This window comes from Nomascus leucogenys, chromosome 14 (assembly GCF_006542625.1).
Source record: "Nomascus leucogenys isolate Asia chromosome 14, Asia_NLE_v1, whole genome shotgun sequence".
In the NCBI taxonomy this organism is placed as follows: Eukaryota; Metazoa; Chordata; class Mammalia; order Primates; family Hylobatidae; genus Nomascus; species Nomascus leucogenys.
Window position 1 is genome coordinate 7,464,320 of NC_044394.1, and position 71,510 is coordinate 7,535,829.

The window sequence follows — 71,510 nt, forward strand, 5'->3', positions numbered from 1 at the left end:
GCCAACACCGCATCTGGGGGCACGTCATCTGCGGAAACCATAGAACTGAATTGTATCTATTTACATCAAATGAGTACAGCTACTGTGCAGAGTGCGGAAAGTGAAGCAGCATTCGAGGTCCAAAGCTCCAGCAGGAGAGAAGCAATGCTTTCTGTGAATGAGATACAGGCCGCCGCCCGCCCAATCAGAACCCCGGAGATATCAGCCAATCCCGGCCCGCCGATGCTCTAGTATCGGGCGGGGCCCACACGCCCAAGAGTTGTTTGTCTGCCTCGGGTCCCCTCCAGCCCTACCCTTGGAGGAAAGAGGCGGAGAGGAGGCCAGGAAGCTGGCAGGGTAGATCAGGCCAAATGGTGGGGGGCGCCAAATGCCAGGCCAATGTGGAGCCAGTTTGGGCTGGTTCCTCTCTCGGATCAGTGAGTCCCTGACGCCTTTGGGAGGGGAGGTGGAGCTCTGAGGGCTGACTCTGGACTGAGCGGGCTAGAAGGATCTGGGCTTCTCTCCCTCATCCCACCTGGCTAGGTGGTGGTGTTCCTTTTCTTCTTAGGAAGGAAAGAGGAGGTCTGGCCTATGCTGAGCTTGCAGCTAGAGAAGGACGAACGAACTCTTTGTCAGGATGGTGAGATTGCCCGGGGGAAGCTGTACAAGTGCCTTCTCTGGATATAGTGAATGTGGAGAATGAAGGAGATGGAATGACCTCTCTGAAGCAGGACGCACCATCTCCAGATAGGCACGTATTGGATCTCCCAGCCTGGTGACTCTTCCGTGGTCTAATCTGAACACCTCTGACCTGCCACACCTCTGGCCAGCCTCCAGTTAGCTGCTTTTCAGGAGATGTGCCATCCGTCTCTTTTTCTCATTCCTCGGATGAAGCTCGTTCCCCATGCTGGATGCCAACCCCCAAAATCTGAGGCGAGAAAGCAATGCAGGAAGGCAATTCAGCTCCTTTGCAGATCTGTCAGAGGATGCAATTGGTGCCTTTGAGCAAAGTGATGCTGCCATGACCTAAACTGGAAATAGGAGGACCAGATAGAGATGGGCTACATTGAATTCGAGGCTCCATCCTCTGTACCCAGCCCTGGGCTAAGCACTTTACATGCTTCAGATTAAAACTTTACTAGGACCGCGTGCGGTGGCTTATATCTGTAATCCCAGCACTTTGGGAGGCCGAGGTGGGTGGATCACCTGAGGTCAGGAGTTCAAGACCAGGATGACCAACATGGTGAAATCCTGTCTCAACCAAAAATACAAAAATTAGCTGGACGTGGTGGCACGTGCCTGTAATTCCAGCTACTCTGGAGGCTGAGGCAGGAGAATCATTTGAACCCAGGAGGCGGAGGTTGCAGTGAGCCAAGATTGCACCATTACACTCCAGCCTGGGCAACGAGAGTGAAACTCCATCTCAAAACAAAACAACGAAACTTTACTAGGTTGGATTTATTGTCATGCTTATTTTACAGCTTAGGAAACAGAGGGCAGAGAGGCTACATATCTTGCTGAAGGTTACATAGCTTCACGTGGCACAGCTTGGATTTGTACCCAGGCCTCTCAGATTCCAAGTCTCTGCTCTTGATCATAACCCTAAACTACAGCACCTCCCAGCTGTTCCTTATGCCAAATCGCCCTCTGCTCTGGATCCCCTGTGGGCCCTCCTCACTTACCTTGGTGCTTACTCCTGTTTCTGGCCTTGGTACTTGGTTCCTTGTTGTGTTTCAAATCTCCTGGACTTTGGGATTCATCAATACAGGGCAAAATCAGCAACAATCACAGGCTGCCATGAACCCACTAATTTGGAATCAGAGATTTAGGAATGTAACAAAACTTTTGGAAGCTATGGTCCAATTTGGAAACTAGCCTCCCTTCTGGGGGTGCTAAACTGCCTCCACCTTTATTTTGATATCTCCCACCTATTCCTGTTATACCAAGGAAGAATAAACTAACTGCCTGACATTAGTTCAGGCAGGGGAAGGTTTTCAGAGGAAGCAACATTTAAATTACACTTTCTGCATGTCTAGAGGTTCACAGTGGAGAAAGAATGTTGGAGGGCTGGTTATGGGGAGTGCATTCTAGGCCTAGAAAACAGCAAAAGCAGTGACTCTGTCTCCTTTCTCTCTCTCTTCCCAAAGACTCCCCCTTCCCCATTCTTCTCCCTCAGAGGTGCCTGATAGCCACAGAGTCTCTGGTGTTGACAAAGTGACAGAACTTCCCTTACATTGACAGGGCCACCCTGGAATCAGGACCTACTCTTTTGGGACAGAGCTCTGGGATTTCAGGAAAGAGTGGGACCCCACTTCTTCCAGCAAGAAGTGGTTCACAGGTCCCCAATCTTAATTACTTGAATCTTGCCTGTTTCTTCAGCTACTGATTTTTCTCCTTTTTTTTTTCTTTTTTCTTTTAAGACGGAGTCTTATTCTGTTGCCCAGGCTGGAGTACAATGGTACGATTTTGGCTCACCACAACCTCTGCCTCCCGGGTTCAAGGGATTCTCCTGCCTCAGCCTCCCGAGTAGCTGGGATTACAGGCATGTGCCACCATGCCCAGCTAATTTGTGTATTTTTAGTAGAGATGGGGTTTCACTATGTTGGCCAGGCTGGTCTCGAACTCCTGACCTCATGATCTGCCTGCATTGGGCTCCCAAAGTGCTGGGATTACAGGCATGAGCCACTGCACCCCGCCTTTTCTCCTTTATCTGGTGAAGAAAAGCACATCTTCTTTCCTGCCTATTGGCTGAAACAAATCATCACAGCTGGCTTACACTAGCAGCCTGTCTCCAAGTTCCCTGAGTAATTATGTCTAGCCCAGGGCAGGTGCATGGAGAGGGTGGTCAGGATGGGAGTGATGCCACAGGTGGCACAAGAACATTTCCTCCAAAATGTCTCTTTTCCCTTCTTTAACCTCTTCCTAACCTCCAAGACTCCCCTTTTTCTTCCTCCATATACATGCAAGACTGATTTCTCTCTAGCTCTTTTCCTGCCACTAACAAAGGTAAGAATTCCTTGGCTCATGGGCAAGGGCCTTGGGGATCCAAGCTCCTTCAAAACAGATCTGTCTGGCTGACTCTGTAGGGATAATAAGCCTCTGGCAGTCCCTAGTTGTCCCTAAGATTGGCAAAGAGCTGGCTTCCCATCCCAGTCTTTGAGGATAGCTCTCTTCTCCATGGGCAGCCTCTAGAATTGGTGCATCTGTCCCAGCCTAGCCTGAGCACTGACTGCCAGAGAGAGCTGTTAGACCAGTCATTGGAAGGGCACAGCGCTCCCTTTCATTCCCCTTGATCTCCTCATCCTCTCAGCTGTCATGCCAAAAGGATAGCCCACTGGCAGAACAGAATATTTTCCTCAAATGTCCTGCTTTAGTTTCTGACACAGCCAGATGCAGGTGGACCTCACTTTAAGGAAACTCCATTAATGAGAGTTCTTCCTACATGGTTAGCAGTTACATACATTACAAAGGAGTCGTGATTTTAAGTTCTTATTTTATGTAATCTTGAAAGAGATATTTAGGGGTTGGGAGGGAGATGGGATGTCAGTTTAAGATAGAGATGAAGAGGACTTCTGAAATTATGATGCATGTCAGTAGTGATAGAGAATCTTTTTTTTTTTTTGAGACAGAGTCTGGCTCTGTCGCCCAGGTGACAGGCAGAGGCTGAGACATAAGGATTGCTTGAACCTGGGAGGCAGAGGTTGCAGCGAGCTGAGATTGTGCCACCGCACTCCAGCCTAGGCGACAGAGCAAGACGCTGTCTTAAACAAATGGGCCGGGCGCAGTGGCTCACGCCTGTAATCCCCGCATTTTGGGAGGCCAAGACGGGTGGATAACAAGATCAGGAGATCAAGATCATCCTGGCTAACATGGTGAAACCCCGTCTCTACTAAAAATACAAAAAATTAGCTGGGCGTGGTGGCGGGTGCCTGTAGTCCCAGCTACTTGGGAGGCTGAGGCAGGAGAATGGCGTGAACCCGGGAGGCGGAGCTTGCAGTGAGCCGAGATTGCGCCACTGCACTCCAGCCTGGGCGACAGAGCCAGACTCCGTCTCAAAAAAAAAAAAAAAAAAAAAGAACAAAACACCACCCTGATAGTTTTTGTTGTTGTTGTTTGTTTTTGAGATGGTGTTTCACTCTTGTTGCCCAGGTTGTAGTGCAATGGCGCAATCTTGGCTCACTTCAAGCTCCGCCTCCCGGGTTCACGCCATTCTCCTGCCTCAGCCTCCCGAGTAGCTGGGACTACAGGCTCCTGTCACTACGCCAGGCTAATTTTTTGTATTTTTAGTAGAGACGGGGTTTCACTGTGTTAACCAGGAGGGTCTCGATCTCCTGACCTTGTGATCTGCTCACCTCGGCCTCCCAAAGTGCTGGGATTATAGGCATGAGCCACCGTGCCCGGTCTAGCCCCCTATTTTTACAAGGGGACATTTTCCAGTAATCTGCCAATGTCAGGCCAGCTGTGGGGGAGATTTACAGACCCAAACCAGGGACAAAAGGCATTCTTTCAGGATACAAGACTCTTTAAGGAGGAATAGGAAAAAGTGCAAGACTGATGGCCAGACCTATTAGGGCAGGGAGGAAAAATTGATTACTGTCCCATGAACAGATTGGACTTTTTGGTCCAATGATCCTTGAGGATACTGAAGTGAAAACTTCCACTATCCCCTCTACATCCTAAACCCAGGTCTATTCAGAGAGGACCAAACTACAGGCCCCCTTGAGAAGAGTGGAGACACCTAAACAGCCAGGACTGGAATGATTAGCAACTCAGTGAAGTAACACTACCCTTGTTCCCAGGACAAAAACAGCACGAAGAACACTTTCCTCCAGCTGTGTTCACTGAGTCACTAAAGGCCTAAGGCAATTATCACAGGAAGTTTGGAAAGCCTCAGTTCTATATAAAACAGATGTAGGTATCCAAAACTTTTTCATTGAATGGTCACATTCATCCTGATTTGCTGTTTGATGACACCATCACTCATCGTATCTCCCTTAACAGCCTCCTTGGAGGCAGCAACCATATCTTAATCAACCTTTCATGCCCCTTAGTGCCTAACAGTGCATGGCACATTGTTGGTCCTCAGTGGACATCTAATAAACCTAGTTGAACACAAATGGGCAAGGGACCCAGCTTAAAGCCCCTTTCAACTAAGGAAATTGGGTCCTAGAGCAGAAGAAATGTTTTTAAATCCATCTTCTCTTTTGGGTAGGACAGGGACCTAAACCTGTGGCCACTGCCTCCAGTACTAGCTTCCTGGGCCTTACCTGAGCTGCTTGGGAGGGTGCACCTACCAAGGGCAGTCAGTCCGGTGCCCTTCCACCCTCCAACCAGCCTGATACTGGTCCCTCCCTCTTTCTCCAACCCAATACTGAGATGTGCACACCTGAAAAGATAGTACTTGAAAAATTTATCTATTATCAGAGCAAACGAAGCTTCTGAGGTATTAAACAATCCATCATAACATTTGTGACCGGTTAACTTTAATTTTCAAAATAAATCTGCAGTATTTTGCATGTTAGTAATACAGTGCTGGTATTGACAGGTAAAATCATCATCTGCTTACATAGAAACCTTCATTTAGGAGCACACTGTAGGAGGGGAACGGATACACAATAAAAAGCAAACGCAGGCCAAGCAGCGAGCCCTAGAGCATTAACAGGCTGGATGTCAGATTTAAGGATTATCTAATACAACTGTTTAGCTGCCAATCTGATAAAGGGGAAGCTCTCAACCAGGTTACAACCAGAAGGGAAAAACATACTCTGCCTTTTCGTAGAGCAGTGGCTGTCGTGCCTTCAACACCTGGTTGAATCAGTCATCAACATCGAAACTCAATTCCAGTTCCAAGACACAGGAGAATTTCATCACACAACCTATTCGGTCCCCCTTTTCAGTGGCCCACCCACAACCCCCTCCTGCCATCGACTCTCTCCCTCCCAAAAGAAGACATGACGTGGCTTTATTATTGCAGACAAGCTTCTTAAGTGAATAAAGAATGCATACAAAATAGTATTTTAACTGAAGTCATACAATGAAGTCTCACTCCTGTTTATTATACAATGAATTGATAAAACAATTATTTCTAGTATATATTTTTTTTTTTTTTTTTTTAGAACTAATACTTTCAGGGTTCTGACAACCACATTCTAGCTTAGGGGTAGGGCCCACACCTGCCCCCTCTGAGGACTGCTCCTTGGACCACTGTGGAGGAAGCCTGGGCTGTCTGAATCGTGAATTATGACTGCCAGCCCACCAGAGATAACAGATCCCAGCAGGCAGAGCCAGAACCCAGTTTTGGGTCTGCATGCCAGGAAATGTGAACTTCCTCCAAATGTGGCCACTGTGCCTCCCAATCCAGGCCTCAGCAGGGTCATTCTTGGGCTTTCCCTACACGAGTCCTTCCAGTAGTCCACACATAATGCTCTACATATTAAAAACAAACCATTTTTGTACTGTGGATAAGAACAGTTGTAACAAAGTCATAGCTACATATTTTTCTCTACATTTTGTTTATTGAGACAAACTAATTAAAAGGCACAAACATAGGGCATGTTTACATGGACATTATAACAAACATATACATTAAAAGTGTAGGAATGTGTTGCCTTCCTGCTAAACAGAAAGTTCCTAAGCTTTTATATATACAAAAGTTGTACAATTTAATGTCCTAAAGTACAAAAGATCATTTATAAAATTATTTTACACTAAGTACTATTTATTTTTTTACTATGTAGTTCGACCCCCTAGAACTGTTTTGTATAATGACACACAGATACCTGTCCCTGATGTAGGAAGTCTGTCTCAGATGCAAAGTATTTTGATGCTTGAACTGACACAGTAGGGTATAAACGGAAATCATCCAGTTTGATAGTCAGTCCTGCAAACATTCTGCAAGATTAACACAACTAATTTCCATTTCTCTTAACTGCAATGATTAAAAAATGAAAAAAACCAAAAACATACTGCAACTTAAAAAAAAATCACAGCGTCTTGGTTAACTTTTTTTTTTAACGCAATGCTTTAAAAACAATGTGTGGCATGACGGTGTAAAGAGTATCTGTTTCCCTAGCTTTTGGTTTCTACTTTATGTACAGAGATAAAATATCCTGCTAAGAAATAAAAAGCACATGTCTCAACGTGCATAATCATTGCTGGGTTTCTACAGGGAATGCAGACAGCTGTCTCCCTGAAAACACCACAAAGCTGATACAAGTGTTTTCTCAAAGAAAAAAAAGTGATGTCCATATTTACAAGTTGAACAAATCTGCGCAATACTTAAGAAACGGAAGGAGAAATTTAAAAGAAGATACACTCTGCATGTTCTGAAGGGGCATATACTACCTAGTTAGTGGTTAGAATAAAAACTGTATACAATTTAATATAAGACATAAACTCTAGTGAGCAACTAACACATCTGTCCCTGTTGTAATATCAACAGGCTCTGATTGGGAGAGAGAGGGGCATATCACATCCCAGTGCCTCCAGCGTCTTCCAATTTAAAGCAATATATTTGAACTGTTCCAAAGTACTCCTTGGCTCCTAAACAGGAGTCCCACTGGACTCTGTTTCTTAGGAGCCTGCCTGTCCACACACTTGACTTCTCCTCTGTCAGTTGAGGCTTTTCTTAGCAAAACACAATTTGTAGATTTTTTTTTTAATTTTTTTTTTTTTTTTTAAAAAGTCAACTACAATGCTATATTCCATCGGGATTAATATGCTGAGCAATATTTACATCTCCAAATATCAGGTCACAATCCCTATTATATGTTGAAGTTAGAATGATAAATTATCATATGCTTTGCATATCAGAGCTGGTATCACCTTTCCCATAGGGAATGCTGCCTGAAATTAACATATTCCCAAAGGTAAAATGCATATTCTCTGAAATGCATTTTATTATGACAATGCATGTATTTACTCATAAAAACAATAAACACAGACAATTCTACACTAGCTCTCAATCTGTGGATTTAAAATTTCAGGTTAAATTCAGCCATCCACCTTGTATAGGGAGAAGAGTTCTGCTAGTGTTTACAATAAAGTGATTCCTTGGGATTAGAAATAGTAATGCTGTTTTTTTTTTTTTTTTTTTTTTTGAAGTGGGTTCTACTTATGATTGGTTTTAATTCTGGCATTTTATCTTGCCAACTACTATCCTGTTTAAGCAATGTTGTCAGCTAAAAGGAATTTCTGATTAAAGTGGTCCAGTGATAAGTTACATACACACCCTACTTTGAATAATCCCAGCCAAATTGGAGAAAAATGCTACCACACTCTTATTAACTAATGTAATAAAATCTCCCAATTTCATGGTTTACTTTTTGCTTTAATCAACTAAAAGTTAAGTTGCTGGTAAATATTTACTTTTACCCATATTTTGATTTTATAATACTGTTTACCAAGGCGGTGATGTAGGCAAAGCTTGGGGCAAGAAAGGCATGCTCTCTACAGGTCTCATTGCTATATTGAGAGGGGCGGCTAACGTCATAGGTGTGGGTAGATTCATTGGAGATGTGATGGTGACAGGGTGTGCTATATTCACTGGGGCAGTGACGGGGGTGGGGAGGTTGACCGGGGTAGTGAGTGTTAAAGGAGAAGTCATGGATAATGGACTGGTTATAGTTACAGGATGTCCTATGTTCATTGGGCTGGTTATGTTAACTGCACTTGAAACATTTACTGGACTTCTCATGCTCATTGCAGCTGCCACTGTGACTGGGTTTGACATAGTCCCAGACGACACAGAGGATGTTATATTGAATGGAGTAGTGAGAGTCACAGGTGTCGTAGCAGCCGTGGAGGTTTGGCACAGGTTAGCAGCTTCTAAAATAAGAATAAAAAGAGTCTTTAGATTCTCAAAACAGTGAGCAAAATTTACAAACAGTTTCTGAATCAATTTCTTTTCATTAAAAATGTCAAACATTTAATAAATCAAATTCCAGTTTTCTATCAAGTGGTCAACAGAAGAGAGGATCTTTCTGAGCACAAGCCTGGGGGCCAGGGATCCCAGTGTATGAATCACCTTCTGATGCTATACCTCCTGCAAGGACTTAAGCAACTTGTTTAGCCTTGCACTTTAGGTTTCAAGTTCAGATTTACTTACCTACCTTACAGTGATGCTGAGAGGATCAGTTAACTTCTGCAGTGCAGGGCTAAGTTTCTCACTACTACTTCATGCAGTTCCTCTGAGTTCTAAAAACTTTACTGGGAAGAGCCAACCTCCAGCAGGCCAGGCTAAAGAGCTTGTTTACACAGAGCTGGGCCAATGGTTACACAATAACAGATAATCAGAAAAATCTTCTCGTAAGGCACACTGTAACTAGCAGAGAGAGGTGTGCATACTCAGTAAGTATGTTAAAGCCTGAGACATGAAGCCACATTCTGTTAAGGTTTTAAAAATGCATAATTGGGGAATGATAAACAAGCTATTTTAGTATCATCTGTTTGTTTCAGTTTTAGAAATATGTTTCAGTTAAATAATCTTTTTCTTTCTGGTTATGTTTCTTAACTACATTAGGAAAGATAAAAAATACTCCTCAATAAGTTCATGTTCTCCTCACTCCCATTTCTTGTTTCTGATGTTGACACAATCACCTATTTTATGCCTAGTATCTTTAACTCTACATATTACACATACCACCAAGCATACCAAAGAGAACTAGCTAGGCAAGGAGACCCTGCAGTGAGTTAGACGACCCTGGTCCTTCTTATCCAACAAAACCTGGACACTTTTTTTTCTGAGACAGGGTCTCCTTCTGTTGCTCAGGCTGGAGTGCAGTAGCATGATCACGGCTTACTGCAGCCTCGAACCCTCAAGGCTCAAGCAATCCTCCCACTTTAGTCTACCGAGTAGCTGAGACTACAGGTGCATGCCATCACACCCAGCTAATTTTTGTGTTTTTTGTAGAGATCGGGTTTCGCCACGTTGCCCAGGCTGGTCTCCTCCTAGGCTCAAGCAATCTGTCCACCTCAGCCTCCCAAAGTGCTGGGATTAAGGTGTGCGCCAGGTCTAGACACTTCTTAAAAAATACTTCCCTTCAAGGTGACACCCCCAACCCACCCCTCAACAAAATTCAGCACCAGAAACAGCAGTAAAATGATGGGTAAGCTAGCTGTGACTTGGCTATCAAAATGGAGAAATATACTTGAACTAAAGATAGAGATCTGTATATGATCCACAAAGGTCTTATCACCGCAGGGGGACCCTTGAGTCAGACAGCCCTTACTTGATCAATACAATGTAACTTTAGCATATACCATTCTCCCTATCAGGGATTCCCAAACCTGGCTGATTATCAAAATCAACTATCTAGAGGACTTCAAAAAAAAAAAAAAGACTCCAGGAGAATCATTAGTGAAATTTAGATGGAACTTGGGAAATGTGTATTTTTAAAAAGCTTCCCAGACAATATGATTGTCGATCAGGTTTGAAAACTTATGTTACCTTATTTAGGCCTAATATGTAAAGGGACGTTGTAGATTCAAGTTTAGATTTTCAGGTCAGGAGTCTCCTCTACTCTAAAATGTGACATTTACTAATATGAATACAGAGGTTTCTAACATCAGTGGTCTTTTCGAGAGAGATTCACGCTATGAATGGGAATACAATAACATTTTGTTTCATGGAAGTCAGAAGATGAGCTAAACAATCAAGTCTTATTGTGCAAGCAAACTGAAATACAATACCAAATAGAGGAGTACACCGAGAGAGAATGAGAGAGAAAACCAATTCACTTTAAGGTGCTGGGAGTATTGCTGAGGATATTCTCCGCCTGCTTTCACCAAAGAATCTTTACTCTCTTATCTGCTGACCCCCTTACCTCCTCCTCCGTGTTTTCTTTTTAATCTAACAGTGTCCTTTTACTATGACTTAAACATTTTTACTCCTTCTCTAAGTAAAATACCCTTCATAATATACTTTCAACCCACTATACAATTATCATAGCACTACACTTTTTCCTCCCCATTGCCAGTGCCCTCTCCCCATTCTAACACAAAAGTTTATTTTTTTTTTTTTTGAGATGGGGGTCTCAATCTGTTTTCCAGGCTGAGTGCAGTGACGCAATTGTAGCTCACTGCAGCCTCAAACTCCTGGGTTCGAGTGACCCTCCCATCGTAGCTTCCTGAGTAGCAGGGACTACAGACACGCACTGTCACGTCTGGCTAATTTTTGTTTTGTTTTGTTTTTGAGTTTTTGTACAGATGGGGTCTTGCCATCTTGCCCAGGCTGGTCTCAAACTCCTGGCCTCAAGTGATCCTCCCAACTTGGCCTCCTGAAGTGCTGGAATTATAGGTGTGAGCCATCACACCTGGCCAAAACATTTTATTAAAATAATGACAAATCTTCAGATGGAAGCTAGGAACAAGCAGCACCTGAGGAATAATGGAAAGCCTATACGGACTGCTGCATTCTTTTCTTCCAATGCCAGTAAATGTATGAAAAAGAATGCTGACTGGGCCTGGTAGCTCACACCTGTAATCCCAGTACTTTGGGAGGGCGAGGCGGGCAGATCACCTGAGGTCGGCAATTCAAGACCAGCCTGACCAACATGGAGAAACCCTGTCTCTACTAAAAATACAAAATGAGCTGGGCGCGGTGGCACATGCCTGTAATCCCAGCTACTCAGGAGGCTGAGGCAGGAGAATCACTTGAACCCGGGAGGCGGAGGTTGTGGTGAGAAAAGATCATGCCATTGCACTCCAGCCTGGGCAACAAGAGCAAAATTCCATCTCAAAAAAAAAAAAAGAATGCTATTCCTTTTATTTTTATCCAAGTATAGGAGGTTTAGAGATCACTCTGGCCAGGTGTGGTGGCTCATGCCTGTAATCCCAGAACTTTGGGAGTCTGAGGGGGTGGATCACTAGAGATCAGGAGTTCAAGACCAGCCTGGCCAACATGGCAAAACCCTGTCTCTAGTAAAAACACAAAAATTAGTCGGGTGTGGTGGCACACACCTGTTGTCCTGGCTACTCGGGAGGCTGAGGCACAAGAATCACTTGAACCCATGAAGGCGGAGGCTGCAGTGAGCCGAGATCACGCCACTGCACTCAAGCCTGGGCAACAGAGCGAGAGACTCTGTCTAAAAAAGAAAAAAAAAAAAAAACAGAAGAGATCACTCTGAAGAAGGGAAGAGCCACACTACATGAAAGCAAAAGATGGAAGAAACTACACAGAAAAGGAATTACATACAAAGGAGCCCACGGATAGAGCATTCCTTAACATTTAACATAGTAAGACATTGCAGAGGTGGAGGAGGAAGAAGGAATTTACAAATCTGTCCTTTGGCTCATGACACATTGACAAAATGATTCATTTAGAAATGGCTGCACGATAGTCCAGAAGCCAAAGCTGTACTAGTAAGTTGAAAAGTATGTTGAAAAGTGATACTCCAACTGATTCGTTAGAAGATACACATGAGAGAAAAGCAAACCATTTAAAATTTTTTAAACAATTACAGTAAAGTCCTCAGCAGCAGAAGACTAGATATGTTAAGGCCAGCCAGTGACAGACTGAAGGAGATTAAGGGTGTGACCAACAGAAAAGACATCAACACTACAGAATCTGAAACATGTAATAAATAATACAATGAAAAAGAACACTAAAGAGCAAAAATAGCACAGTTGCAAGAAAATGAACTTATGTACACACAAGGATATCCACCTCTAAAAGTGGGAATATTTTAGAAAGGAAAAAAAAAAGCCCTTAATGCATGGAGGTTGACATCAAATTGAATATAAAAATGCAACTCTGAGCATAGCAAAGGACCAAATTTGGATCCAAGTTTGTAGCAAAAAGTAAATCAAAAGAAAGAACATGATAGGAAGTACTGAGAACTTTTAATTCCTAGTAATAACTTATCTGGACACTTTATTGCCAATAACTATACTTTACCAGATATTTCCCAGCATGCACTATTTCCATGTTTCCATTTAGCTAGATTTCCTAAAACTGTGGCTTCTCTACTTTGATCACTTGGCATACTAAATGAAAACACTTCTCTAGCCATATTTTCAACACTGGAAGTTGTGCCTTACCTTTCTTCCTTGCTTTAACAGCTTCTTCCCACAGTCTCAGTGTTTCTACCTGCTTCCCTGGCCAGCTTGTCACATGTTGTTGTTGTTGTTGTTGCTGCTGCTGCTGCTGCTGCTGCTGCTTTTGGTTACTGGTCTCTTCACTCATGCATGCTATTACAAAGACAAACCAAAAACACTGTATTTACCTGTAAAACTGTTGCCGTTTTTTTCAAAATTGACTTCTCATGCCTCTGTGATCTTAACCATTTAACCTGACAGCTCTTAGTAAATGCATCTTTTTTGCTGCTGTGTCTATATTGGTCAAAATAATCAAGCACTAAAAAGTCTAGAGAACTAGCGAAAATCAAAGAGAAAAGGACTCTTTGCTATAAAAAAAAAGCATCAAAAAAAAAGCAAGTGTCTTTAAAAATGGAAGTTTGATAACATTAATATAGGACTAATCAACATTCAACAAAATTTTTTATTTGACCACAATAATGTACACTAAAAGTGAATGTTTATGGGCCGGGTGCAGTGGCTCACGCCTGTAATCCTAGCACTTTGGGAGGCCGAGGCAGGTGGACTGTCTGGGCTCAGGAGTTCGAGACCAGCCTGGGCAACACGGTGAAACGCCATCTCTATGAAAATACAAAAAAAGTAGCCAGGCAGGCCGGGCGCGGTGGCTCACGCTTGTAATCCCAGCACTTTGGGAGGCCGAGGCAGGCGAATCACGAGGTCAGGAGATCGAGACCACGGTGAAACTCCGTCTCTACTAAAAATACAAAAAATTAGCCGGGCGTGGTGGCGGGCGCCTGTAGTCCCAGCTACTCGGAGAGGCTGAGGCAGGAGAATGGCGTGAACCCGGGAGGCGGAGTTTGCAGTGAGCCGAGATTGCGCCACTGCACTCCAGCCTGGGCGACAGAGCGAGACTCCGTCTCAAGAAAAAAAAAAAAAAAAAAAGGAGCCAGGCATGGCGGTGTGCACCTGTAATCTCAGTTACTTGGGAGACTGAGGCAGAAGAATCGCTTGAACCCAGGAGGCGGAGGTTGCAGTGAGCCGAGATCGTGCCATTGCACTCCAGCCTGGGCAACACTGTGAAGATTCCGTCTCAAAAAAAAAAAAGAAGTGAATGCTTATAAAGTACGACATACTAGATAACAAACCCAGTGTACTTACAAAGAAGCAAAAATGGATAGATTAACACACATTATGCTTTCTTCCCCATTCTCTTGTGGCCATCTATTTTTTTGAGAATTTGATGTTTCTACTGCATAAAGTACAAATATAATAGAATAAAGGATTAGGAAAATGCCTTCTTCTAGTGGTTAGGGCAATCTTAAAAAAAAAAGCCTGGGTAAATGCAAGTATTCTATCTTCAACTCTGAATTTAAGGCAAGCAAAGCATTTAAACCTGCAAGTGGATATGATATCTCATTTCTCTATAGATTTGGGTTTGAAAAGCAAGCTTATTAACACTGCTTTCACCTTAAAGGTTATTATTAGCTTATCAATGCTGTTTGCATAGATGAAAGTAAAGCATAGTTCTGACACTAATATACTCTGTCCATTGTTGCCTGTTTGCACATGTTGGCAATAGGAGGAAACATGTAAAGTGAATATTAATACCTTTGATACATTATGAAAACATGCATATTTCACCAATCTGAAATATAAAAGAAATAAAATCTGAAGCACCACCTACTTTTACTGATGCCTTGTTTACATGTATTACAGTTGATACTTTGGCTCTGCCCATGAGTCTTTAAGTGGCTGGTGATGTATGCTGCACTCAGGAGCTTCCCACAGATGTTACATGATACCTTGCCTTCGTGGCGCACCATGTGTGTCCGCAGTCTGTCTTTGGTGGCAAAGGCAGCAGTGCACGTCTGCATGAGGGAGGAAAACTTTTTTTAAATATAGACTATCCTGTTCTACTCATTTTGAAGTACGTTATATTCTATGCATTACCCTATCCACATCAGCAAGCTGACAACTACTTGAATTTTAATTGCATATGTTACCTAGAATCATAATCATAATAAAACACTTGATAAATTTTAGACTCTTCCATTTTGAAGGAAGAAAATACATCAACACAGAGTAGCACAAAAAATGTAAGCTTTAGGGTAAGTTAAACTTGGGTTTAAATTGAGCTCCACAGTTTACTAAACAGCATAATGTTGAACAAGTTGGTTAACCTAGCTGAATGTTTCTTCATCTGTAAAATGGGGATAATAACATCTCTCACAAAATTACTGGTGGATTAAGAAGAGCCTGGTATACACAGCAGGCACTCACTCAATGATACTAGCTTCCTTCCTCTAATTACATCTTTCTTAAAATTCAAATCATTTATTTAATAAAATCAGTCACTAACAAACTTAACTGAAAGGTGCATTAAAAGACTTCCAGCAACAAACTAGAATTACCAATGCCTAAAACAGTCATTTGATTTAGCAAAATTCTTAATGTTTTCGATATTATAATTGATGTCAAATAAAATCATTAACCAGAATAGATTTTTAAACAACTAGAAAGTGCTCCAATTTGGTAATAATAGACAAAAATCCAGTAAGTGATAACATTTGGGAGAAAAATTCATTATTTTCTCCTATTACAGTTAAAACAACTTCTATAATCAACCCAGAAATTAAAGCCCTTTATTCTTTTATTCATTTCAAATACACAACCACCTTTGCAAGACTGTAACTTTTTTTTTCCTAACAAAAAATACTATTGCCTAAAGAAAGGGAAATATAGCTTAACAAAAACAACACATTTAAATTTTTAAATGATCTTGCTTTACAGAAATAGAAGCTGTCAGTTATATTTTATAAAACTAGAAGTCAAATGGGCCACATTTACTCAGGTCAGTGATTTTATGACTATTCAAGAATGGTGAGATTCAACTGGCTCAGACCTTCTGGATAATGTGCATTAAGTGCTACACTAAGGATAAGTCATTTTAACTCTTACTTGGCATTTGAAGGGTCTTTCTGTTGAATGGACATGTTTTACATGACAGCTTAAGTGGTCAGGCCTGTGAAAAAGAGAGTTTCAACAGAAGATATAATCGAACACACAGAGAAATGCTACTTATGTGATGCTTACATGCTTGGCAGATTGGGAAGGGGTGCATTTTAGGGAAAGCTAGCAGAATTACCAACCTCCCTCCCCCAGTGCAAATCTCCTTCCCTCTCTTACCATAAACAAAGTCTTAGGCCTCTACCTGTTAATTTTCTCTCCTAGTCAACATCAAATCATATTAGGTCTTGATTCTTTACAATTACGAAATACCCGAAGTTTTCGTCTTAACACTTGCCAGAAACAGTTACCACTATATTAACTCTAAAAGCTTTTACAAATGAAAATTAGTGAAATGTTGGTGCTCTCAGAAAAATGAAAAAATAGTCTAAAAGTTTAATTAAGAGTATCCAAGGTCATCCCAACTTCCAAGAAATGTTACTTTAATTTGCACAGTGAGCCTCATGTCTAGTCCCCCAACTGAACTGAAAACTGTTGGTTTTGCAGTGATAAGTATCCATGTGCCAAATGAATGCCTGAGTCCACCGAGGCACTTGTTAAGTGAAAAAAACAGGTTAATCACTATGTCACCACTTGTCAATCACACCAAACTGGGGTTAGACCTGGAGGTGTTAATACTTCTTTATCTATCACCAACCTCCTCTAATAACACAGGTCTGCCCACATCTATTCTCACATAAACGTTCTAGATCACATGGAGACAAAACTGAAGTACACTGATACCATAACAAAGCAAAGCAAAGCAAAATGCAGTACCTTGAGAAGCCTTTCCCACAAACACTGCAAGTATAGGGTTTGGTGATGCCTCCTTCATGAGACCTCACATGGTAAGTCATCCGGTCCTTCCTCTTGAAGCGCTGATTACAAATAGGACACTCGAAGGGCTTCTCATCTGAATGGGAGAGCTTGTGCCGATTGAGATGGTACACATCTCGGAAGGCCTTCCCACACATCTCACAAGCATGGTTCTTCTTGACAGGCTTACTGGGTTTCTTGACAGACTGGGTCACTGGCAGAGCTGTGGTGCTGGCACTGCTACTGGGGTTGGTGCCCGAGGAAGATGTAGTGACTGTTGACAAGATGCCTGCAATGGTCGAGACCAACGAAGTTCGGCTGCTGTCCCCAGCGATGGTAGAGATGAGGGGAACCACCGTGGTGGGGGTTTTCTTTGGCCGGGACACCAACTTGATCCCTGTGTGGCAGGATTCGTGGCGCCTCAGGTGATAGCTGTCCCTGAAAGCTTTACTGCAGTAAGTGCACACAAATGAAGTTTTGGGTTTTTCTTTTTTAATCCCAATGGCATCCTTTAATGTTTCTGGTGCACCCTGAGGTTTCTGAGTTATTGGTATTGGAAGCAATGGTTTCTGATCAGGGGGCTCCACGGCAGAGCTCAGGAGGGGCAGCAAGCTGTTCTGTGCTGCCTGCTGTTGATGATGGGAAGCTTCATGGGCCTAAAACCAAACATTTACACTTCAGAAACTCAGCCTCTCACAATGGCCTTCGAAATTCAACATGCTCCAGACAATAGAGACCAGAAGAAACAGTCAAAGAACCTATAAGCTACTCTGCAGCAGTAATCCAGCAACCACCTAGTTACTCTAAGAGCTCACAATACAAAGCATTGAAAAATCACTGTGCAGACACAAAATTTTTGCAACTAAGTTGCTGACAGTGATCTTGCTTTTAAACAGCTGACTAAACTACACACTATCCTGGTTCATAAGGGATAGACCAGCTGATGAAATCAGTTTGCATTAGTCTGTCAGTGCTGAAACCAAGTTTAAATAACTTACTTAAAAAAACCACTCCAGATTTAAGTATTTAATAGTACCTTACTGCAGCAATACACACATACACACTCACATACACGCAATAACACAATCATCTATTTGTCTATTATCCAGAAGAAAAGCATCATGTCTTTCTATCAGAAAACTCAGACTGAGGAAGGGGCTGTTGCTAAGTGATGAAAGAAATCTAGTTCTCTAAATACATTTGCTAGTTGTTAAGTTTTCACTTGACTCTACTAAAAGGTTTGGTTGAAACAAAATCTGCTATTAAGCAACCTGGAAGGCATCTGTGAAGGTAGCCTATAGCAAAACACCTGTCAGTTGTTTCTCAGGTCATTTAATTGTATACTGAAGTCTGCATCTTTCAGCAACACTATCTATTCAAATCCCAAACTCTCAAAGACAGACTAATGAGAAAAACAAACTATAAACACTTAAACTCCTTTCATATTCATCTTCTTCCAGCAGTTGTAGGTTTCAATAAAGTATTAGACACTTGCTGTTATGATGTGCTTCTCCACTCCCAAAACTGGAGGCTGCACACTGGAAATTCTTTCAGCCGCAATGAAACCAAAATTTCACCATGGCTCAGGTTCTTGACATTTATGAGTAGTTACTCTCTTGGTTCTGATACTTTCAAAATTCTCCATACTGATAAACATTTAGGAAATGATGGAAAAAATTCCTGAAACAGTTCTTCCTAATATGTTGTTCTTTACCAACATTATTTTTGAAACTCTTGACAGTGAGCCCAAGCCCCTATGCTTGAGTTTTGTAATCCTAATAGGATGCATGCACTCAAGAGGAGTTTTAAATATTTTCAGTGTACAATGTCCTACTAGGGGCCCATCCCATCATCTTAGACACTTTAGACAGTTATTTACCCTTCTTACTCTATAACCACAAGTCCCATAGCTAACTTGATTAAGGACAAAAAAACAAGGAGAAACACACACACACACTCACAGCTCCTCCTCTGATGCGTAAGAACATCTACCACACATTGCTTCTATGTTTACTTGATGGCAGCATAACAGTTAAGCCTGGAACTAGTCTCTCCCAAACGATTAGGAGGTGTGGTATCCAGAGTTCTCAGTTTCAATTTAATAATTTTGATGTAATCACCCTTTGAGTCCTGGAAGCAGTCTCAGAAATTATGTGGTTACTTATGAGTCTCTTTCTGGACTTACTGCTCCTAGCAAATTACAGTCCGCTTTTAATCTAATTTGTGAAGCTCCTGTAAATGTAAGGGTCTATCTACCCAGGTGACATCAGTAGAAACTTTACAGAATTTGGACTCCAGTCATAACCCCTTTTCCAACCTGGCTGTAGGATACTCAAGTTTCCATATAGTATACAAATAGTTAATAGCTGAAGATAGCTGAAGATATACAATTTCAAAGGCTAACAGATCAGATAATAGGGAATGCAGATCTTCTGGACAAAGTTCAGACTTATAGCATTTAGAGGCATTTTTCAACTCTAAACAACCATTAGTACGATGGAGTACTAAAAGCACTTACTGCCATTTTACCAATTCAGATGTCTGTGGCAACATAAAGTATTTTTACAGCATTGCTGAAGCTCACTCTCACACGAGGGTCACACCAGGTCCCTGCTTCTTGGGTGAAATGCTGTAGAACCACTACAGGAATCACTCTCTGAGGATTCCTAGGATCCCCACACTTCTACATGAAGCCTTCTAAGGGGGAACTGGGTTTTCCCAACTTGTTCTCTGGGGGAGAGACAGAGTAAAATAACAACCACAGCCAGCCTTCAGTTAAGTGATTTATTTTAAAAATATAACTTCTGGGTAGGCTTTTATTTGACTAGCATCATCAAACCAAAGTTTTAATTTTATATCCCATCTCTTTCAACTGCAAGGCTTTTTAACCCTGCCCAAGCTTTCCTTTTCCTGGGGCTGGCAAGAAACAAAACAGAAATGTTATTTCATCACCCAGGGTAGTAGGATATGGCACCATGAAATCTCCAGTGCCAGAGGGTAAAAGATTTTATACTGAACAAATTAGCATCGGTGAGTCATATCTTGAATGTCCTGTTAGAAGAATCATCCATCAAACATTTTAATAGCTATAGCTTTCACTTTCCACCAAGTTATCTGGAAAGCAAGCAGGTATTAAATTGTTTCAAAATATAAATTCAACAGGATGCTCCAGGAAACAAACAAGATAATTTACCTCCATATCCCTAGTGAAAATTACTTAAAACCAGAACTGATTAAGTCTATTCATACCTTTCCATAGAAAAGACTGAAATATTCTCTTTACCCATTCAACTGCTCTCGGCTCTAAATTTTAAGTTTTCCAACAAATTTCACTGCACACATTGCCAAGCCCAGGATTAAATAATTTGTTTTCACACTTCTCCATCAGGTGGAAAAAAAGATTTTAATAGCTGAAAAAAATAAATAATATAAAATCTAATTAAAAAGTTGATCAATAAACGCTTGGCATTTGTTTTACCCAGGGGAAAAATAATCTTTAAAAAAGTATTTCAAAAGATTTTTCAACCAGCTTTCCAAAGATGCGTTATAGGTTTTTCCTTTACATGAAGAACTCTTTTTTTTTTTTTAATCTCTATAGACACCATGCTTAATATGGTTTTTAATCACATGAAAATCACTTCAGTGGCCCATCAATCCCATATTTTAAAATGACCATTTGAGTTTTTTTCTGGGGAAAGTATTTGCCACCTTTACACCAACCTGGACGCATGCTAGTTATATATCATTTCTTTTCCAATGCATTTTCAAGTTGGTTTATCACATTATTAGCAAGCTCATCAAAGTAAAATAAAACAACACTGATCAGAATGAGAAAAGGGGGAAGTTCATGAATTCCATAATGTTGGGTATTTTCGATTTTAAGAAGCCCAAATATATTTCCATAACTACTTAAAGATCAAATTGCCCACACTGGAAAAAATATGTCTTAAAACAACAGGCCAGTCTACACAATAGGTAATTTCTGAATTATCCAATTCTCTATATTAACTCCACTAGGATGCATCCAGCGGCTGGGAGAATAATTTTTTGAAAATTCTGCATCCGTTCTTGTTAGTTCCAAAAGGTATCAAGCGCCCCAGCTACGCGTTTGGGATTTCACGAAGTATTCAAAGGAAAATAACTCAGAGAGGCGGGAAGAACGCACTTAAAAGTGACGAGCTTCCTAACCTCCTCCAGTTCCGAAGTTTCCCCGTGAGCTCATCGCTACTGCCCACTGAATGCTTCGTTTGCAAATAGAAACGAAGTAAGAAAAAAATAAGTTCCAGCCTAGATCTGCCAAACAGGGGTCCCCCATCTAAAGTGGGCGGGCAAGAGAATTGCCAAAACAGATCGGCTACAGTCACTTTCAAGTTTCTTGCAAAAAAGCGAAGACCAACATCCCAGAGTGACTCATCTGGGGGCTTTGTAAGCGGACTTTGTTTGCTCTCTCCACTTGGTTGGAGGAAACGTTCGAGGTGGGCGAGAAAGAAAAGCGCTTCGGGAGAAGGTCGGGCCTCCAGGAGTCCCGGCCCCCACCGCTCCCTCCCGCCCCGGGCCGACCCGGCTGGGGGATTCCCCGGGCTGAATGGGACGGCGGGAGAGCTGGACAGAGGGAGAAGGTGTCAGCTGCCAAGGCTCGGCTAAGACTTGGGAAAGAAAAAATGTAAATCCAGTGAAAAAGTTTGGGGAGGGGATACGCACTCACAACATCCTCCCCCCGCAACTGGGTAAACACGAGAGGGGTGGTGGCGGTGAGGGGGAGTGGCGGGGAACCTAGGGATACCCGCTATTCGCGGGGACACGGGAGGGGGTCAGAAAGTCAACATACGCACGCACACACACAAAAAGACGAGGAAGGTGAAAAGAGAACAAGCGAAAGATGGATGAAGTGGCGGGGAGGAGACTCAGGGCAGGACCTGGGGACCTCCTCACCCCACCGTGCGGGACCGGGCCGGCACGCAATGGCCCAGCAGCCCGCGCTATCCAGCGGCCCGGCGCCCTCCTTTCTCTGGGCCGCGGGGTGGTGACAGCGACCGGCCTCCTCCCTTCCCCTTCAGAGCGGGAGGGAAGGGTGTGTGTGAGTGTGTGTGTGTGTGCGTGTGTGTGCTGGGGGGCCCCCGGGTTCACCCCGAGGCCTGCTCTCTCCCCCGCACCCCGTGAGGCCGCCTCCTTTCACCTCAGCAGCCCCGCTCCGCCGGGGCGGGCGGGCGGGCGGAAAAACAAAGGGGGATTAAGGCCGGGCCGGAGAGCGGAGCCGGGAGGGAGGGGAGGAGGAGCGCCCGCCCGCCCGCCAGCCCGGGGCCCGGCCCCCCTGTCCCCCCCGTGCCCCCCCGGGGGGGCCCCCAGTACCTGGAACAGGAACGCGGTCCAGTTGGCCTCCATGGCTGCAGCGGCCGACCCCCCTCCTCCCCACTCCCCCCGCTCGGGGAGCCTCCTCAGCCGGAGGAGGCGACAACAAAGCGGCGGCGGCGGCGGCGGCAACGGCAGCGGCGGCTCCTCAACATGGCAGCGCCGAGCGCGGCCACTTCCGGTAACCTCCGGGACGCACCACCGCGGCGGCGAGCGCGGGCGGGGGGGGAGCCCCGGCCCGGCCGCCGCCGCCCCCAGTCGCCCGGACCCCCTCTGGGCGTCCCCGCTGCCGGCTCGCCGCCTCGGAGCTCAGCCAGTGCCCGCTGGCGGTGGGGTCAGGGCCCCCGCGGGGGGGCTGGGGTGGGGCCCGGGGCGGGGATGGGGCGCGGCGTCCCCCCCCGCGGGGGTGTGTGGTGCTGCGGTCCGTGGCTCAGGCAGCTGGAGCAGGGGGAGCTCAGGAGAGAAGATGGAGGACGCCAGGGTCTGGCGCTGGCCCGCTGGGCACAGCTGGGCCGTCTCCCGTGACTCAGACACGGTGTCCAGCACCGTCGCGTCCCTGTTAGACCCTCAGCGGAGGGCACAGGCCACGGCGGACACCCGGCTCTTCAGTCGCTCATGCACAGCATGGTCCCCACCTCCAAACTGGGGAAAGCCCTTTCGACTTCGAGTCTCTCTTCCTTCTGGCATTTCCTCCCCAGCCGGCTAAGCCCTCTGCGCTCTCGCTATGATATGCATCTCATGGCGAGATGGCCTTCCAACTCAAGCAGGGAATCCCACTGGGGTGCAGCCTCAGATCCTCTCAGTGTGGAGGGAAACACTTCCCACGCGTAGAGATGTCATTACTGGGTTATTCTTGGGTGAAGGGCTGAGCCTCCCCATCCTCCCCTTCACTCCAAGATAGGATGTGAAATTCTATCCCAACACCCCTCCTCTCCCGCCAAAAATAAAAACAAGTGAGATAGTATAGACAAGAAATTATTTTAGTCCTTTAGTACAGTCTGTTTCCTCCTTCACCCCCAGAACAAAAATCGAACTTCTGGTTGGACAGCGTCAGATGTCACTGAGGTGACCCCAGCCTCTGTTTGCAGTTCCAAGTCTTCCGTGTAGGCGTCACTGCTACTGGAACTTTGTAGATGAGGAGCCTGTATGATGATGTCCTGAACATTTCTATCCTTTCCTCACACAGAGGGTAGCTACTGGGAATATCAGAGACAAGCTATTATTAAACAAGTGTCTCTAGTCCAAGACATCTCCTGTGGCAGGGAAATGAGGGGGCAGGCTGTATCAGTGATATTTTTATAAACTCTGGTTTTAGAAAAAATCCTTCAGATGGACGCATTATTTTAAGGCTTTAACATTTTCCAAAACCAACTGAATCTTATCCCCTCCATTTATCCCCCTCCAGACACTTCTAGTCAAGGTCACCATCTCCAACTTCCCCCATAGACAATAAAAATATGGCTGGAGAATTCTACTGTAATAGAAAACCAAGGAGATACAGTAATTTGAGTGTGTTTCCTTTCCATCCACTAGACAAGAATACCCCCTCCCATTCTTTCCTCCCCTCAGTCACCAGAATGAAGGGGCTGGAAAACGTTGGTCTGGTTCCTTTTAGAGCTGATTCCCCATTGGATACTGCCTGGAGGCCTTGGGGATGAATGAGAAGTTCTGCAGTTTGGATCAGTAGAAGCAGGTAACACATCAGGGAACCGGTCAGCCTAAGATAGGAGGGGACAGAAAATGATGAAAGAGTTTCTGATACATTTATCAGCTAAACTGCTATGGGTGACCCCCATGTCTCCTGTAATGTCCAAACCTAAGGAATTAACTAAGTAAACTAAAACCTTTGTGTTCTTGCTCTGGCCTTGGACAATGGAATTCTTTTTATTTTCATTCAGTGGATAGCAAATCTGCTTCTTCCCTGCCTTAACTCACTCAAGGTCTCTGTGATGCACTCCTGAGTTTTCCTCCTTCCCTGCATAGCCTTCTTCTCCCTAGCTACTGCCTTTCAAATTGGTGAAAATGAAGCTTCAGGATTATGAAAACTAGTACTTAATGAAGACCATTATTCTAATGACAATCTCGCTAGACTCTTTTGAACTTGTTACGCTGGGATCTAGAAACCCTTTCCCCAGCAATCTTTCACACAGCACCTCTGGGGAGGGGTTTCCCACTAACAGGAAATAGAGGTCAAGTGAAAACAGTCCAGTTCTCATTACTGAAGAGCTAAGATTCAGAAGAATCACTTTTCTTGAGGAAAATGGCTAATTCTATTTCTATCTATAAGACAAAATCAGAATTGTTGATTGCTCCTCAAACATTCTTTAAAAAAAAATTAACCTTTTAAGTTCATATAAATTTTAAACACTGAGCTATTTTCCAGAAGGAAAATATTCAGAAGTTTGAAACAAGTACTCAAAAACAATCGGTTCCAACTGTTAGAGGAATATAACGAAACCAGTATGATCAAATGCTCCATCCCTACCTAGAAGGGGCTATTTCTACTTTTAGGACAGACAATTTCTCTAACCAAACAAAAAAGGAGCTCTCTCCTTAAGTGAGCTTCCACAGACTATATACTGGGGTCCAGTCAAAAGACAGATGTCCAAAGACAGTAAATTCATCTTGATTATTGTAAACAATTTTCGGTGAGTGAGTAAATGGTATTACCTTCACCCATGATGAATAAAGCACCTAAGCCAAAAATACAATGTGCCTACATCTACCCAAACAAAAGTCAGATCCCCAACTGGCCCTGTTCAGGTTCCTCTCTCCTCCCACACTCCAAGTTATATAACCTGTCACCTAAACTTTTAGGGTCTCAGCTTCCTCATCTGGAAAATTAGAACAAAATATCTACCTCACAATGGCCACCTGTGGATTTAATGAGAAATATATGTAAGATGCTTAGAACATTTTCCAGAAATATAACAGATGGGAAATAAATATTTTTATTGGTGTTATCGAGTGGTTCTAGATTAACTTTGGGGCTGGGAACTCTGCACATAAGCTCTGAGCCAGTTAATTATTCCCTTTACTTTCACCAAGTGACAGGTTTTCTCCCATCCATTTCTCCTTCAAAGAGCCCTAAGGTAAATGGGCAAAGGGCTAATGACAAGTAACAAAGGAAGATGCCTATTAAAATCTGTTGTTCTAAACACAACTTTTAGTAAACATTAGAAAGCAACAGGATATTTCCTTCCTCGTTTGGAGAGAATTTTAAAGTCCTGTGAATACATGGAGGATATGGATTACAGACTTAGAATCCTAGGAAAAGAAAGTATCTCTGCCGTTGTCAATTACCTGTCCCCAGCTAAGACTGCTCCACAAACTAAAAACAAATCCAAAACTTTCAGTAGGGAATATCTAGTTAGAAGCTTCAAATTGGCAAGTTAATGGACCAACTCTTTATGCAAAAAAACCAGAACTGACAATTAACAAATTTAATAGTAAAAATCAAGATTGCAATATTTAGAAATACCAAAAAGTATTGGCCAGAAAGAAATAACCCTTCCATATCAGCCTCAATACAATCAGGAGAAAAAGCAACATTTTCAAAGTGACACCCCCCCACCATCCCCCCTTAAATACTCCAAACTCCTCAGGGAGGAAAGCAGAAGTTACCTCCTCACCGCCTGAACTGTCCAGCACACTAAGGGCTTTGAAGCCATTTGCCTTTTCCTTTGACCCATGTGGTCAGAAGTCAGGTTTGTGTTTCAATTCTACCACCTGAAGTATCACCAGGAGTTATTTAACTGGCAAGGTGAGGAAAGGGAAACAAGAATTCTTTTTCCTGAATACCCATTTAAGTTCCTTGACAACTGGAACAAAGTCATAGAGAGCAAAGGGACAATGTAACAAATCTACCCATTTTCCTAGTAGACACTGAGTTCAACTGGTAGTCAAGGGCTTTTAATTAAAACATTTTATTGTTTCTAAGAATGTTCACACAATCCAAGACTTCAAAAATGAGTCTAAAGCCATGGAAACACATTTATCACCTTCATGCTTGTTGAAGGACACCGGCAAAAATCAATGCTAAACCTATCAGCTTCATCCATTAAAGCATTTGCATAGAAATACTAACTTCCATTTTACAACTCTTTAATGACAGGGGAGAATATCCAACAAATCCCAAGTAAAATAGCATAGACCACAAGGAAAGAAACTAAGACAAGTCAAAAATACACCAAGTAAGAAATTCGATACAACTGGAAAACATAGGCACCAACATTCCTCCTTTGGACACCTGTTCCTTACTGCCCTCAGATGCCCCAGGACACGGTAATGACTGAGCATGGAAAAAGTAGGTAATGGGTCACACAAATTTGGTGGTCCTGCACCAAACTACAAAGATTAGCTCAATTATAGCATTGTGCTAATAGTAAAAAAATAAATTCCTACACAAAGTTTCTCGGGTACAGAGGTGAACCTCTTCTCATTGGCTATAGCCTCCACCCCAAATACATCCCACCAGTTAAGAGGGATATAATGACACTAAACAGCATTGTTTAGTGTCCTGTGCACCCATCTACATCACCAGAAAAAAAATACTGTTCATATGCAAAAAAATTTACTAATTGTTAATGCCTGGCCAGATGTTCTTGTGAAGAGCAAGGCAGGGCAAAAACGTTATCAAGTGAATACTCTATCCAAACTCCAAGAGAAACATCTCTCTCCAGTTTTTCTTCAGAGTCAATTTGATTTTCAACTGAGGGTCCCTCCATTCTTGGCAATGAGAGGACAGTGGATAATGAAAACAGGTGTTCAGAAACCTATGCAGTATGCTCCCTGGGTAAGGAAGGTGAGCAGCAGTGACCTAAGACACTGACATGACCTCATGACTAGCAAGACCAAACTTTGAGAAAGCTGCTCCATTCCAGAAATCAATGCCAACAGATGGCAACACAAGGCCTAGATAAGATCTGGCTTAGGCTCCAGAAAAGGGAATTAACTTTTTAAAAGGATATTTCTTGACCTTGAGAAGTAGAAAGTGCCTAAAGGGCCGGACGTGGTGGCTCGCACCTGTAATCCCAGCACTTTGGGAGGCCGAGGCAGGTGGATCACCAGGTCAGGAGATTGAGACCATCCTGGCTAACACGGTGAAACCCCGTCTCTACTAAGAAATATAAAAATTAGCCTGGCATAGTCCCAGCTACTTGGGAGGCTGAGGCAAGAGAATGGTGTGAACCCGGGAGGCAGAGCTTGCAGTGAGCTGAAGATCGCGCCACTGCACTCCAGCCTGGGCGACAAACCGAGACTCCGTCTCAAAAAAAAAAAAAGTGCCTAAAGTTCTACATTCAGTCATCTGGTCCAGGCATAAAAGCAGGTGAAGGGGCCTGCTGAGCTGGTTATTAAAAGCTCTACACATGGACAACAGCTGTACTCAGCATTTACTCTTTAAGCTGTGAATAACACATCAAGCTTACCTGCTGCTGTCCACAAATACTACTTGAAGCACTTCACCCTTGGTTGCCTGAGTAGTGGCAGAAAGCTCTCTGCTAGGCCTGAGGGGAGACCAGAATTCCTAGAGGACAGGATAGATTTTGACCTGATGAACGATTATTAAGGTACACAGGGAAGAATCTAGATTTTTTCCTTTGAAGTACCTTTGGTCTCTAACAAGGCACACAAGGCTCTATTCAACTAGCTGACAGAAGTTAATTAGCCCTCTACCCCCAAGGCCTGACCCTGCCCCCTGCTAGCTTTTTGTTTTACTGACCTTATGTAAGTCCCACCTCCTCAGCTTCACCTCCCTCCTCCAGCTGTTTCCTCTTATTTCTGCAGCTTCCTCTTTCTTCCCACCTCTCCTTTCACTTTCTCCCCTTTCATTCAGAAATGAATGCTCAGAGAGCAGATGGCAAGCAGTCAACCCAAGCCAGTGAAAACACTTCCTGAGCACCTGGTACGAAGACCAGAAACACACTGTGGGTGCTGGAATACAGAATACACGTTATCCCTGTCTTTTAGCAGTTCATACTTTAAAGGAGAAAGGCACCATATACTTATTCCTCACATATGAAAGGATATTTTCAGGCCAATTTATTTATAATATGGGACAAAATGATTGTTTGCATCAGAACTGATAACTTTTACTCCTACAGTAATTTTTCCGTGGCCTCCTACATAGCACATCTAGTGAAACTGATTCTGAAGCCTGATGAAGCCCCATGTACGTTCTATACACTTTAGCTGTGTTACTCTCATCAGTTAAGAAAAGCACATGCAGAGTTCAAGTTGGTACTACAATGTGTGGTTAGTCTTCTCCCGAGAACTGAGAAAATTCAGGTAAACTTGACTATTAGAGGGTAGGTTTGGAGTTTGTTCCAGTGATCTCCTTAAAAATGGCTTAAGAGTTTGAGATAAAACTCCTGTGGGAAACAGGGAGAAAGGGATGGGGCACAAATCCACATCTTAAATCAGTAGGTTACTCTTTAGCTGTTTCTCCCAGTGGCTTGAAGAGCCCTGGTAAACACCCAGTCCTCGATATATCAAATGGACGGCACTCAGAGACAGCTCAGATACAGCCCCTCGTTCAGGCTGTGGTTGAGAATTCCAACCCAGAAAGATGTAGTGAAGATTTCCAAAGGCCAGCCAGGGCACCCCAGGGACTAACTTCCCAGTTCATAATTAATTTTAACCATCTTGAATACAAAACAAAGACCTCTCTAATGTGGACTCTCCTTAGAAAAATGGCTTGTATGTAGAATTATCCCAGAACTATTATGGAAACATTGGTATTTCAGTAAAATAATTACTGAGCACCTACTAAATGCCAAGAGCTGTACTGTCACTGGGGATACTTCTAAGAATCTTCTCTACTGAAGAAACCAAGCCTTGCAAAGAAATAATTATAAAACAGTTACAGACATTTGTACCAAGTGCTTAACGAGCATTGGGAAAGGAAATTTTTAAAGGGCTATTTGTTTTCACATAAGTGACAGTTTTGACACTGTAGATTACCAACTAGGGCTGAACACAAAAACTGATACCTAAGAGGTTGTATACGTAGGCTACGTGTAATGCAGACATTTTTATTGGAAACTGGAAGTTACCACACATTGGCTTTTAAAACTTAAATTCCTAGAGTGGGTCATTTTTGTGGATCTGTTACTAATATAAATTTAAGTGTATACTCAGCTATCAACACAAATGCAGATGTTTTAAACATTTACCCTTTCACAGGTTCTTTTCTATGATTTTTTTGTGGGGCTGCTGCATAGTTATTGAGTGGCTAGCCAGGCCTCAGCCACTGTATGACCAGCTGTCCTCCTGTGGGACCAGCCTCAATAGTAGGGGTCAAGAGAGGGCCAGGGCTTCTCTGAGAGAGCTGGCTGTGCACTGCACAATGGAAAGCCAAGGAGCTAGGCATCCCTCTTTCTTGCTGCCAGGCTCTGGAACATGGCCACTGTGACTAGATGTAGTCCTACTCTAGAACAACCCTCAGCACACAGGGTAAGAACATGGATCAAAGACAGCACCATGGGACACCCTGCTGGCATCTGGTAGATATTACAGGTGTTTCTCACTTGGGTCAGACTTTTCTCCCCGAGGCCTCCCAACTGGAAAATGCAGGCTGGCTTTACAAAGAAATGTGATAGTAAAACAAGAATTTCTCATCACAAGACCTGGATTCAAGTTCTGGGCCTGCCACTTTAATATCTCTGGGCCTATTTCCTCAAACTGCAAAATGAAACTAAATACTACGTGAGAATTAAAATGAGCCACAGTATCAACACTGGACGCAGTGGCTCATACTTGTAATCCCAGCACTTTAGGAAGCCAAGGTGGGAGGACTGCTTAAGCCCAGGAGTTCAAAAACAGTCTGAGAAACAGAGCAAGATCCTGTCTCTACAAAAAATATAAAAAAGGTAGCAAGGGTATAAACTTTTGAGGTTACTATTCTAGGAATATGCATGATCTGACTGAAGAACACAGTGTCTCAGATTTAAGCTATGTGGCACACCTGCCTAAGATTTCAATAATGTATTTATTCACAAACATTTATTAAGGTGCAGGTACTAGCATTCTGGACATCTTAGAAATGTCAAAGTTTAAAACGTAGCCTTTGGGGGGCCGGGCGCAGTGGCTTATGCCTGTAACCCCAGCACTTTGGGAGGCCGAAGTGCGCAGATCACGAGGTCAGGAGTTTGAGACCAGCCTGGCCAACATAGTGAAACCCTGTCTCTACTAAAAATACAAAAAACTAGCGAGATGTAGTGGCAGGTGCCTGTAATCCCAGCTACTTGGGAGGCTGAGGCAGGAGAATCGCTTGAACCCAGGAGGTGGAGGTTACAGTGAGCTGAGATTGCACCACTGCACTCCAGCCCAGGTGACAGTACAAGATGTCGTCTAAAAAAACCAAACAAACAAAAACAACAAAACAAAAAAACCAGCCTTTGCTCTCAGTTTACTATGTAGCTGAGGAAAACAAAACATACATGTTAAACTAGAGAACAGCTTAAGGGCAACATGTGAGTGCCTGCACAGATAGCACACTTTCTAAAACATGAAGAAAAGCAAAGAAGAAATAATGCAATTAGTTCAAGAATGCTTCAGTCATTAGGTGTGATCATGAAGGGGTGAGGTTTTTAATGGCAAAAGGAATGGGGCTGCTTATGGGATTTATGGTGTGGGGTGTTAAAATGTATGAATGCTGGGTCTCCTGGTTTTGAGAGAATTGTTTAAGCTTGCTGATCCTATAACCCTAAAGACCAGGGTCAGGGTCCTGAAGTAATGCTTAAGCCTCCCAACCCAAGAAATAACATACATACTATCTAGTCTTTTCACAATACATCCTTATGTATTAATCTCTTTATGAATAGTTACCAACAAAAAAAGAACCAAAATGATTCCATCCCAAAGAGAAATATGCAGGAATTCTCGCTGAGGCAATACCACTAAATTCTGAGGCAACTTAAAGCTTCCTCTGTAAGAAGCTTAAAAGAGAATGACTGAAAAAGGATACCTAGGAGGCAACTACTTAGTCTTTTAGGAGACAATGTCATCAATTCTTGATGATCTGTATTGAAAGTGTGCACAGCTTACATCAAAACCACTTACTTTGGTCTTACAATTGGTCTGTCTTTGCAAGACCAATTCTCGGAGCAACATTTACTTATCCAATTATACTTGGACTTAGGCTAGCATTTAGATTAATTCAAATTTTCTGGCTTCACATCTGAGGAGTTATTAGTATTAAAATACCTTCTCCAATAATCCACCCAGTTAACGAATAGCTTGTGAAACAGACTTCTACAGTGCTTTGTTTTTAGGGAGTTCTAAATTCTTTCCATCTCACCAATCAATATTAAAACTGTCAGCACTGCATTTACCTCATTGGGAAATATAAATATATTCAGTTCCTGGGTCTGTAGAGTTAAAAAATATATATATTTACCAAATCAACCAGGGTAAGGGAAGATGTGATTGAGAACAGGATAAATTGGAAAGGTAGAATATAACCCACTGTTAACTCATATTAAGGGAGTGACATGTTTTAAGAAACTGGAGTCACTGAAACCAGCTTTAACACTTCAGTAATATGAATTTGGGTACAGACAAAAATGCTGATATGGCAACTGGAGATGGGAAGACAAATCCAAACATCATCTTGAAGAACTCTATTTGGCAAGTAAACAAATCTCTAGGTTAGTCTAAATCATAGATGCGGTGGCACCCTGAAGACACAGAACTTGACTATCATCTTGCTGCAAATTTACTATTTTTAGAGTACAAAGGAGCCATTTGAGTTTTCTTTGGAATGTGCTCGTTACGCTGCGAACCAACATTTTACATTTCTAGCCTTAAGTTGTGGATGTCAGCTAGGCGCGCTGGCTCACACCTGTAATCCCAGCACTTTGGGAGGCCGAGGCGGGCGGATCACTTGAGATCAGGAGTTCAGAGACCAGCTGAGCCAACATAGTGAAACCCTGTCTCTACTAAAAATACAAAAACTAGCCAGGTGTGGTGGTGGGCACCTGTAATACCAGCTACTTGGGAGGCAGGAGAATTGCTTGAACCCGGGAGGCGGAGGTTGCAGTGAGCCGAGATTATGCCACTACACTCCAGCCTGGGTGACAGGTGAGACCCTGTGTCAAAAACAGACAAAAAAAAAAAATGTGAATGTCACTCTTGGTGTTATTTTATAGTTCAAATTTCTAGGCATGCCACCATTAAGGGTAGAAGAGATTCACCCAGCACTTCCCAGTCCTATCTAAAGGTTATACCTTCCCTTTTGTTTGACTGATCCTATAGTCTTAAGTATTAAGCCTTAATAATTGTTGAAAGCTTATCCCAAAATGACATATAAAGACTCCTCTAATACACAGCACCTGAGGGAACAATTCTACCATGGTTTTTCTTAGCACTTTACAATCTCCAGGTTTAGCACTTTTCTTTCTACAAGAATTCTGAATTTTCATTTGCCTAATTTGTGGCTTCAGAGTGCGTCTTCAAAAGTTATTTTAAAATTATCAAAGGGACACCAGAGCTAACATTTACAGGATTAAAGACAGGCTTCAATCTAGTTAGTGCCCTTTCAGCTGTCAATCCAATTTGCAGCAAGACTAGTTAACAGTAACTACCTTCTGTATCCTTCCTTGCTACTTAGTGTTACCTTAGCAGGCAAGGAAATCACTACTGTGTAAACTTGATTACTTTCCCCCCACAAGAAGTCCACTTTGTCCACTTTTAGTGCTTTATTCTTTGAAGCAGACCGATTTTCTAAAATTAATATTTTAAGGCCAGTTGTCCCACACCTGTCTTCTGGATGACTAAATCCCATCATGTGGGCCTAAAAGGTTTAGTATTCTCAATGACAATTTATGCTGTAAACAGGAGACAAGTTTGTGTCCTTTCCATTTTTTATAAAAGAAACCTGGGGAGAAAGTGGTGATAGGAATGACAGATACTAGAAGCGTTTAATTCTCAGTAATTTTCAGCTGTTAATATGGCATTAACTACTGTGTGTACTGACTTTTTGGTCACAAGACAACCTGCTACTTAAGTGAGGCCTAGAAAATAGAAAACAGCTAAGTTGACACATAAGTAGGATTTTAAGACAAACTTTAAGAACCTCTTAGTAATACTGAGAAATAAGATAATCACATCTGAAACTGTCACTCCATAAAAGCAAACTGCAGGTCTCTGAAAGCATATTCATTTCTTCTAGTTCATAACCAAATTGTTATGTCTAGTTTTCCCCCAGCACACCTAACTCCTGTTCCCAATTCTCACATTCATGGCCTTATTATTCCATACCTGATGTACAAGGTAGGCAGAAAAAGAAGCAGACTTATGTCTTCAGTATTTTCTTAGTCCCACAACCTAGATTTGTTACAAAATGAGTGACTGTAAGTTAAACTCTACTGAAAACCTAAATGGATGCAAAAGCTGAAAAGGGGAATAATTTTGCACAAAAGATAGGAAGACAAAGGTAAAGTTGCAAGAAAACTTACCCAAACCATCTAACTTTAGAGCTGATACAGAGGATCAAGGTAGTTAGCTGGTCTCCACTTTGTTGTATGTATCTATAATGGGGATTATTTCCTGCTTAATTTTGTGTTATACCTCCCTCTAGTGGCTAAGTGATTTTCCCTAGCACAATACAGTATGTTGTAAAAAAAAATAAAATAAAATAAAAATTAAGACCTATTTCTACAAGTTGTTTTTGTTTCAAAGTGCATTTGGTGGAGGTGAGTATAGCATCTTAGAGAAGTTGCTTCCACTATCTTTATGTCCACAGTTCTGCCAGTAGTTGGCACTTATAAGTTGTCTGGTGACAGAAGTCTGATGCTTTTTAACCCGATGCTTGAGTATCAAGCTGACCTAAGTGTTCTGTTTTGCTTACCTAAATAGTCAACTTCTTAACGAAAAGTCATGTATGACTTTTCACCCCCTGAAATCCCAGCCTAGCACCTATTAAAATGTAAATTACAAATGTTGTATCTGCCTAAATTAACTTCTATATGACAAAGAGTAATTTATTCAATTTTTATTCTGTGCATTAATGAAGCATGTAGTGTTTTTATAATAATTAAAAAATCCTTCCTTTAATCACTACAAGCTCACAACCACCCTCGGGGTTGTTAGGCATTAGCTTTCAAAGCTACCAAGAAGCACTGCAAAGGTCTCAGTAACAGAAATAAGTACTGGTTTAAGTATACTATAATCTCTTGGGGTTTGTTTAAAGCAAGTTACTTTTGGCAGCACTACTATTCATTCAATAGACAATCACGATAGACATAATGAACAGATGTTTCCTTATAATCTCTGTACTTCATGCCAATTCCAGCTTTTCCTATAGGATCTAATTGGTCAATGTTCCTTTAAGTACTGATACAGAAACAATAACTCAAAAGAATGTTGTATTGTACACTCTAGGATGCCTGAGTATTTGCTTCAATGGGATATAATTGTTGAGTCCACTATTACAACAGAATGTAAAGAAATGTGCGCCATACCTTTTTTTCTTGTGGCTGCTTCAGCCTAAAAAGATGGGGGAACTTAAAATTCAATCAATAAAGGATTCACAATAACAGGTTTTTCAGTCAAGACACCCCAGTTACAGACAAAAGCATTAGGCCTGTGTATGCTAGTACAGTTCCTACAATCCCTTATATGAACTCTTTGGAGATAGACATATCTGGGATTCAGAGCTGTATGCCCTTTATAACGTACATATATACCCTGTATTACATAAAACCCTCATCAAAGTCTGTGGCAACTGTGCAATGAATAATGACGTTCAACAGGAAACAGTTTAGTCACACTAAGTGCAAAATGAAGGCAGCAATTCTGGTCAGGGTTCACATTTAATTAGCTCAACAACAGAAAATCTTTTGTTTTCATAGTTTTTGGATTTCAAAAAATGGGTAAGAGACTGTAATCTGTTTTCTGCGTTTGCACTCTTCATACTGTGATGGAAATAATAGTGGTTATGTTACAACAGAACTTCAGTCTAACAGTTTCTCATCTTTTAATACTATTTATGGTAAATACATATATATAACTTACTTGCAATTTAAATTACAAAATTCATATACAAAGTAAGCAAAAAGGCACACATAAGAAATTCACCTTGACCACAGAAATGTGAAAACACCGGTCCTAATGACCAAGACAATGTTTCAAAGACAACACCAAGAAAAGTTGAGATTCTACAATAAATCACATTAAACACAAGCACTATGATGCCCAGACGTGAGCACTGAATATTTACTGAAGCGTAAAACTTAGGAAAATCGTTTTATGGGGAATCTATTCATATTCCAAACAGCATTTTAAAAAACATTAAACTTAGCATAGTTTTAAAAACAAAATTCAGATCCAAACAATCAAGAACCAGAAAATGTGTTTCTTACCTTTTGTTTCCAGTAGGATGTGGGCTGAACAGCAAGGTGGGTTATTCAATCTGATGTTATGAAAAGTAATTGCTTCTTAAAGAGACTTAGGTTTTTCCTTGGTTAGAAAATAATTATAGGCTCCCTAAAATATTTTAAGGGGACATAAATAGGGAGAAGAGGGGGAAATTCCAAGGCAGCTTTTGTAGTTTCAAAAGGGTGTAACTTTCTTCTAATAATTGCCAATATGGATAGAGACCTAAAGGTCCACTTTCTGAGACTATAATTAGGAGCAGTCCATACTTCCCATCAGAGCTTTTAGCTGTCTGGTCATCTTAACTACAAAACCTATGCCCCTTTACTTTTCATTAAGTAAACATTAGGTCCTGTCTAATCTTCAAATTCAGCCTGTGTAACAAGGAATACTGTCTCATTTCAATGTGAGGTTAGAATTACTATAACTTTTAGTAAAGCCCATCTTTCAACTTTAAACGCTCAAACTTGAGTGAAGGCTATTTACATTTTTGGTCGTTTCCAAAACATTCAATGAACACAAATGAACCAAAGTTTACTTCAGTCTAGGTCACATTAACCTTCCAAAATGATCATTAATCATTTATTTTCCCTTTAATAATCTGATGAATTTTTAAAATGTTCTACACATAAAACTTAGAATTTAAAGAATGTCATGTAAAATTATTCAAATTTTAAACAGTAAATCTGCCTTTTGGCCATTACATTGAATTCTTAGATAAAAAGAGCTACATCCTTAATAAATTTACACTAAGTACTTAGTGAAATTCTGCATTCAACTTAACATCCCCTCTTCGCAACATTCCACAACGTTCATTAAAATCTACCGATTGGGGTGACCTTACACATTTCTTCCATTACCAAGATTTCTGGTTTTCCCTAGGTTTTTAATTGTCACCCGAATAATCACCTTAAATTCAACTTCCAACTATGATTAGCACCCAAGGGAAATGTTAAAGCTATTTATTTTAGGTCCCCTCCTCCAACCTAAATAGTATCAAGGGGCTGTCAGACAAATACAAAAAGTAGCAGACTAAAAGTTTTTAACAACTGCTTTGGTAGAGAACACCAAAGTTTTTGGTACAAAATCATCTTATGGTTGAGAATGGCTTATAAGGCAAAATTCTAAATGCCCAGCTTTTTTTAGCAATGTTTCATCCAAAGCAGCAGTTAATCTTGTACACTCTTTCCCTTTCAAAAAAGAAATGTGACTTGTGTTAAAAGTTCTACAGGCTGAGCATGGTGGCTCACACCTGTAATCCTAACACTTTGGGAGGCCAAGGCAGGCAGATCACTTGAGGCCAGGAGTTTTGGGACCAGCCTGGGTAACACAGAGAAACTGCATCTCTACTAAAAACACAAAATTAGCCAGGCAAGGGTGGCACACACTTGTAATCCCAGCTACTCGGGAGACTGAGGCACGAGAATCACTCGAACCCAGGGGTGGAGGTTACAGTGAGCCCAGATCACACCACTGCACTCCAGTCTGGAGAACAGAGCGAGACTCTGTCTCAAAAACAAAAAAAACAGTTCTAATACATCTGTGCTGATGTTAACATTTAATACTTACCTTTTTTTGAGATGAGTTTCATTGAGAATCTCAAAAGCTATCTCCAAGTGAACATTAATTTACTAGCCATCAACCAATCTTGCACAAAAGCCTATGTTGTCTATGACCACCAGAAAATAAGCAGCATCTATAGTTTTTTAACCACTTTATAACAAAGTAGAGAAGCTTATCTTTCAGATGCTAGATCCACCCCCCACCGTCATTTACCAAGTTACATACACAAATGCCTTATTCTCCCCTTTTGCTTTCCCCTGAAGACTTTTACAATTAACAATAAAAGATGGCTAATACCATTAGATTGCCTTTTAAGAACTTTTAATTTGCTAACACATTAACACAAGAGTCAAAATCTTATCTTACTTAACAATTTAAAGATTAACTGATAGACCCAGTTAGAATCTTACATGAAGAGGAAAAAGGACAACCATGCATAGTTTTTTAAAAAATGTTTATTTTTTCAAAGAAAATGGCAATAGCCAATTGGAAACCTACTTATTCTTCAACTCCAATTTTGTTTTCTTTAAATTTAGAAGTGACTTACTGATTTACTATTTTAAACAAACCCCCCCTTTCCCCTTTAAATGTTTACCATCTACTCGTGCTGAATCCTTCCAAGGAGATTGCTCCAGCGTTTATCTCCAGGTCCTCGCTTTGCTCCTTTTACCAAAAAACGCAAAACACAATTCCATCGTGCATCTTAAGGGCTCCAATCGTCAAAAATAGGAAAAAAAAATTCTTTGGAATAGCCAATTAAGTTGAATAAAAAAATCCACACGAATGCGGTTTGGTTGGGGCAGGAATCCACTCCTATGTTCCTGGTAATCTGATCCCGCTCCATGAATCCTGGTAATTCATCCTCCCTATCCTATCCACATTATGATTTGAATCCAATGATCCAGCTCCAAGGATTGGGATCCAGTGAGCCCTCTCCAATCCAAACCTTTATAACCAGCAAAACCAAAAAAGAGGAGGCAAAATGTTAGATACTGTAATCAAAAAAGGTTTCTGGGGAATGATGAGTTATGTCTGTCATCAGTTTAACAGATGCACATCAATAACTATCAAATTCCCCAAAACAAGTTTCTGAATGGTGTTCAGATAAATTTTAGAAACTTAATCATCATAGAGACTAATTGGAAGAAGCATTTTGTATTTACAGTTCAACTGATAATGCCAACACTTGTTACTGTACAGCGTATTACAGGTTTCGTGGTTGCAAGAAGTTACGTAATTTAAGTTTACTGGCATTGCTACCCACCTAAGTCTAAAACTAAATCTAATGCTCCCATTTGCAATTTAATTTGTAAATTAAAGTCTTTTAAACATATGAACCAATTATGAATATTAGTTTAAAGGGGAAGGTGAGACTTAAAAGTATTCCCAACTAGGTTATCTACACCAATACATTGGAACTCTATATTTTGCTTTCATTTTGTCTTAAAAAAAATGAAATAGCAACGCTCTATCAGTCACACAGAGGACATGCAGATTTAGCAGTATTGATATTATACTCTATCTTGTTGGATTTAAAGACACCCTGTACCCACATGTACACCAACAGCAGGTCACACATTAACAGTTGTAACTAAGCACTGTGACAAATTAGCCAGTTCTTCCCACATTAGTCCCTATTAAAACAAAAATGGGGGGAAGGGAGCAAAATAAGTTGCTACAAAATGGGCAATATAATTTTGCCACAATTGCCAAGGTTTAAAGAGCAAAGCAATTGTAGCTAAAGATAACTGAATAAAATGTTTGCAAGTGTTTTAAGGAAAATGTATATAATCATTTTTAACCCCTGCCTTTTAGTATAAGGTCAATACTGCCAATTTCATCTGTGACAATAGCACTTGGAGTCATACCATTGCCTCCATTATTGATCTGATCCTCCTCAATCCTCCTTTTGACAATCCTAAAATGATTGAAATGTGCTCCACAATCCTTAATCCAAAGCATTCTTAATCCATCTCTTCAGATATGTCTACAGAAAGACACATGAAAAGCAAGATAAACATAAGAACTTCCCCAGGTAAGATAACCACAAACACCCCCAACATCCCAGTTCACACAAACCAGGGCAGATAGACATTTACACAATATCACAGTCTGAAGAGTATGGAGTTAACTAAATTTAAACAATCCTGTCTATGACATCACTTAAAATACAATTTATCAAAGACACGAAGGGAATGTAGATGTTAGGAGCAAGGGGATATTACAAGAATGCAATTCAACACTTTAGCCCATTCTGAACAAAACAGTTTGAATTAAAAAATGAAAAGATTGTACTGAATAAAGGAAAACTGTATACAACATGGGTTCTACAAAAAGTGTCACCAATCATCTTATGTACGAGAGCGAGATCTGCTATGACGGGGAGAATAGCGTGGTGATCCTCTGCTTCTCCTTGGGGAGTAACTGCGACTCCTGCTGTTGCTTCTGCTACGGCTTCTGCTACGACTACGGCTTCGAGATCGAGATCTTCCATAACTTGGACTTCTGGGCCCATCAACTTTAACCCGGATGTAGGCAGTTTCTCCCTATTGGATAGACAGAACTTTCCATTGAAAGATCTAAGCTTTCATCTATCTTCAGGCATGCTGAATGAATACAATGTAACTAAAACCAGAAATCTGGCAATTTACTTGGACACCCTTGCCTGAATCCTTACCTTGAAATTCCACTGTTAAGACCACTGTATCCAATTCTGGTCAAAAAAAAGAATACGTGTATAACCTACCTCATGAGATCTAAACTTAGTGTTATCCAGTTTTCGAACTGCATAGGTCATATCTTCTTTCCGTACAAACTCCACGACACCAGTGCCATCTCGGTAAACATCAGCATAACATACATCACCTGCTTCACGCATGTGATCCTTTAAATCCTGCCAACTTCCACTTGGAGGCAGTCCTGAAAAAGTGATTTATTTTTCTTAGTATCAATTATCTTAAATTTCACGTTAAGCTGGTAAGGTACGTTAGGACAAAGAGTACTTTAAAGTACTTAATAGGTGTACTTAAGTGATACCAGGTAAAGAGCTGTAAGATTCTGGAATCCAGAGTCCAAAATTATTTGTAACGATCTTCGTATCTAGTACCGCAACCTAATTTGATAAATCACCACAGCAGCAATCCTCGTTTATTAAATTCACCCAAAAACTAAAGCAATTTAAGACCTAGCATGAAAAATTTGCAATTATTAAACCGGTCACGCAAGAGAAAAATTTTAGGTAGTTTCCGTCCCTTCACATCAATCCACACAACCAGTACACTCACCAGAGACAACCACTCTGTTTTCAGACCGCCTGGATGGGGGGCCATAGCGACCTCGGGGAGCTCCGCCACCTCCACCCCCGCCGCCGCCTCGGCCTGTTCCACGGCCGCTTCGAGGAAACTCCACCCGCAGACGGTACCCATCGTAATCATAGCCGTCGCGACCATACACCGCGTCTTCCGCGTCTCTGCGGGATCGCAGAAGGTAAAAGGCATGAGAAAGACCAGGAGAAGAAGCTCGCTCACTCGGGAACCAGCAAACCCCCCGCACATGCGCACCCAACGTGGAAGAGCCCACATGCGCCGCATAATAGGAATGGCCCCTCCCCCACCCAGACACACGCCAGGCTCCCAACCACTACACCAGCCCTCAGCGCCTCAGTTTCCCGCTCCAGCCTGCGAATGGGCTCCGGGGACGTCCAAGGCGAGGCGCCAGAGAAGCCACACCAACTCAGCTCCTGACTCGACTCCTGCATGGGCGATACAGTCTCGCCCCAACCTCTCTAAGAGCCCCCGCTTCCCCGTTCTCTATGTTAAGGCCTTGGAGCCTTCCCCAACTACTCGGACCTATTTCCTCAAGGCTGCAAGCCCCATGCCGCCTCACCGCGGGTCCTCGAACTCAACGAAGGCGAAGGGCGGTCCCCCGCGGCGATTCTTGAGGTCGATGTCGCGGATAGCGCCGTATTTGTAGAACACGTCCTCAATGTCCTTGGTTCGGATGTCTGGAGGTAAGTTACCCACGTAGATGCGGCAATCGTTGTTCCCTGCGGGGCCACGAATCACACCACCTCCCGACATGGCGGTGACGAAAAGCGCGGACTCGAGAACAGGCCTTCCCACCAAGCCTAGCGCACGGCAGAGCGAGCCCGCAGCGGCACCACGTCTCCCGCGGCCCCTCCAAAATGGCGCCTTTATCAGCTCGGCGCACGGATATGGGGGCAGACAGAGGAAGAGAAGCGGAAGGAAACAGCGATTCGATACCAACACGCACGCGCGGGAGCGCAACGCATGCTGCGAAGGCTACGCTAACGCACGCGCACGCACGCGCGACGTCAGCCTCCGCACGAAGGGAAAAAAAAAGTCCCCTGCGTTCCCAGCTTGGGGTGGTTTGTGAACAGGGTAACCAGCCGTTTGGTAAAAGTTAAATAACGAACTTTCGTTAAAGGAGCTAGTCATCCAGGTCGGGTCTTGAGGGATGGTCGATTTCCCCAGGAATGAGGCTCTTTGAAAGCAACTCGGCGCCTTCAAAGGACTTGGTGAAACCTAGCCTAAAGCGTTGTCCCACCATGCTGTGCGGCGATAACGGCCTTTGGCGGGAAAGAGTCTCGGAGGCGGGGCCAAAGGGGGACGGTCCGGGCGGTTGCTCCGGAAACCCGGGTATCTTCGAAGAGTGCGTCTAGTCCAGAGCTGAGTTGCCGGTGATTGAATGGAGAGCTGGGGCGTTGGTTTGTCTTCCCCACGCTGCTGCGAACAGGCCGTGGCTGCTTAGACACATGTGTCTAATTTAGCGAAACCGATTTAGATTGCTTAATCCTCTTCATTAAGTACCGTTCCACCTTCTCGTCAGAACTTTGCATAGCTCGGTTCAGCGCTCCTTGTGCTAGTCGCAGTGGGTCCGTATCCCGACCGGCAACGTGGTATCTGCCAACCAGAAGGGGTAACACCGTACTGCCTCTGGGACCCACACCTTTTTATCTCTTGTTAATCGCCTGTCCGTGGGACTAGCGCAGAATGCCTGCAGAATGAGTTGTTTCTGTTGTTTGCTTTCAAAGAACGGGAAGGAAGAAAGGGTGCGTGTGTGCAGTCCTTTTTTCAAAAGTTTCCCCTAAAAGTTACTGATACACCAGGTTTTGAAAATACCGGTCCTCTCAGGTAATAAAATGGAGCAAAATGGATGTGAGAACCGTAACCACTAGAGACCGCGGTTGCTATTCAGGACTGTTATCCTATTTGCCTGCGGCATTGGGAGATAACATTTTACTTTTTTTTTCGACGTCTGAAATCTGGATTTTTATGTGAAATCCTGGGATTTTTAAACGTCGCTAATGAATTCAAATTCAAATCAGGCTGGGCGCGGTGGCTCATGCCAGCACTTTGGGAGGCCGAGGCGGTTGGATCACTTGAGGTCAGGAATTCGAGACCAGCCTGGCCAACATGGTGAAATCCCGTCTCTACTGAAAAAACAAAAAATTAGCCGGGCTTGGTGGCGGGCGCCTGTAATCCAGTCTACTCGGGAGGCTGAGGCAGGAGAATCGCTAGAACCCTGGAGGCGGAGGTTGCAGTGAGCCGAGATGGTGCCTTTGCACTGCAGCCTGGGCTACAGAGTGAGACTCCTTCTTAAAAAAAAAAAAAAAAAAAAAAAAAAGAGGGGGAAATAACAACAAATTAAAATCAAACCGTGCAGTCATAAGTTTGCCATAACAGATCTACACCCTGAATTTAAGGGATAATTTTCTTCATGTTATTTATTTACAGCAGTCCCTTTCCGCAAGGATGTGAGGCAATTTACAAAGATGCTATAAAACATTATTAAAACTAGATGAGGCTGGGCGTGGCGGCTCACTCCTGTAATCCCAGCACTTTGGGAGGCCGAGGCGGGCGGATCACCTGAGGTCAGGAGTTGGAGACCAACATGTCGAAACCTGTCTCTTCTAAAAATACAAAACATTAGCCGGGCATGGTGGCGCGTGCCTGTAGTCCCAGCTACTCGGTAGGGTGAGACAGGACAATCTCTTGAACCCTTAGGAGGTGGAGGCTGCAGTGAGCGGAAATCACGCCACTGCACTCCGGCCTGGGTGACAGAACAAGACTCCATCTAACAACAACAAAAAATACTTGAGTAAGAAATCAGAGGAATGGGAAAATAAGGGGTGGATTAAATTAAATAAGCATAAATTGCTATACAAAATGCCTGCAGTGAAAGCCCGTTGAATTTGTTGAGGTAGATTGCAAATTTTACTTTAGTCTTCCCAGAAGTCACGGTAAAGAAGGGTACAGAAGTATTGTGTATTCAAAATCCAAAGTGCCTTTGGGATAAAAATAAATAGGTCATACAGGAGAAGGACATGTTTTCCTAATTCTAAAAGCTGATGAAATATATTTTACAAATGTTTCTCGGTGACCCCAAAATACAAATTCAATTTGAAATGAGCAGGGATGCTTGGTCTTTTGTCTGTAGATCCTCAGTATATCCACAGATGACCTTTGGTAATCCTTGAGCTTTCTGTAATATTTTCCAAAATTATATGCATGTGTGCATGTACAAAATTATATGCATGTGTGTACTTTTTTCTGGGAAGAGGATTTGGAATTTTGATGAACTTCTTAAAGGAGTCCATAGATCCCAAAAGGAAAAAGAACTTCTGAAAATTGTCAAGGGAAGGATAGATTGCCTATCCTTCAGACCATCCTTCAAGTATATATAGATGTGTTTGTGTGTGTATATGTGTGTGTGTGTGTATATATATATATATATATATATTTTTTTTTTTTTTTTTTTTTTGAGACAGAGTTGCCCTCTGTCACCCAGACTGGAGTGCAATGGCATGATCTCAGCTCAGTGCAACCTCTGCTTCCCTGGCTGAAGCCATTCTTGTGCCTCAGCCTTCCGAGTAGCTGAAATTACAGACATGTGCCACCATGCCCAGCTAATTTTTGTATTTCTGGTAGCTGGGATTACAGGCATGAGCCAGCATGCCCAGCTAATTTTTGTATTTTTAGTAGAGACGGAGTTTTGTCATGTTGGCCATGCTGGTCTCGAACTCCTGGCTGCAAGTGGTCCTCCGGCCTTGGCTTCCCAAAGTAGTGGGATTACAGGCATGAGCCCCCGCACTCAGCCAATTTTTTTTTTGAGACAGGGTCTTGCTCTGTCACTCAGGCTAGAGTGCAGTGGGACAATCACAGCTCACTGCAGCCTTGACCTCCTGGACCCAAGTGATCCTCCCACCTCAGTCTCCTTCGTAGCTGAGACTGCAGGTATGCACCACCACTTCAGACTGATTTTTATAGCGATGGGCTCTCGCCATGTTGCCCAGGCTGCTTTTGAACTCCTGAAGTCAAGCGATCCTTCCATCTTGGCCTCCCAAAGTGGGGGAATTACAGGCATGAGCCACTGTGCCTGGCCAGAGCCTGATATGTTTTTAAATGAGAAGGTGACCAAAAAAGATACTATTTCAACAAATCTACTGTTTCTAGCATTGTTCCATTAAGTGAATGGCAGAAAAGAGGAGAGTTTTTAAAAACTTGCAGCCTGTTGATTCTTTCATTCAACAGTTATTTGCTGAACACATTTTCTTTCTGTTCTTTTATACATCAGTTTAAATTTATGCAGGCAAAGTTTCTGTTAATTAATGATAAGTCAATGATAACTGAAGTGATAACTGAAATCAGTAGTTTATAATTGGATAGTTCATTTTAAGAAGGGATGAGACAATACACATAGGTACTTTTAATTTCAAGGTATTTTCATTCCAGAAAAATATAATTGAATTTGCTTTTTGTTTGTTTGTTTGAGATGGAGTCTCGCTCTGTCACCCAGGCTGGAGCACAGTGGCAGGATCTCGGCTTACTGCAACATCCTCCACCCAGGTTCAAGCAATTCTCGTGCCTCAGCCTCCTGAGTAGCTGCAACTACAGGCATATGCCACCACACCTGGCTAATTTTTATATTTTTAGTAGAGATGGGGTTTCACCATGTTGGCTAGGCTGGTCTCGAACTCCTGACCTCAAGTGATCTGCCCACCTTGGCTTCCCAAAGTGCTGGGATTACAGCCATGAGCCACCGCACCCAACCTGAATTTGCTTTGATTTATTCTTGTCTAATTTAATGCAGTAATTTCTGATTTTGTTCAGTTCAGCACAATACAAAGTAGAACTTAATTGAGAGTGAATAGGACATTCTTATTTCTCTATTGGCATCTTTTTTTGTATTTGAATGTAACCAACTGTCCTGGAGTTGATGATGAGGTCAGTATATGGCAGGAAAAGTCTTGACGGCTGTTTTATCAGGTCTCCCAGGATGGCGTTAGCTTTGTGATGATTACAATTAAGGATATTACCAGTTATCCAGAGTTAATATATTTCAGTCCACAAGAGTAAAACATCAAAAAAGCAAGTAAACAATTTATTTGGAAATAAGAACAAACCAAGGTGAATCATTCTGAGGGATATTTCATTCAGATCCTGAGACCTGATAAACGATCACTGCCCCCACAACAAAGTATTTCTCTCCAAGACAGGAAAATTCACAGCACCTGGATTCTGTGTCTCTGTTCCCTGGACAGTGCTGGGTAAAGACTGGCAATTATCTTTCTACAGGCTAATCTTCATACAGTTCTCTAAACAATATACTAGATGGCTGATTCCTTTTGTGCTGAGCAAATTACAGCCACTTCCAGTTTTGCCTCCTAAGATTACATCCTCATCTTAATTGGAGTTTAAGGGTTTTCTAAACTCCTTAGTTATACATTCACTGGCAGTTTTATGAATTGCTCCCACAACCAGCTGATTTAGTAAGCATGAACTTTACCAACTTCATTGTCGGAAGCAACCTGATTTTTAACACTATTGCTATTTATTAAAAGTTCCTTCCTCCAAGAGAAACTTTTTAAATACTTTTGATTCAATCCAATAATCTCAGGAGGAGACTTTTAAAAGTTCATGGAACATGTGTATTATGAACAAATCATGCATGGATTTCAAAATTTTTTACACCAAAATAAACTCATACTAACTTGTTATAACATGTATGAACAGGATCTAGTTTGAGGTACTAAAAAGAATAAGACATATGTTTGAAAGCCCCTATCAGAGCAACATGTATTCTGTTAAAATTGAAGCAAGGACAAATATCAAATTTATGATGAACCTTGGGTGAAAGAATGGTGAAATCATTAATTCTTTACAAAAAGTTTATGGGCACAATGCCTCAAAGAAATCAGTATTTTATAACTGGAGAGTTCATTTTAAGAAGGGATCCTGGGTGCGGTGGCTCACGCCTGTAATCCCAGCACTTTGGGAGGCTGAGGCAGGCGGATCACCTGAGGTCGGGAGTTCAAGACCAGCCTGACCAACGTGGAGAAACCCCGTCTCTACTAAAAATATAAAATTAGCCAGGCGTGGTGGCACATGCCTGTAATCCCAGCTACTAGGGAGGGTGAGGCAGGAGAATCACTTGAACCTGGGAGGCAGAGGCTGCAGTGAGCTGAGATTGTGCCATTGCACTCCAGCCTGGGCAACAAGAGCAAAACTCCGTCTCAAAAAAAAAAAAAAAAAAAAAAAAAGGATGAGACAGTGTTGAAGAGGAAGCCTGCAATGGCAGACTACCCACGTCAATTTGCAAGGAAAAAATTAATCTTGTCATGCTTGAAGGCAATAATATATACAGTGGTCCGTTTTCAAGACATAAATGCCTTACATGGGCTTAGGTCAGCAAACTACAGAAGAAACAGGACATACCAGACCCTTGCTTGGATAGCTGATGCCTGCTTGTCGGCCTCCCTCTTCCCCCGCACTTCTCCTTCCCCCTTAGTTGCCTTCACCCAAACCAAAAAAGTTTAGTCTAAGATAAAAGTTTACTAGTCTGCAAAATAGCTCACTTTGTCTTCTCTTATCAGCCTGCCCAGCTACTTAGGTCATTAGTTAAATACTTGAAGAGCCCCTGAGCTAACTAGGATTGCAATGCATTGTGGGCTGCAATAAAATGCAGTAAGACAACCCTAAAAAAAAAAAAACCCTAAAGCCTCTACCCAACAATTAATAGTCAATGTCTGGGAAGATTGTGACCCCTCAGTACTCAGCCTATGAGAAACCGGGGGGAGGGACCTGCACACTAGGGGATAAATTGCTTGTTAAAAAACTGTGCTGGGGGCTGGGTGTGGTGGCTCACGCCTGTAATCCCAGCACTTTGGGAGGCTGAGGCAGGCAGATCGTGAGGTCAAGAGACCATCCTGGCCAACATGGTGAAACCCCGTCTCTACTAAAAATACAAAAATTAGCTGGGCGCAGTGGCGTGCACCTGTAGTCCCAGCTGCTCCGGAGGCTGAGGCAGGAGAATCTCTTGAACCTGGGAGGCGGAGGTTGCAGTGAGCTGAGATCGCGCCACTGAACTCCAGCCTGGTTGACAGATCGAGACTCTGTCTCAAAAAAAACAACTATGCTGGGGCCTGGTGTGGTGGCTCACACCTGTAATCCAGCACCTTGGAAGGCTGAGGTGGGTGGATCACCATATGTCAGGAGTTCGAGACCAGCCTTGGCAAAACTCCATCTCTACTGAAAATACAAAAATTATCTGGGCATGGTGGCAGGCTCCTATAATCCCAGCTACTCGGGAGGCTGAGGCAGGAAAATCACCTGAACCTGGGAGACGGAGGTTGCAGTGAGCCAAGATCGTGCCACTGCACCCCAGTCTGGGCGACAAGAGCAAAACTCCATCTCAAAAAAAGAAAATAAAATTTAATTTAAAAAAAACTGTGCTAAGTGTGCCTGTCTATCAGACATCCAATCTTGCAAGACTGTCTTTAAAAGTCTCACTTTTGCTGTTCTCTGGGTCTCTGAGTCCATTCTTTGGGTTTGGATGAGTAAGTTTGTTTCTCACATGCTCTCATAGAAGATGACCAACAATTAATAGCAGAAACCAAAGCCAATACCATAGACATTTCAATTGGTTTGGCTCACACAATTCTAACTGAAAAATTTAAGCTGAGCAAATTTTCCACTCAAAGATTACTAAAACTGCACACCCAGATCAGCTGCACACGAGCAGAGCTTTCCATGGAGATTTTAAACAAGTGCGATCAAGATCCTGAAGCATTTTTTTGAAGAACTGTAACAGGACATGAAACATGGTTTTACCAATACAATCCTGAAGGCAAAGCATAATCAAAACAATGGATCCTAGGAGATGAAAGTGGTCCAGTCAAAGCAAAAATGGATCAGTCCCAGAGCAAAGATCATGGCACCAGTTTTTTTTGGCTGCTCAAGGCATTTTGCTTGTTGACTTTCTGGAGGGCCAAAGAATGATAATTTGTGTTTATTATGAGAATAAGCAGATATGCTTATTATGAGAAAGCCAAAACTTTAGCAAAAAAAAAAAAAAACTGCCCAGGAAAGCTTCACTAGAGAGTTCCGCACCATGACAATGCTCCTGCTCATTTCTCTCATCAAGCAAGGGCAATTTTGCAAGAGGTTTAATGGGAAATCATTAATGCATCCACCTTGCAGTCTTTATTTGACTCCTTCTGACATTCTGACATCTTTTTGTTTCTTAATTTTTTTTTTTTTTTTTTTTTTTTGAGACGGAGTCTCGCTCTGTCGCCCAGGCTGGAGTGCAGTGGCGCAATCTCGGCTCACTGCAAGCTCCGCCTCCTGGGTTCACGCCATTCTCCTGCCTCAGCCTCTCCGAGTAGCTGGAAACACAGGCCCCCGCCACCACGCCCGGCTAATTTTTTTTGTATTTTTAGTAGAGACGGGGTTTCACCGTGGTCTCGATCTCCTGACCTCGTGATCCGCCCGCCTCGGCCTCCCAAAGTGCTGGGATTACAAGCGTGAGCCACCGCGCCCGGCCTGTTTCTTAATCTTTATAAATGTTTAAATGGCACCTTTTTTTTTTTTTTTTTTTTTTTTAATAATAATGTGAAAAAGGGCTGGGCGTGGTGGCTCATGCCTGTAATCCCAGCACTTTGGGAGGCCGAGGCGGGCGGATCACCTGAGGTCAGGAGTTCAAGACCAGCCTAGCCAACGTGGTGAAACCCCATCTCTACTAAAACTACAAAAAATTAGCCAGGCTTGGTGGCGCACACCTGGAATCAGCTACTGGGGCGGGGGGGAGGGGCTGAGACAGGAGAATCGCTTGAATCCGGGAGGCAGAGGTTGCAGTGAGCTGAGATTGCACCACTACACTCCAACCTGGGTGACAGAGTGAGACTCCATCTAAAAAAAAATAAACAAAATAAATTTAAAAAAATTTAAAAAGTGGAAAAGAGTACGTTGACATGGTTAAATTCCCAGGACCTGAAGTTCTTTAGGGATGGACTAAATGGTTGGTATCATTACTTACGAAAGTGTCTTGAGCTTGATGGAGCTTATATGGAGAAATTAAGTTTTTATTTTTATTTTTTAATTCCATTTTTTCCATAAACTTCCTGAAGTTCCCTCATATTAGTGTCAGCACCATACTTTACCCTGGAAATGATTACTTGGGGGGCAGGAGAAGAAAGAAATTCAAAGAGTTAACTGCTGTAAGAGCTGAAATCACGAGACACATTTTTTTTTTTTTTTTTGAGACGGAGTCTCGCCCTGTCGCCCAGGCTGGAGTGCAGTGGCGTGATCTCGGCTCACTGCAAGCTCCGCCTCCTGGGTTCACGCCATTCTCCTGCCTCAACCTCCGGAGTAGCTGGGACTATAGGCACCCGCCACCACACCCGGCTAATTTTTTGTATTTTTAGTAGAGATGGGGTTTCACCTTGTTAGCCAGGATGGTCTCAATCTCCTGACCTCGTGATCCACCCGCCTCGGCCTCCCAAAGTGCTGGGATTACAGGCATGAGCCACCGCGCCCAGCCACAAGACACAATTTTTCAGTGATTTGTTTACTACTCAAAACTCCACCTGTGGTAATAGTTACCTAACTGTGCACATATTTAAAATCATGGCATTGTCTACTTAGAGCAGATGAATTGTATGGTATGTAAATTATAACTCAGTAACTTCTTTTTTTCAAATGACTAGGGGAAGAAATACCTCTGTATCTCCACAGTTAGAAAAATCTCTCTCCAGTACCAATCCTCCAAAGGCATTATTGGGAGTGGGGGAAGTCCAAGAGTAATTTGCACTGAAACACGGCTTTCCTAATCTGGAAACTCTGTTTCCAACATTTCTTGTGCCAACCTTACTGTCTTTTGAGCGGATAATTCTTATTTTTACTACTAGGTAAAGAGACACTTAGAAAGGTTGAGATTACCACTCGATTCCACTGTGCACAGGAGTTTACTTCCAGAAACAATTCACTTGCAAGATTCTCTGTTCCCTTGCTCCACTTGATTCAGGGATAAATATTCTCTGAAAAGGAAAGAAACCATGTATTTTAAATTTTCATTTATATTTGTCTCATCTTCCTTAGTAAATTATATTGAGGACAGATTTCGGCTGTAACTCCCTTTATTACCAGTATATTATCTGTTAAAATGAATATTATTGACTATTTACTGACTGCTCTTTGAAGCATTCAGTAAATAAGGATTTTTTTATTTCTTTTCATTTTTTATTTTTTAAATTTTTATTATTATTTTTTAAGACGGAGTCTCTCTCTGTTGCCCAGGCTGGAGTGCAATGGTGCAATCTCAGCTCACTGCAACCTCTGCATCCCGGGTTCAAGCAATTCTCCTGCCTCAGCCTCCTGAGTAGCTGAGATTACAGGTGTGCGCCACCACGTCCGATTAATTTTTTATTTTTTTAGTAGAGACGGGCGGGGGGGGGGGTCTCACCATGTTGGCCAGGCTGGTCTCGAACTCCTGACCTCGTGATCCACCCACCTCGGCCTCCCAAAGTGCTGGGATTACAGGTGTGAGCCACTGCGCCCAGCCTGTTTTTTTACTTCACAGTATAATAAAGATGGCCAAGCCAGGCGCGGTGGCTCACGCCTGCAATCCCAGCACTTTGGGAGGTTGAGGCGGGGCAGATCACAAGGTCAGGAGTTCGAGACCATCCTGGCTAACACAGTGAAACCCTGTCTCTACTAAAATACAAAAAAAATTAGCTGGGCATAGGTGGTGCACGCCTGTAGTCCCAGCTACTCAGGAGGCTGAGGCAGGAGAATGGTGTAAAAACCTGGGAGGCAGAGCTTGCAGTGAGCCGAGATCGCGCCACTGCACTCCAGCCTGGGAGACAGAGCAAGACTCCGTCTCAAAAAAAAAAAAAAAAAGATGGCCACCTTTTAAGCCCAAATAAGTCATCTAATAATATATTCTTAGTAATTTTATTTTAGGACTTGCCCACCTCATTCTTTCATTCATTTTGTTTCATCTTTGGCTAGTTCTTTCCATCTTTATTGTCCCGTTACTGATAATAATAGAATATGACTTTGACAGGAAACAGCTCTTAAAATGATCTATTATGGGCCGGGTGCAGTGGCTCATGTCTATAATCCTAGCATTTTGGGATGCTGAGGCAGATGGATCACTTGAGATCAGGAGTTCAAGACCAGCCTGGCCAACATGGCAAAACCCCATCTCTAGAAAAATACAAAAAATTAGCCGGGAGTGCTGGTGGGCGCCTGTAATCCCAGCTACTTGGGAGGCTGAGGCAGGAGAATCACTTGAACCCGAGAGGTGGAGGTTGCAGTGAGCTAAGGTCATGCCACTGCACTTTAGCCTGGGTGACAGAACAAGACTCTGTCTCAGAAAAAAAAAAAATCGATTATGAAAAGATGTATTTTCCCCATGTTTTTCTTTTCTTATTACTACTATAACTTGCTCTCCCCTTCTTTCTGCCTAGTTCTTTTTTTTAAAATCAAACTCCAATTCAAATTATACATTTCCTAATTAGAGTAAGTGGCTCTTTAAGGTCCTATAAAAACATATTGCAGACATACTTTATTTGCTAAAAATGCTACCTTTGTTTTTGTGATTTTTTTTTTTTTTTTTGAGATGGAGTCTCACTGTGTTGCCCAGGCTGGAGTGCAATGGTGCAATCTTGGCTCACTGCAACCTCCACCTCCCGGGCTCAAGCAATTCCCCTGCCTCAGCCTCCCAAGTAGCTGGGATTACAGGCACGCACCACCATGCCCAGCTAATTTTTGTATTTTTAGTAGAGACGGGGTTTCACCATGTTGGCCAGGCTGGTCTTGAACTCCTGACGTCAGGTGATCCACCCACCTCGGCCCCCCAAAGTGCTGGGATTACAGGCCTGAGCCACCGTGCCTGGCCATTTTTGTGATTCTTATGCTGTGAGTCCTATATAAATATTAGCTATCTTTATTAATAGTAATAGTGGTATTCTATGTTACTACTACTATCAAGTATGTTAGAAAATTAATTTTGATAAATTTTTTAGTTTCAAGTTTTGAGTATGTGACAGTTTTTTCCTCTTTACTCTTTTCAAAAGGTATTGCAGATTAGGTGAGCTAAAAATCTCTCAGAATTACTTTTGTATATTTACTTGCAGGACCATTGCAGAGCTTATTACACCGAGAGCACTGGGTCAGCAAACTACAGTCCTCTGACCCATGGCCTGTTCTTTGGAATGCCCATGAGTTAAGAATGTTTTTTATATTTTTCAGTGGTTAAAAAACACACGAAAGAAGAATAATATTTTGTGCATGTGAAAAGTATATGAAAATCAAATTTCAGTGTCCATATTTAAGTTTTATTGGAACACAGCCATGACCACTTGTTTACATATTGTCTATGGCTGGTTTCATTCCACAAAGGCAGAGCTGAGTAGTTGCAACAAAGACTTCATGGCTCTGCCGGGCGTGATGCCTCACACCTGTAATCCCAGCACTGTGGGAAGCTGAGGCGGGTGGATCATGAGGTCGGGAGATCGAGACTATCCTGGCTAACACGGTGAAACTCCGTCTCTACTAAAAATACAAAAAATTAGCTGGGTGTGGTGGCACGCGCCTATAGTTTCAGCTACTCGGGAGTTTGAGGCAGGAGACCCGCTTGCACCTTGGAGGCAGAGGTTGCAGTGAGCTGAGATCTTGCCACTGCACTCCAGCCTGGGTGAAAGAGCAAGACTCCATCTCAGGAAACAAACAAAAAAAGACTTCATGGCTCACAAGCCTAAAATATTTACTATCTGGCCCTTTACAGAAAAAGTTTGTCAACCCCTTACCAAAAGGAAAATAATAACCTGCTTCTGTCATTTGTGCTTAACCTAATTCAAATATTCAGCTTTGTCATGCATGTCCTTTTCCTCTAGCCGATGTTTCTGTCATGGGTAATATATTATTAGTTGTAAACATAAATAATGAAATCACTTTTCAAGTGATAGGTTGCTAACACATGTTTCATCAGCCACTACTACAGTTCAGTGATAAGGTACTGAGAGCTGGTGGAAAGAAATTCTCCTGCCCGTCTGCCCAGCCCAGAAGAGGAGGTGTTGCTCTACTGCAGTTGATTTCTCTTTCTTTCTTTCTTTTCTTTTCTTTTTCTTTCTTTTCTTTTCTTTTCTTTTCTTTCTTTCTTTTCTTTTCTTTCTTTCTTCTTTTTTTCTTTCTTTCTTTCTTTCTTTCTTTCTTTCTTTCTTTCTTTCCTTCTTTCTTTCTTTCTTTTTTAAGTCTAGTTGATCAAAATTTCTCAATGATGGCAGGTTTCTGTAACCATTCTTGCATTGAAGTAATGTGGCACACAATGAGTCCATGACAGGTTTTGTTCTAAGTAAATATTAGTGTCCACTCACTATAGAATTTGCAAGGGAAATTTCCAAAATGTTCGTATTGTTTTTCTACAATACTGGGATCATTCACTCTCAGGCTGGTGCTGGTACCACCACCCTGTCCCCAGGAGGCTACTAGATGTGTTTACAGTTTACAGTCCAGACCCATGTCCAGGGGGTCCTTCCTTGTTTGCCTCCCATCTGTTTCCCTGTGGCCAGGAGCCACTCTGCTCACCAGCTGCAATTCACTCCAGGTTAATTTCTGCTCCATCAAATTAAGACTACAGGGGAGAAAAAAATTATTTCCCCTGGCCCTGAGTCTCCAGTTTTTTGGAGACCCGAGAGACCCTGTTTACAGATACACACACACACACACACACACACACACACACACACCACACCACACACACCACACACACACACACACACAGAGCCAGGGAGGCACATGCCAGTAGTTCTAGCTACTCAGGAGGCTGAGGTGGGAGGATCACTGGAGCCCAGAAGTTTCAGGCTGCAGTAAGCTCTAATTGTACCTGCGCTCCAGCCTGGCAACAGAGTGAGACTCTGTCTCGAAAATATATATATATATTTGCATTCAGAAAAAAGGTTTCTTTATAACTTTTCCCAAGACAAGTGAGTGTTGCTTTAAATTTGTGCAACTGAAGAGCCCCTTTAGGCAGACTTCCTAACACAAAGGAAACAATCTGTTCTAAAGAATTATTCAGGTTTTCCACCTCTACAGATACAATAACTGCTTATCACCTTAGTATATATTTTCTTAGCCTTAACTAAATCCAGGCTAGGAAAATTATAGGCATTTGCCTGGGCACCTTGTTAATAATGTTATGTCATAATTCTAGTAAGTTTCTTATAAATTCTTAATTACTTTGCAAATACACATAGGAAAATATGGGGCTCTATTTACATTTCCCATCTAACAATATAGTTTTAAAATTCTCTAGTTGCTCTTAAGAAAATACACTTCTCTAGATATTTATACAGGAATTTGTGTTGCCACAAATTTGAATGCCGAAGCCATGCCCCCAACAGATTCATTGTCTTCCCCAGACAGCATCAATCATTGTTGAGCGTTTGTCTAAATAAAGTACTTGTTTGAGAGCAGGGGCAACATGGCGAAGCCCTGCCTCTACAAAAAATACAAAAATTAGCTGGGCAATGTGGCACGCGCCTGTGGTCCCAACTACTTAAGAGGCTGAGGTGGGAGGATCGCTTGAACCTGGGAGGTGGAGTTTGCAGTGAGCCAATATTGTGCCACTGCCCTTCAGCCTGGGCAACAGAGCAATACCCTGTCAAAAGAAAAAAAAAAAGTACTTGTTTGGGGATGGTATAAATTAATAGAGGTTCTCAGCAAGCATGTTTTGCACTATACTAAGTTATTAATACTAAAACAGTTTCCAAGGTTTACACCACTGTAAATAGAAAATAAAGATACCTATTATCAGCCAGCTTCTGTTAGATAAGGCTGCAGTAATAAACAACTCCAAACATATCAGTGGCTTAAGAAAATAACTGAGGTTTGCTTCTTGCTTATGTTACATATTGGCAGCCACGAGTTGGCAGAGGCACAGCCCATGTATCTTATCACTAAAAGGCATGAAAGTGCAGCAGAAAGATGGGCTTTTAACAAGATGGATTTGGGCTTAAATCCCCAGTACCACTTCTTACTTGTGTGATCTTGCATGACTCTCTTAACTGCTTAAGCCTGTATTTCTTCATCTATAAAATGGGGTCAATAATAGCACTTATAGAGCTGTTGTGAAGATTAAATGAAATAACATGGAAATCAACTAGTCGTTGAGTGCCCTGCACATGGTAGCGCTCTATGCTCTGCATTACTCTGTGCCCTGCACCATAATAAACAGTGGTTCTTATTAAGGCTGCAAAAACCTATTCCCTTGCTTTTTCAACATTTGTGGTTAGACTGATCAACTTTACTCTTCTTCGGAAGAAGGAATAAGATGTGAAATTCAAGTCAGTCTGTCTTATGACTAATTAGATATTATGAGGCTGGGTGCAGTGGCTCATGCCTATAATCCCAGCACTTTGGGAGGCTGAGGCAGGCAGATCACTTGAGGTGAGGAGTTCCAGACCAGCCTGGCCAACATGGTGAAACCCCGTCTCTACTAAAAATACAAAAAATTAGGCAAGCGTGGTAGTGTGTGCCTGCAATCTCAGCTACTCAGGAGGCTGAGGTGGGAGAATCGCTTGAACCCGGGAGGCAGAGTTTGCAGTGACCAGAGATTGCGTCACTGCACTTCAGGCTGGGCAACCGTGCCCCGCTTAGTTTTTCTTTTTTAAAAACATTAATTTTTTTTTAAGATGGAGTCTCTCTGTTGCCCACGCTGGAGTGCAATGGTGTGATCATAGCTCACTGCAGCCTGAAACTCCTGGAATCAAATGATCCTTCTGTCTCAGCCTCCTGAGTAGCTGGAACTACAGCTATGCAACACCATGTCCCACCCCAGCTAATTTTTGTGTTTTTTGTAGTGAAGGTCTCACCATGTTGCCCAAGCTGGTCTTGAACTTCTGACTTCATATGATCCTCTTGCCTCAGGCTCCTGATTCACTGGGATTACAAGTGTAAGCCACTAAACCCACAGTTTTTCTTAAGTCTTTAAACTCAACTTACAAATCTTGATAATTATTAATCTAATCCTATGTTATATAAGAAATGAGATTCATTATTTTTACTTGTTCCGTGATTAACATTCAATTAATACTTATATTTAAAAAAATACTTATATGTAAAAAATTAAATCCTGGCCAGGCACGGTGGCTCATGCCTGTAATCCCAGCACTCTGGGAGGCGGAGGGGGGTGGATCGCCTGAGATCAGGAGTTCAAGACCAGCCCCACCAACATGGTGAAACCCCATCTCTACTAAATACAAAAAATTAGCCAGGTGTAGTGGCACATGCTTGTAATCTCAGCTACTTGGGAGGCTGAGGCAGGAGAATTGCTTGAACCTGGGAGGTGGAGGTTGCAGTGAGCTGAGATTGCACCATTGCATTCCAGCCTGGGCAACAAAAGCAAAACTCTGCCTCAAAAAAAGATTAAATCCCTTAACATTTAGCATATTATATACGTAGTTCATTAGCTTTTATTAAATATTTCAAGTAACTAAAAATTTAATATATCTTATTCTCTCAAACACTTCAAATTCCTAACAAGGTTCATTAGTCAGGGTTCAATGAAGGAAACAGAAACACTCTAGTTTTGTTTTGTTTTTTTTTTTCTTGAGATGGAATTTTGCTCTTGTTGCCCAGGCTGGAGAGCAATGGCGCGATCTTGGGCTCACCACAACCTCCACCTTCCGGGTTCAAGCGATTCTCCTGCCTCAGCCTCCTGAGTAGCTGGGATTACAGGCATGTGTCACCACGCCCAGCTAATTTTGTATTTTTTTAGTAGAGACAGGGTTTCTCCATTTTGGTCAGGCTGGTCTGGAACTCCTGACCTCAGGTGATCTGCCTACCTCGGCCTCCCAAAGTGCTAGGATTACAGGCATGAGCCACCTCACCCTGCTTACTCTAGGTATTTTAAACAGAAAGGGGTTAAATACAGTAGATTAGATTAGGTATTTAGAAACTTTTTGGAAGAGATGGAGGGGTGGGCTCTAGGCATATCTCTGGCATGACTCCCAGAATGTTGCAGAACTGGTCTATCAAGAACGATGCTTCCTTTGCCACAGACAGAAAAGTGGAGATCAGGAGGCCAAAAGTAAACTACTGGGATCAAAAGATTCCTGGCATACTGACCAAAATGCCATTCAGAGATCATAAAGCCAGGATCAGGAAGCTGTAGAAGCCACCACCACAACTGTCTCATCACCGAATTGCGCTATCTGGCTGCCACTGCCGCAGTGGATTCTCAACACCAAAGATAGAGACCGAAGCCGAAATGTCACTAGCACTACATAGTGCGTAGCGTCAGGAAGAGGGACCTTGCCGCTTTTCTCCACGGTCTTGTTTGGTAATTGTTGCTCATATACATGTTGTGATTTGTCTAAGTGAATTGAAACCTCCATGAGGAAAGGTGTTGCGACTTTTTAGTTTTCAGCCCGAGGCACAGGCAAACAAAAGTTGATCAGTAAACGGACTTTGATGGTTGGGTGTTCTCTATTTTGATTCTGTCATCTTGATGCCTTGGGTTTTGATGGATTATCCTCATCTTCCAGATTCATTAGCTCAATTTTCAGTACACCAGCCAAAAACAAATGAGCTTACACAGAAAGCACTATTGCAATGGGAAAGGATAACTGGGTCGCTTCCATTGGCACTTCCAATTCCAATTAGAAACAGAGGCATCCATTGCAGACATTACTAAGTAGCTATTTTGCTGTGGATAGTAGGTGTTTGGTGGTGGTTGGCTGTAGCTGAAAGTTTTAGTTTGCTGCATAGTCTACCTGTAGATCTAATTGGTGTAACTTAATTTACACCCAGAATGCTAGCTGCACAAGTGTGTTGGGAATGACACTCATGGCCACCATGTAAATCTGATATAAAGAAAAATGTCCTAATGTAACACTACTTACCAATCCAATAATAACATAATTATATTTAGAAAATTGGCAGGGTGTGGTGGCTCACACCTTTAACCCCAGCACTTTGGGAGGCCGAGGTGGGCAGATCACATGAGGTTGGAGGTTCAAGACCAGTCTGACCAATATGGAGAAACCCTGTCTCTACTAAAAATACAAAATTAGCCGGGCATGGTGGTGCATGCCTGTAATCCCAGCTACTTGGGTGGCTGAGGCAGGAGAATCACTTGAACCCGAGAGGCAGAGGTTATGGTGAGCCAAGATCACGCCATTGCACTCCAGTCCCGGCAACAAGAGCGAAACTCTGTCTCAAAAAACAAAAAGAAAAGGAAAGAAAATTAGGGGTTGGGTGCAATAGCTCATGCCTGTAATCCCAGCACTTTGAAAGGCTGAAGTGGGAGGATTGCTTGAACCTAGGGGTTCAAGACCAGCTTGGGCAATATAGTAAGAATATGTCTCCACAAAAAATTTAGATAATTAGCCAGCATGGTGGCTCACGCCTATAGTCCCAGCTACTCAGAAGACTGAGGCAGAAGCATTGCTTGAGCTCAGGAATCCAAGGCTGCAGTGAGCTATGTTTGCACCACTGCACTCCAGCCTGGGCAACAGAGCAAGACAACTGTCCCCGCCCCACATCTCCCCTCCACTCCACTCCCCACAGAAGACAACAAAAAGGGCTTTCAACATTACAGTGAGCTATCAAGTAAAAAATAAATGAATAAGTAAATAAAATTAAATTAACCAAATTGTCTTTAATTTTTAAAAATTAAAATCACAAATATTGGCTGGGTGAGGTAGCTCACACCTTTAATCCCAGCACTTTGGGAGGCCGAGGCCGGAGAGGATCACTTGAGCCCAGGGTTCGACGAGACCAGCCTGTGCAATATAGTGAGACCTCATTTCTATTAAAAAAAAAAATTATCTGGGTGTGGTAATGCACACCTGTAGTTCCAGCTACGTGGGAGGCTGAGGCAGGAGGATTGCTTGTGCCCAGTAATTTGAGGCTGCAGTGAGCTATGATTGCACTGCCACCACTGCATTCCAGTCTAGGCAACAGAGCAAGACCCTATCTTGCAGAAGAAAAAAAAAAGGAAGAAAAAGAAAAGTAAAGAAAACAAGTAAGAAGACACTTGAGGCCTTGAGCCATATAGGAAAATAGAAAGGAGAGGGGGAAGTGATGGGTGACTTGGCAAGCTGGGAGAGTCACCGAAGGGCAAATGTGAGCTGGTTCCCTCGCAAAACCCATAAAAGGCTCAAAAACAGATTCTAGGTACCTGGATAGGTGGGGCTAGCACAGAATATAAAATCTCTGGAAAAGTTTGATTTGATGAAAAGCAGAAAGACTACAGCCAGAGATTTCCTTTCAGTGAAGTCCCACCTATATATATGGTGCTTTCAATCAACTTTTAATGCCTTATAAATATGAATAGCCAGCCTAGAATTGCTGGATGTTTAAGGAAAATATCCAATGAGAGAGACTGAAGTGAACACAGGAAAAAAAGAGGGTTCAGAGAAAATAGATACAATGTGAGGTACAGGAAAAAATTTCAAAGAAACTATAATTAGTTTCCTCAAATGGATAAAAGATAATATATCTCTACAAACTAGTAACAGGAATATCTATCTATCATCGATCTTTTATACATATGTATACACTCTCACACACACATCCATGCATTCACGCATATGTATGTATATATATTAAAAATCAGGGAATAAGAGAGAAGCACACTTTAAAATTCATAATATGATAGAAAAAATTAAAGAAAAACTAAACAGAAAAGTTAGAAAATAAAATCAAGCATGCTTCTTAGAAATTAGAACAGAAAAACTAAATAGATAACACTAAGGAGAAAAAAGATAAAAAAAAAAAAGATTCACGAAGTTTAAAAACTACAAATGGGCACTCCAAAAAAGCAGAGTGGTAGAGAAAATATTATTATTAAAGAGAGAGTACAAAAACATTTCCAGAACTGAAGAACATTAATATTCAAATTGATAAGGCGCAACACCATGAAATCTTAGAACATTATGGATTAAGAAAATATGCTAAAAGCCTTTAAAGAACAAAATAGGTTACATACAAAAAACAGGAATCAGATGTCATTAGATTTCTCAACAATGTGGGGAGCTAAAATCGACAATAACAATGATGGAACAATGTCTTTACATTTCTGAGTAAAAATTATTTTTAATGTTCAATTCTAAATCTAGCTCAACTCTCAATCGTGAGTGAAGCCACAATTTTCAGCGCTGCATTTTCTATTTTCTTTCTTCTTCCTTCCTTCCTTTCTTTCTTTCTTCCTTTTTTTCTTCCTTTCTTCCTTTTTTTCCTTCTTTTTTGCTTATCTGTGACTTTTGCCCATTTTTGCTCTTATTATTAAAGTGCATTTTCCATTTACTATTTCTGCAGAAGCTGCTGGAGGATATGTTCCACCAAAATAAAGAAACAAACCATGAAAAAGGAAGACATTGGATGCAGGGAACAAGAGGTTTACAGAGAGAGACAAAGGAATTTTCAGCATGATGTCAAGGAACAGATCCAGGATAACGATTCTATAGCTTCGTTAGAGGACCGCTTCATTTTTTTATTTTATTTTATTTTATTTTATTTTATTTATTTTATTTTATTTTATGAGACAGCATCTGACTCTGGTGCCCAGGCTGGAGTACAGTGGCGCCATCTCAGCTCACTGCAACCTCTGCCTCCCAGGTTCAAGTGATTCTCCTGCCTCAGCCTCCTGAGTAGCTGGGATTACAGGCGCGTGCCACCACGCCCAGCTAATTTTTGTATTTTTAGTAGAAATGGGTTTTTGCCAGGCTAGTCTCGAACCCCTGATCTCAGGTGACCCGCCTGCCTCCACCTCCCAAAGTGCTGGGATTACAGGCGTGAGCCACCACGCCTGGCCAAGGACTGCTAGTTTAGATTGGAGGGGTGACAATGGAAAACTGCAGGTGTGGTATCTCTGGGCAGGAGGTGGGGAGAGAAGGAACTGGTAGATCATCTGACAGCATCGACCAACTGACCATGTAAAACTTGCATGAAAACACTTCAGTGTTGGGTAGTGTTGCAAGATTTAACTATAAGTTTAAGGTAACCTAAGTGCATGAAAAATGGGATTGATACATTCATGCAGTGGAATATTGCTTAGCAATCAAAATAAATGAGCTATCAAACCATGAAAAGACATGGATAAATCTTAAATGCATATTGCTAAGTGAAAGACGCCAGTCTGAAAAAACTACATGCTGTATTTCAATTATATGACATTTTGGAAAAGGCAAAATTACTGAAATGGTAAACAGATCAGTGGTCAACAGGGTCTCAAGGAGGAAGGTTGAATAGGTGAAGCACTCAGGATTTTTTAGGGAGATGAAATGATTCTGCATGACACTGTAATAGTGAACACGAGACATTAGATATTTGTTAAAACCCTAAAACTACTATACAAAGAGTAAAGTTTAATGTATGAAAATTTAAATCATTTAGGAGGTTGGGGGAACTCAGCATGAAATGCAGAATGTGACAAAGGAATCTAAATGTGTTGCAAACATACAAATCAATCTTTCTAGAGAGGATGGGGGAATAAGGGTCTGACCTCTGTAACTTTGGAAATGAGTGGAGTCTGTAATTATAAGGCAAAAGGCATTCTATATAAACACTGTAAATATACTAGTTAATTAAAAAAAAAAACTAGTTGTTTCTTACAGGGATACAGCTTAAGAATTCCAAAATCATTATACATGTATATTGGAATTGAACAATTAAGAAAATGGATGGCCAATGGTGAAAGTGGGGTTCTCCTTGTTAGAAGGAAAGCTTACAGACAAGCAAGAGGCAGGGGCTAGAATAATCTGTGTGGTAATTAGAATTAGAGAAATCAGCATGAACTCATGTTTATCTTAATATGGTTTGGATGTGTGTCTCCACCAAAGCTCCTGTTGAAATGAGATCCCCAATGTTAGAGGTGGAGCCTCATGAGAGATGTTTGGGTCCTGGGTGTGGATCCTTCATGAATGGATTGGTGCTGTGCTTGTGATAATGAGTGAGTTCTTGCTCAGTTAGTTCATGCGAGATCTGGTTGTTTAAAAGAGCCTGGGGCCAGGCGTGGTGGCTCACGCCTATAATCCCAGCACTTTGGGAAGCCGAGGCAGGTGGATCACAAGGTCAGGAGTTCCAGACCAGCCTGGCCAATATGGTGAAACTCCGTCTCTACTAAAAATACAAAAATTAGCCAGGTGTGATGGTGTGTGCCTGTAGTCCCAGCTACTTGGGAAGCTGAGAAAGAAGAATCACTTGAACCCAAGATTGGAGGTTGCAGTGAGCCAAGATTGTGCCACTGCACTCCAGCCTGGGTGACAGATCAAGACTCTGTCTCAAAAACAGAACAAAACAAAACCATGAGGATTTGATAAAAGGACTCCTAAAGCTCTTTGCCAGGAAGAAGCCCCACTGCCACCCAGAGAAGGCAGAGGCAGGGAGAATTGCTTGGACCCAGGAAGCGGAGGCTGCAGTGAGCCAAGATCGCACCACTGCACTCCAGCCTGGGTGACAGAGCAAGTCTCCGCCTCAAAAAAAAAAAAAAAAAAAAAAAAATCTGGGACCTCCCACTGTCTCTCTCTCTCTTGCTCCCTCTCTTGCCATGTGACATGCTTGCTCCCGCTTCACCATCCACCATGAGTAAAAGCTCCTTGGGGCCTCACCAGAAGCCAAGTAGATGCTAGTGTCATGCTCTCTATACAGCCTGCAGAATCTTGAGCCAATTGAATCTTTTTTCTTTATAAATTACCCAGCCTTAGGTATTTCTTTATAGTAATGCAAAAAGTAACACAGATGGCTACATATATATATTTATAAATATGCATATATATATATACATGTTAGTATACACACATATATCTCCTTGCTCTGTCAGCTGAGAGGGCCTAGAAGCAAGACACCCCAGTAGCAATGAGCACACCTAGCACCCAGATCTTGGTTTCTAATACCATTCTCCAATAAAAGAGCCAGGATTCCTTGGAAAAATGATTGATTGTAGGACTGAGACAGGAAATATACATAATGAGTCTGGAGCATCTTTTAGTGCCGTAAAGTAAGAAAGTGCATACAAAACCAAAACCAAACTAAAAACTCACCACAAGGCCGGCCGTGGTAGTTCATGGTGGTGGCAGGTGCCTGTAATCCCAGCTACTCGGGAGGCTGAGGCAGGAGAATTGCTTGAACCAGGAGGTGGAGGTTGCAGTGAGACAAGATTGCACCACTGCACTAGCTCATGGTGGTGGCAGGTGCCTGTAATCCCAGCTACTCGAGAGGCTGAGGCAGGAGAATTGCTTGAACCCAGGAGGTGGAGGTTGCAGTGAGACGAGATTGCACCACTGCACTCCAGCCTGGGCAACAGAACAAGACTCCCATCTCAAAAAAAAAAAAAAGGAAAGGAAGAAAGGAAGAAAGAAAGAAAGAAAGAGAGAGAGAAAGAAAGAAAGAAAGAAAGAAAGAAAGAACAAAACAAAAGAAAACACCACAATAATGGGGATATGTATAAGGGATATAGGACCCAACTGACAGAGCACCCAATGGCCCGAGCTAAAACAATCTGAGAAATAACAAAGAAGAAAAATACACAAAGTAGTATTGGAGTATCACCAAAGTATAAATGATATAAATACATGATTAAATGTATTAGGAGCCCGGCCTGTGGTTTTCTTTTATAGCACAGTATAGAAATGAAGGGGGCAGGCTGCGCGTGGTGGCTCCCGCCTGTAATCCCAGCACTTTGGGAGGCCGAGGCAGGTGGATCACCTGAGGTCAGGAGTTCAAGATCAGCCTGGCCAACATGGCGAAACCCTGTCTCTACTGAAAAATATAAAAATTAGCCGGGTGTGGTGGTGGATGCCTGTAGTCCCAGCTACTCGGGAGGCTGAGGCAGGGAGAATTGCTTGAACTGGGAGGCGGAGGTTGCAGTGAGCCGAGATAGCGCCACTGCACTCCAGCCTGGGTGATAGAGTGACACACCATCTCAAAAAAAAAAAAAGACAGATGAAGAGGGGAAAGTAACTTTAGAGTGAAGAAAACTGATAAACTCCATCAAGCCAGGCAATCAAGATTAACATCAACAATGATAAGTCATATTGATAACACGTAACCTTGGTATGGCATGATAAAAATGGCACTTTACTTCCGTGATCTTCCTCTTCAAAAATGTTACCCCTGTCTAATTCCAAGAAGAACATCAGACAAATCCTGATTGAGAGTCATTCTACAAAATACCTGACCAGTAATCTTCAAAACTTTCAACATTATAAAAACAAAGAGAGTCTGGGAAACTGTTATAACCAAGAGGAATTTACAAAGACATGACAACTAAATGTAACAAAGTATCATGCGTGGGATCTTAGAACAGAAAAAGGACATTAGGGAAACACTGAGGAAATTTGAATGAAGTATTAACTTTAGTTAATAACAATGTATCATTAGTGTTTCATTAATTGTGACAGATATACCCACTAATGTAATATGAGAAACTGGGTGTGGGGTATATGGGATCTTTCTGTTTTATCTTCTCAACAACTCTGTGAACTAAAACTATTCTAAAATTTTAAAAGTTTATTTTTAACAATGAGGTAATATTGATTCTGAGAGAACCAAGTGAACAAAAAATGAAGAAAAATCATAGTAAAACATTGGCTCAACCTTGAGCAATATTTACATGATCGTCATAATTAAAATGTAAAACATGGGCCGGGCGCAGTGGCTCATGCCTGTAATCCCAGCACTTTGGAAAGCTGAGGCAGGTGGATCATGAGGTCAAGAGATCAAGACCATCCTGGCCAACATGGTGAAACCCCTTCTTTACTGAAAATACAAAAATTAGCCAGGCATAGTGGTGCATGCCTGTAGTCCCTACAGCTACTCAGGAGGCTGAGTTCCTCAGCTACTCAGGAGGCTGAGGCAGGAGAATTGCTTGAACTTGGGAGGCGGAGGTTGCTGTGAGCCGAGATCGTGCCACTGCACTCCAGCCTGGCAACGGAACGAGACTCCGTCTCAAAAAAAAGAAAAAAAGTGAAACATGAATCCAAGCAAAATTGTGATATAAGTATATTTGGAAATTGGATGGGTGCTGTGAGAGAGTTAAACATTCTCATCTACCATAATAGGAAGTCATAGATATTGTCTGCAATTGATGAAACAAAAGAGAGCAATATGCTATAGAAATATGGAAGTAATTACTAGAAGAACTAAAAGATTGGAAATGCATGCTACTAGGAACTGATGGGGAACTATGGTTTTTGTTATTGTTGTTAAGCCTTAAATTATTATTTCATTTTTAAATTTTTATTTTTTTATTTTTGAGACAGAGTCTCACTCTGTTGCACAGGCTGGAGTGCAGTGGTGTCATCTCAGCTCACTGCAACCTCAGCCTCCCTGGCTCAAGCCATCCTCCCACCTCAGCCTCCCAAGTAGCTGGGACTACAGACACATGCAACCATACCTGGCTAATTTTGTTGTTGTTGTTGCTGTTGCTGTTGTTTGGTTTGTTTTGTACAGATGGGGTTTTACCATGTTACCCAGGCTGATCTTGAACTCTGAGTCTGCCCACCTCAACCTCTCAAAGTGTTGGGATTACAGGCATGAGCCACTGCACCCAGCTCATTTCACTTTTTAAGTTATCTTTAAAAACATATTTACAGCCAGGCACAGTGGCTCACACCTGTAATCCCAGCATTTTGGGAGGCCAAGGCAGGCGGATCACGAGGTCAGGAGATCGAGACCAGCCGGGCTAACATGGTGCAACTCCTTCTCTACTAAAAATACTAAAAATTAGCCGGGCGTGGTGGCATGCACCTATAGTCCCAGCTACTTGGGAGGCTGAGGCAGGAGAATTGCTTGAACCTGGGAGTTGGAGGTTGCAGTGAGCTGAGATCGCACCACTGCACTCTAGCTTGGGTGACAGAGTGAGACTCCATTTCAAATAAACAAACAAACAAACAAACAAACAAAAAACATATTCACATCCCTAAGCATGGAGAACTTTGATTAAGGTTTTTAAAATATCGGCCACATGTGGCAGCTCACACCTGTAATCCTAGAATTTTGGTAGGCCAAGGCGAGCAGATCACTTGAGGCCAGGAGTTCAAGACTAGCCTGGGCAACATGGCAAAACCCTGTCTCCACAAAAAATGCAAAAAAATTAGATGGGTGTGGTGGCATGTCCCTGTTGTCCCAGCTACTCAGGAGCCTGAGGTGGGAGGATCACTTGAGCCCAGGAGGTGTCAAGGTTACAGTGAGCTGTGATTGTGCCATTGCACTCCAGCCTGGGTGACAGAGTGAGACCCTGTCTCAAAAAAAAAAAAAAAAATTAAAAATATCATGCTTAAAGACATTAAGCATTTCAAATTGAAATAACAAATTTTATATAATAAATTATCTAACATTTTAGAGAATTTAAATTTTCAAAAACATTTCAAACATCTACTTCTATACCTTCATGAGATAAAGTCCCTTATCCAAGAGAAGCCAACCAACTAGGCTTATTTAGTCGAAGACTTGGTACCACAATATAGTTATAGATTTGGGTTATAGTAAGATATTTTGTACTAAAATATTGGTTCATAGCTCTATTTCCAAGATGATTCTTCCTAAACCCCAGATTTTCATGCCACTTCCTTCTAATAGTCTTGGAAACACCACCTTTAGATGCAGGCAAGAGCGACCCCTGCTCTGGGCTCAATGCTTTATAAGACTTCATATTACAAGCACACATTTATTTTAAAAAACAAACCAAAATATGCCTTTGTCATTCTGAATTCTATGCTCAGCATGGAACCAACATGACCTATCATCCTAAACATCCATTCTCACGATGAATGCTCTTCAGGCCCCAGGACAATGCTTTTTCACTGCCTGTGCCCAGTATCCATGAAACAAAATGGTCTGTGGCTGCTGCCTGTGCTGGTGACAGAACGCTTTGGATTTGAGCACCAGGGGGATTAGGTAAGAGAAAAGACAAATTAATTAACTTGTCAAATCCTTTCTCTCAGATAACATGAATGCAATAGATTCTTGCATAATGAAGTATAGTTTCCCAGGAGTACCACACATCTATTTTCTTGCTTCTCTTTTTGTTCCATTTGTGGCTCATGCTAATTAATGTGGTATTTGCAAAAGTTTCACATTGTGACTAAGGAATATTTTGCAATATTAAACAATTCATATTAGTCTTAAATGTGCCTATGTGTAGGTAACATGATTTGTGATGCATGATACAGGTTCTTTATTTTAGTCACTAGATGAACATTGTATACTAGAACTGTGCAATGGTCTGAATGTGTGTGTCTCCAGCCTTGGTCTGTTTTGCTTTGCTATAAAGGAGTACCTGTGGCTGGGTAATGTGTAAAGAAAAGAGGCTTACTTAGCTTATGATTATGCAGGCTCTACAAGAAGCATTGCACTGGCATCTGCTTGGCTTCTGGTAAGCACCTTGGCTGCTTCCACTCTTGGTGGAAGGGGAAGGGGAATCAGCATGTGTAGAGATTGCATGGCAAGAGAGGAGGCAAGAGAGATGGGAGGTGCCAGTCTCTCTTTACCAACCCCCTCTCCAGGGACCTAATAGAGTGAGAACTCACTCACCCTCAAGGAAGGGCATTGATCTATTCATGAGGCATCTGCCCCCATGATCCAAACACCTTCCATTAGGACTTACTTTCAACACTGGGGTTCAAATTTCAACATGAGGTTTGGAGGGGACAAACATCCAAACCACAGCACCACCTAAAATTCATATGTTGAAACCAAACCCTCCAATAGCATAATAGTATTAAGTATATAGTACTAAGTAATAGTATTAAAAAGTAAGGCTTTTAGGAGGTAACTGGGTCATGAGGACAGAGCGCTCATGAATGGGATTAGTTCCTTTCTAAAAGAGGCCCAAGGGAACTCACTCACTTCTTCCACCCACCATGTGAGAACACAGCTAGAAGGTGCCATCTACAAGGAAGTGGGTCTTCATCAGACATAAAATCTGCTGGCATCTTGATATTGGACCTCCCAGCCTCCAGAACAGTAGGCAAGAAATTTCTGTTGTTTCTAAGGTACTCAAAGATGTTTTGTTATAGCAGTCTTAAGGGACTAAGACAAATTGAGGATAGTTTATTTTAATAAAAATATTAAGATTTAATTAAAATGCCCCAAAATAAAACATCAGTTTAATTAAATTAATTTATTTATGGATTTATTTGAGACAGTCTTGCTCTGTTACCCAGGCTGGAGTTCAGTGGCACCATCTTGGCTCACTGCAACCTCTGTCTCCTGGGTTCAAGCGATTCTCCTGCCTCAGCCTCCCGAGTATCTGGGACTACAGGCACACACCACCACACGCAGTTCACTTTTGTATTTTTAGTAGAGACAGGGTTTCACCATGTTGGCCAGGGTAGTCTAGAACTTCTGGCCTCAAGTGATTTGCTGGCCTCGGCATCTCAAAGTGTTGGGATTACAGGCGTGAGCCACCGTACACAGCTTTAAATTGTTTTTATTTAAAATATTGATATTTATTTGTTGATAGCTTGAATTTTGTCCTCTTTTGTTTTGTTTTTTTGAGTTGTAGTCTCACTCTGTCACCAAGGATGGAGTGCAATAGTGTGATCTCAGCTCACTCCAACTTCCGCCTCCCGGGTTCAAGCGATTCTCCTGCCTCAGCCTGCTGAGTAGCTGGGATTACGGGTGCACACTGCCATGCCCAGCTAATTTTTGTATTTTTAGTAGAGATGGAGTTTCACCATGTTGGCCAGGCTGGTCTCAAACTCCTAACCTCAGGTGATCCACCCACCTTGGCCTCCCAAAGCGCTGGGATTACAGGCATGAGCCACCATGCCTGGTCTGAATTTTGTCTTAATTTTAATAGGCAATTTAAGATTTAATAACAGAAAGATAATTTAAATTTTTCAATATTTGACACTGACCTTATTGTCCTTTTTTTTTTTTTTTTTTTTTTTTTTTTTTAGATAGTCTCACTCTGTTCCTCAGACTGGAGTGCAGTGGGGCGATCTTGGCTCACTGCAGCCTCTGCCTCCCAGGTTCAAGTGATTCTCCTGTCTCAGCCTCCCAAGTAGCTGAGATTACAGGTATGTGCCTCCACACCTGGCTAACTTACTGGTGAATTTTTGTATTTTTAGTAGAAACAGAGTTTCACCATGTTGGCCAGGCTGGTCTCAAACTCCTGACCTAAGGTGATTCACCCATCTCAGCCTTCCAAAGTGCCGGGATTACAGGCGTGAGCCAGTGCACCCAGCCCTTTAATGTACATTTTTGATGAAATGTATTTAAATTGTATATCTTTTGAACAAAATTACATTTTATTTTTTAATCCGTTAGATCAGGGCTTGGCAAACCTTTTCTGTAAAGAGCTTGATAGTAATAATAAGTAATAAGAGCCAGATAATAAGTATTTCAGGCTTGGCATGCCTAATAAGTATTTTAGGCATGTGATCTCTGTCACAGCTACTCAATTCTGCGGTTAGAGGTGATTACTGCAATAAGTAAATGAATGAGTGTAACTATGTGCCAATAAATCTTTACAAAAACATGTGGTGGGCTGAATTTATCCAGTGGGTCATAGTTTGCTGACCCCTTAGATCAATAGAATGTAAGTTATGTGAAGAATTTAGATTATAGCAACATAGTTGGTGATACTGCTGAAATAAAGACAATAAATAAATTTTATGGAATAAAATATAATTTGTTAATTAAACATCTTTATTTTATAATTCACCCAAAATTGCTGCACACTAACAAAATGCCTGGAGAAGCAAATAATGATCTGCATTATTTTGGATCAGGCAACGGTGTTTCAGATACGACACCAAAAGCAGAAGTGATGAAAGAAAAAACAGACAAAGTGCACTTCATCAAAAGTAAAACCATCACAGGCTTCAAAGGACACCATCAAGAGAGTGAAAATACAACCCACAGAATGGGAGAAAATAGTTGCAAACCATCTCTCTGATGACAGTCTAGTATCCAGATTATATAAAGAACACTTACAACTCAATGATAAAAGGACAGGGCCAGGTGCGGTGGCTCATGCCTGTAATCCCAGCACTTTGGAAGGCCAAGCTGGGAGGATTGCTTGAGCCCAGGAGTTTGAGGCCAGCCTGGGTGAGATGGCGAGGCCCCATCTCTATAAAAAATTTAAAAATTAGCTGGGCATGATGGTGCATGCTTGTTGTCCCAGCTACTCAGGAAGCTGAGGTGAGAGGATCGCTTGAGCCCAGAAAGTGGAGGCAGCAGTCAGCTGAGATTGCACCACTGCACACCAGCCTGGGCAACAGAACAAGACCCCATCTCTAAATATATATATATATAAAATAAAAGGACAAACAACTCAATTTAAAAATGGGCAAAGGATCTGAATAGACATTTCTCCAAAGGAGATATACAAATGGCCAATAAGCACTTGAAAAGATGCCCGACATTATTAGATATCAGGGAAACGTAAACGAAAACCACAATGAGATACCACTTCACAGCCACTAGGATGGGTATAATAGAAGTTAGATAGGCCAGGCGCGGTGGCTCATGCCTGTAATCCTAGCACTTTGGGAGGCCGAGGCAGGCGGATTGCCTGAGTTCAGGAGTTCGAGAACAGCCTGGGCAACATGGAGAAACGTCGTCTCTAATAAAATACAAAAAATTAGCTTGGCATGGGGGCATGCGCCTGTAGTCCCAGCTACTCGTGAAGCTGAGGCAGGAGAATTGCTTGAACCTGGGGTGGCGGAGGTTGCAGTGAGCCGAGATCATGCCACTGCACTCCACCCTTGGCAACAGAGCGAGACTCTGTCTCCAAAAAATAAAAATTAAAAAAAAAAATAATAGAAGTTAGATAGTAGCAAGTTGGTGAGGATGTGAAGAAATGGGAACCCTCATACACTGCTGGTAGGAGTGTAAAAGGTGCAGCCAGTTTGGGAAACAATCTGGCTGCTCGTCACATGGATAAACAGAGTTACCACATAATCTGATATTTCCACTCCTGGGTATATATCCCCCAAAGAAATGAAAATACATGGCCACACAAAAGCTTGTACATGAATATTTATAGCAGCATTATTTACAACAGCCGAAAGGTGGAAACAACCCGTTTCCATCAATTGACGAGTAGATAAGCACAATGTATATACCCAT

General features: G+C 42.2%; 3 protein-coding genes and 1 long non-coding RNA gene across 7 annotated transcripts; 1 reads left to right on the forward strand and 3 right to left on the reverse strand.

Moving 5' to 3' along the window:
- Positions 1–5,440: 5,440 nt before the first annotated feature.
- Positions 5,441–22,356, reverse strand: VEZF1 (vascular endothelial zinc finger 1). Of its 3 annotated transcripts, none has more exons than XM_030828242.1 (6): positions 22,186–22,356; positions 16,798–17,492; positions 15,973–16,036; positions 14,699–14,882; positions 13,018–13,167; positions 5,441–8,805 (listed from the first exon to the last, which is right to left on the reverse strand). In XM_030828242.1, exons 1-6 carry the CDS (start codon positions 22,216–22,218, stop codon positions 8,378–8,380), a joined length of 1,554 nt encoding a protein of 517 aa, XP_030684102.1. In that variant the 5' UTR covers positions 22,219–22,356; the 3' UTR covers positions 5,441–8,377. The 3 variants fall into 3 exon arrangements, with proteins under 3 accessions (XP_030684102.1, XP_030684101.1, XP_030684103.1); XM_030828241.1 differs by having other exon boundaries at positions 14,699–14,900; positions 22,186–22,352; XM_030828243.1 differs by lacking the exon at positions 22,186–22,356 and adding an exon at positions 19,355–19,742.
- LOC115838380 (putative glycine-rich cell wall structural protein 1) lies at positions 22,217–22,891 on the forward strand. The gene has a single exon (XM_030828173.1). The coding sequence runs from the start codon at positions 22,217–22,219 to the stop codon at positions 22,889–22,891; it is 675 nt and encodes a 224-aa protein (XP_030684033.1).
- A 253-nt stretch (positions 22,892–23,144) lies between these two features.
- On the reverse strand, positions 23,145–27,263 carry LOC115838390. The gene is made up of 2 exons (XR_004033404.1): positions 23,759–27,263; positions 23,145–23,381 (listed from the first exon to the last, which is right to left on the reverse strand). It is a non-coding gene; the product is annotated as an uncharacterized LOC115838390 (long non-coding RNA).
- A 7,718-nt stretch (positions 27,264–34,981) lies between these two features.
- Positions 34,982–42,577, reverse strand: SRSF1 (serine and arginine rich splicing factor 1). Of its 2 annotated transcripts, XM_030828244.1 has the most exons (6): positions 41,011–42,577; positions 40,410–40,594; positions 39,872–40,044; positions 39,485–39,671; positions 38,994–39,112; positions 34,982–38,071 (listed from the first exon to the last, which is right to left on the reverse strand). In XM_030828244.1, the coding sequence occupies exons 1-5, from the start codon at positions 41,202–41,204 to the stop codon at positions 39,090–39,092; spliced, it is 762 nt and encodes a 253-aa protein (XP_030684104.1). In that variant the 5' UTR covers positions 41,205–42,577; the 3' UTR covers positions 34,982–38,071; positions 38,994–39,089. The 2 variants fall into 2 exon arrangements, with proteins under 2 accessions (XP_030684104.1, XP_030684105.1); XM_030828245.1 differs by lacking the exon at positions 39,485–39,671.
- Between the last annotated feature and the right edge of the window lie 28,933 nt (positions 42,578–71,510).

Bases quoted from the DNA above. Each gene is read 5' to 3' on its own strand.
- SRSF1 (XM_030828244.1), bottom strand. From the start codon at position 41,204: ATGTCGGGAGGTGGTGTGATTCGTGGCCCCGCAGGGAACAACGATTGC. The intron at 40,595-41,010 runs GTGAGGCGGCAT...GCGATCCCGCAG, and splicing joins GTTGAGTTCGAGGACCCGCG to AGACGCGGAAGACGCGGTGT. The intron at 40,045-40,409 runs GTGAGTGTACTG...TCACTTTTTCAG, and splicing joins AAACAGAGTGGTTGTCTCTG to GACTGCCTCCAAGTGGAAGT.
- LOC115838380 (XM_030828173.1), top strand. From the start codon at position 22,217: ATGGCTGCAGCGGCCGACCCCCCTCCTCCCCACTCCCCCCGCTCGGGG.
- VEZF1 (XM_030828241.1), bottom strand. From the start codon at position 22,218: ATGGAGGCCAACTGGACCGCGTTCCTGTTCCAG. The intron at 14,901-15,972 runs GTAAGAGTTAAA...ATTTAAAAAAAG, and splicing joins AAAGACCCTTCAAATGCCAA to TTTTCCTCCCTCATGCAGAC. The intron at 8,806-13,017 runs GTAAGGCACAAC...TTCTTATTTTAG, and splicing joins TGTTAAAGCAAGGAAGAAAG to AAGCTGCTAACCTGTGCCAA.